This window comes from Vitis riparia, chromosome 7, assembly GCF_004353265.1.
Source record: "Vitis riparia cultivar Riparia Gloire de Montpellier isolate 1030 chromosome 7, EGFV_Vit.rip_1.0, whole genome shotgun sequence".
Lineage (NCBI taxonomy): Eukaryota > Viridiplantae > Streptophyta > Magnoliopsida > Vitales > Vitaceae > Vitis > Vitis riparia.
Window position 1 is genome coordinate 24,363,732 of NC_048437.1, and position 72,089 is coordinate 24,435,820.

General features: G+C 30.3%; 3 protein-coding genes, 1 long non-coding RNA gene, 1 other non-coding gene and 1 pseudogene across 5 annotated transcripts; 1 reads left to right on the plus strand and 5 right to left on the minus strand.

Annotated features, from left to right (window-relative positions):
* Window positions 1-5,802: 5,802 nt before the first annotated feature.
* Window positions 5,803-6,758, minus strand: LOC117918184 (annotated as a pseudogene).
* Window positions 6,759-14,935: 8,177 nt separating this feature from the next.
* Window positions 14,936-15,029, plus strand: LOC117919483. Its single transcript, XR_004652080.1, has one exon. It is a non-coding gene; the product is annotated as a small nucleolar RNA Z122 (small nucleolar RNA).
* A 1,099-nt stretch (window positions 15,030-16,128) lies between these two features.
* On the minus strand, window positions 16,129-16,659 carry LOC117917595. Its single transcript, XR_004651725.1, has 3 exons — window positions 16,623-16,659; window positions 16,466-16,543; window positions 16,129-16,152 (listed from the first exon to the last, which is right to left on the minus strand). It is a non-coding gene; the product is annotated as an uncharacterized LOC117917595 (long non-coding RNA).
* Window positions 16,660-27,840: 11,181 nt separating this feature from the next.
* On the minus strand, window positions 27,841-30,855 carry LOC117917873 (probable inorganic phosphate transporter 1-7). Its single transcript, XM_034834326.1, has 2 exons — window positions 30,783-30,855; window positions 27,841-29,632 (listed from the first exon to the last, which is right to left on the minus strand). The coding sequence occupies exon 2, from the start codon at window positions 29,597-29,599 to the stop codon at window positions 28,022-28,024; it is 1,578 nt and encodes a 525-aa protein (XP_034690217.1). The 5' UTR covers window positions 29,600-29,632; window positions 30,783-30,855; the 3' UTR covers window positions 27,841-28,021.
* Window positions 30,856-61,840: 30,985 nt separating this feature from the next.
* Window positions 61,841-62,589, minus strand: LOC117919435 (ethylene-response factor C3-like). The gene has a single exon (XM_034836641.1). The coding sequence runs from the start codon at window positions 62,568-62,570 to the stop codon at window positions 61,914-61,916; it is 657 nt and encodes a 218-aa protein (XP_034692532.1). The 5' UTR covers window positions 62,571-62,589; the 3' UTR covers window positions 61,841-61,913.
* Window positions 62,590-70,578: 7,989 nt separating this feature from the next.
* LOC117919123 (ethylene-response factor C3-like) lies at window positions 70,579-71,840 on the minus strand. Its single transcript, XM_034836209.1, has one exon. It carries the CDS (start codon window positions 71,515-71,517, stop codon window positions 70,813-70,815), a length of 705 nt encoding a protein of 234 aa, XP_034692100.1. The 5' UTR covers window positions 71,518-71,840; the 3' UTR covers window positions 70,579-70,812.
* Window positions 71,841-72,089: the final 249 nt, after the last annotated feature.

Consider the following 72,089-nt stretch of genomic DNA (forward strand, 5'->3'; position numbering starts at 1 on the left):
TCCTCAACCAATTGCTATATTTGTAACCGGTTCCCACTGGTCAAATCATTCGTCAACCGGTTGAGACAATTCTTCATTGATCAACCGCTTTGCACAACTTAAAAAATTGCTCACTCCCTTTAGAAAAATCTTCAATCACTCAATTGAACGCCGACACCGGGGTCATTCTGCATCCAAAATTGTTTGAGGTGGTTGGGGACAAATCCTCAACGAGTTCACACTGCATTCCATAGGGGTCATTATCCATATGAGGAATGTTCCAACCGGTAGGCATAATGCGTATGCCTATGAAAAGTGGACTTAGCTAAATCGTTGGACTGGTTCTTACGGCTGAACGTCATTCGTCAACCGGTCTACTAATGTACTAACTATATATTTTAGCATAGATAAATGAATATTTTACAAATCTGATTAGGTTAAAGACGTACAAAAGCACACATGTCGACATGAATGATACCAATATATTACAATTTCATTTTGCCTACCATATTGAAAGAAGAGTATTTGGATATTCAAATAAAAGGCCTTAATCATTAATAATGTATGATCATCGAATCTCACAACTTCCAATAAACATGACCATATGGGAGATGGAAATGATAAATATTAGAAAAATAACAAATATCATAATAATAATTTTTCATTGCTCGTGTCGACGTCTTTGTACAAACAATAGCCACAATGGTTTGTTTTCTCTATTTCCCTCGTGTAAAACTAAATCACATGCTATTCTCGACGTATTTTAGCAGAATTACAAAAGTCGGATATCGTCATCGAATCACCATTTTTGAATCTCTGCATATGTCTAATGACATGCACTCCACAGTCCCACCTAAGAAAGAGAAAAGAAAAGCAAAACAACTTATTGAATGGTTGTCTAATTATACATCAGAAAAAAGAATATTAATGTGAGTTATGTATCATACTAACCCATTATCTTGGGTCGGAATGGAAGGAGCCCAATCAATGGAGAATTGGAAGACATCTTTCCCTATGTCATACAGTTTGAAGAACGTCTGACAAAATTCAACCTAATTTATTTTGAAAGTGGTTAAATAAATATAGAAGAGAAAAAAAAACCAAATAAAAAGGAAAACAAAAAGGAGAAGCATACCACTTTTTTCACACTCTTAAACCGGAACTCGTCCGACTCTTCGATCGTAATGAATCCAAAATTTGGATATCAAAGTCTTTGAAGTCAATGACGCACAGATACCAATGACCAGGGCAATCGTCATGCATTGGAATAAATAGCTGTAAAGGTAGGAAAACAATATATATGAGTTGGGCCACAAAAAATATAGTATATTATAGGTGAAAACGATATCTACTCTAAATTTCATATATGCAATTAAACATTACAAATAATTACTAACCTTCTCGCAATCATCCAATTCGCTAATGTACTTACTCACGATGGATGTTTTTCTATCGAAAAAAGGTTGAGGACTCCCGTACAAAATCATTTGCTAATAAGAAAACATAATACGAACATTAGTATATTGTACTTAATATGTAAGTAAACAACAAGAGAAATATGAGCTTACTGAAAATGTCGTGGGAAGATAGCATCTTATACTTCGTATGCCTATGAATTGTCTTTCAAAATAATTTAGCTTTGAGGCTTCTAGATTTATTACCTGTTGTTGAACAATAACTTCAATAAATTTATTTAACTAATATAGCACGCATTTGATATAAATGAGTAGGTACTTACAACATCCATCAAATTTTGTCTAGGACGTAAGCACTCAAAATCTCCACGAACTCCATGTTCATGACCAAAGTCAACAAGAAGCTCACTAAAATAATAATATGTTCAAACAAACTTGAATAAATTGGAAGCATATGAAGGCTAAAATTGTAACAACACATGTTGAATGTTCTAGACACGACAAACCTTTTTGACAATGCTCTATTGAAAACATAATCAGCGACAAGAGATTGAAGTACATTGAATGATTGAGTATCCACCACGTCTTCACGAATGGACATGGGGATTGACTAAATCGAAAACAAGACATAATTATTAACTATATATGTTAAGTATCAAAAATAAGAACAATGATATTAAACTATTTCTATTATACCTCTGATGCTTCACGTTTTACCATCTTCCTTAAATTGTGTACAAACGGGGAGACCTTGAATTTACTTGGTTTCCTCTCCCTTGATGTACGTGTTTTCATGACATGATTAGGATAACCACATAGTGCTCGTAATGGTTCCTAATATGGAAAATGCCATTAATATACATCTATTTACTATGTAATGGTTAAGTAGTTGTAAAGAAAATAATTTTTTCTTTTATATGATACATACCTTTCCATAATCTCTTCTACTCCTTTTGATTGGAAGTGGTAAAATATTTTGATTTTCGTCTGGAATGATATGCACTTCAATTGATGTAGCACATGCATCTTCATTCTTTTCATTCAAGTCCTCGGTGCATAACTTCTCATTTGACAAAGTGTGAAGATAATGTTCATTAACATTCATATTGTTCGTATCTTCCAAACTTCTCTCGCATGAGAGATGTCATTCTTCGTTCCTTCCTCGTGCATTCTCAAAGGTTTTCCACTTGATCTAAGGAAGAGACCTTTCACTGTAGTATAATTCTCCTCAAATTAGCCAAAATTTGATCACAACTACTACTACTTGCACCATAAGCCATATCAATTAGTTGTGTCTTTTAATTGTTGAAAGGTTTTATCCATCTCCATTAAGTTCCCACCATCAAACCTAGTGATATATACGAACGTGATTAATAACATCATAATACAAAAGGATCAATGCTAATATAGATAGTCACGATGAATATTGTAAAACACTTACTCGTTTAATAACATCTTTGTTTAGATTGATTACAAATTTCTCATCGTCCTCATTCTCACTCGCCATTGTCGTTGCATTTCCATCAACGCCAATCCCTTATCTCATTTTCTATCACCCATATTTTGAGCTACAATATATTCATCAAAATATAATACATATCAGATTTTAAATCACTAAAAACTTAAATAAATAGTAAACGACTTTCAAACTATAACTACATTCTCATTTGCATATCCACCAAGTTTTTTCAATCTTCGTTTCCTGTCAATACTTCATCATCTCCCCAAGCAGTAATCCGAGGAGAAGGTCGAGTATATAGCGGTAGAAATTTCTCTTCAAATGATATATGCTCGTGGTAGAATAAACTACGAGTATATTGACAAGATATATAGTTAATTCATAAATTATATTAAAACAAAATCGTAATTCACTATGATGTAAATTAATTACAAGGACATTACCATTAAAAACAATAAGCAACCGCAAACCCCACTTTGTTGTTCTTCTTAAACTCTTCAATCCCGTGCACAAGATAGGACAACACAAATTCTGCCCAATTCATCTTCTTTATTGAATCGATGTCTTCCACAAGATGTAAGAAAGAACGATTCACAAAAAGCTTCATTGTTGGGCACAATAATGCACCCAACACAAATAATACAAAACGAACTTTAAAATCGTTTCCACCCTCTTTATCCTCCCTAATTTGATTTTCTAACATCACTAATGGCAATCGCCCTTTTTTATCACAATATTTTTTACATAAATCATTCTTATGGCCAACATCTTTGTTCATGCCAATCTTGAACCCTCTTGCCCTCAATCCCATAATAAATTCAACATCAATGGGGATAATTTGATACAAGTATTATACAATTGTAACATATAAGTGTTCGGATTAAAACTATTTATCAACCAAAGACATAACCCATGATCAATTTTCCTACATCGAAGTTGCAAGAGGCTACCAAATCCTATTTCTTCTATGGCTGCTTTTGCTTTGGTTCCAATTTTTCAATCACTCTAATACTCTCTCAGGGGAGCATCGAGTCTGAAGATATAACTGAAAAGATACACAAACATCAAACATGTTTACATTAATATAATTTCCAACAAATACATAAGTAAAGAAATTAAATATTCATTACAAAAAAAATTACCTTTGGAACAAACACCCTTTTGAAGTGAATATTGTTTTGAACTTTCTTTGGACTTTGCTATGAAATTTTCTTTTTCTACTTTTGAAAGTGCATTCCACTTCTTGCCCAATTTTTTCCTCAACTACATTAATTGGTCACATAATTTAAATTCTAATTTTAAAATGTAATTATATTAGACATAGCAATATTATCCTTACATCATCATTTATCTTCACTCCTTTATCCTTCTCTTTCATCATGGCTAATTGATCGTTACTACAAAACAATTTCAAACAAATTTAACAATAACAACCACAAAAAATACATTAAAAAACATATTATTTTACATATTTCTATTTCCCTTACTAGTAATGTATCCAAGCGCCGATAGGCCTCTTTGGATTTCGAACAACTTCAAGACCATCGCGTTCGCTCCTAAAAATTAAATCAAATCATTTAAGTCAATTTTTATAATATGATTTCGGATATAATAAATCAAACATACTTTCACCACCACATTATCTCAACATAAGTTTTTTTCACATTTCAATAAATTTTATTTTTATATCTTACTACAATCAATCAAATGCCAAATAAATACAAATACCATTACAACTACAACATCCTCCCTAAATATCTTTACATTTAAAATGATGACAAAATTAACATATAATTTTTTTCAATGTTCAATAATCTAACCATCCTCTTTTTCTATAATGTAATCAATTCATAAATCTAACAAAAACATGAAATATAATGGACACAATATTGTAAAACACATAATTACTACTCACATTTTTTTTCCCTTTATATAGAACTCGCCAAATAATTAGGATACAAGCGCCGTTTGAGTAACAAACAATTGTGTCCTTTCTCAGCTTCTTTTCCTTAGTACTACACGCCCTCTTCTTCTTCTTCCAGCTACGTCTTCAATTCGGGTTTTAAACCATTAAATTTAGAACCTGAAAACAACCCCTTACACCTCTTAAACAAAATATAAAATATGAAGAAAACACAACGGTTATGAAGATTCCACTAAAATTCTCCGTGTGAAAGAACCGAAATTATCCGTCTGACAAAATGCAGGGGTAGGGGGGAGAGAAAGCAAAAATTCAGAAAATTTACATAAAATCTTCGAGAAGAAGAATCTAGCAGAAAAATAGCTGACCTGGACATCGGGAGAAATGAAGTCTAAGACTCGGATCTTGGCACCGACCTCGCCCACAATCCTGAGCTCGGCGGTCCTTGAGGGAGACTTCTTTGATGAGTGTCAAGACGTCGGCTTGGAGGAGGTTGGCCCCGGTTCACGACGATGGTGGTCTCCACCCACCTGTGAAGACGTCTTTGATCCTGGTTGACGGCGAAGGTGGTCTCCACCTAGCTGTGGAGACGTCTTTGATAAGGTCTGCGACGTCGCCCTCGAAGAGGTTGGCCCGGTTGAAGCCGACCGTGGTCTTCACCCAGCTGTGGAGAATCAGTGGAGAAAAACGGGAAAAGGGAAATGGGTGAGCTGAGGAAGTCGGCTATGGAGGATGCGTGAGACAGCCAGCTATGGACGGAAGAAAGATGAGAGCGGAAATGGGTGAGCTGAGGAACGGCTATGGAGGATGCGTGAGGAAGAGAGCAAATTTGGGGGGAAAAGGAGGAGAGATGGGGGAGAGAACGGGAGGGGGAGGTACCCGGTAGAAATTTTTTTTGAAATTTTTTTTTTTTCATTTTCATTTGGACGGCTGAGATTTAATCATTTTCATCCAATGGATGAAAAAAAATGGAGGCATGGTACCGAAGGAGGTATTGTAGAATTTCCCTTTAAAATAATAACCAATATTCATTCTTTTAAAATTAGATTGTTTTGACTGTAGAATGCAATGTCGAGCGAGAACCATGTGCTTGCAGTCCCGAACAAGTGAACCCCATGGCGACGAACAAACTCCTTGGAGAAGAAACCATAAGCTTTGGCCACCTCCTCAACTTATTGAGGTTCTGCCTCAATATCCACCTGCAAAACCTTTGACATATCTGAAGCAGCCTTTCTAGCATTCTTAGCAACCAGAGCAGTGTATCTAGCAGTTTCTGGCATTTTCATCCTCTAGTAATAAGTGAGGGCAGTAGGAGTGCTCTAACGATTAGAATGATCCTCCAAACATAATCAGCCTGCGGCACAGTTGAGGCAATTGCATCAACCTCATAAGCAGGGGCACTGAACTTGACCTTGAATGCGGTCGAGACTATAATTGCAAACAAACCGCCAACCAAAATCCCAAAGCCTTGCATGGCAAAGACAGCAACAATGATGGCACCAGGAGTCTTCTTATTAGTATATTCAGACATGATGGTGGCTGAAAGAGGGTAATCACCACCAATCCCAAACCCAAGCCAGAACCGGAAGAAGCATAGAGTGCTCATAACAGATTTTGGGCTACTGCCAAAGGAAAGCCCCGAGGCAACAAAGCATATAACCATGAGCATAAGAGTCATGCCATAGACCCGCTTCCAGCCCATCTTGTCCCTAAGCCAGCCAAAGAATAGCTGGCCAGCAAGAGTTCCACATAAGGCCACCCCATTAACAGCAACAGACACATTAGGAGGAAGCGTCCCAGGCTTGGATGCACTATCAACATGGTAGTATAGGCGACCGAGCAGTTTCGTGACAAGGGATATGCAGAAAAGATCATAGGCATCAGTGAAGAACCCCATTCCAACAATGATGATTGTAGTGAAATGATACCATTGTGTTTTTGCTACGTCCAGTGCGTTGAGCACTCGCAATTGTTCCCGGGCCATGCCTCACTACCTCCCCCTCTTTGTTATCTCTTCCTAAGAAATATCTGTAGAAGTCCAAAACAAAAACAACAAATGATAAGAAGAAGAAACACCCAATTCCCTTTATTTGTATGACTTTTCTACATGAATTTCTTTGCAATATCGATTACGGGAACACCCTTCCCAACTTGTATTATTCAACTATACAAGATACAAAATTGTCTTCCAATGTGTCTCAACACTTAGCCTGAGTTAGAGTACAATGATTAGAACCCTTAAGCATTCAAAGACAACATCTCATGCTCTGTCTCAGAGATGTAGAGGCATTTTTCAATGACCCAGCTTGCAAGTTACAATTTGAATTTCAAAACCAAAGAGCCTACTGGTGGTTATGCATCTGCCATAACCGCCACAATTGCTTGCATAACCACCAAGATGGAGGAACTGCTTGCATAACCACATAGTTGGAGACACTGCTTCAGACCAAGATGTTTCCTTGCACCAGCCATCATCACCACAACCATCTGCTAATCCCTTATAGCTGAATGTTGTCTTGATCACTCACTTGCTGCCACTAGTTAGCTAGCATCTGAACCAACAGCATGCACCGACCAGCTGACCAGGTGTCTGGTGCATCAATGTGCCTTCCATACACTGATGTGTGAGCATGTGTCATGTCAAGGTGCCCATGGCCTAGGCATGTGTCTAGCTCCCTTCATTAGGTCAAGGCTCCACAGCAACGAGCCATGGCATTACGCCCATGACTATTCCTTCCTGGTGCACAGGGCATTGTGCCCCTATGCCATACATAGGCATCATGGGTGTGAGTCAATTGCACGTCTAATGCCCCACCAAACCATGGCATTACGTCCATGGCTTCCTCGTTGCACAAGGCTTAGGTGCCCTTGTGCCAGCACGGGGAGGAGGTAGGCCGCACCAGACCCCATGCCATTGCGGCCACGGGGTGCATGCCACACATGTCATGGAGCCCATGTGTGCGTGCTTGAGTGTTGTCCATGTGTCCTAGGCACGCCTAAGGCTGTGCCATGGTGCGGTCAAGGCCTTCCCTTGGTACTCCTTTGAGTCACTTACCCCCCTTAAAGAGCAATACGAGTCAGTCTTAAGATGTTTGGAGGAGACATCACACCTACTTGAGGAGACAATGAAATATTTAAATAATTATAACTTATATTCCAAAATAAACATCACTCTCGATTTGCACCGACTCCACAGCCAACATATGCCTAGTGCGCGCGCGGTGCGTGTCGAGTGCACACGCAGTGCCTCTCTGACTCGCTCACGATGCCTGTCTGGCTCGCCCGCGGTGCCTGTCTGGCTCGCATATGACCTCCTCATTTTAACTCCTTGGGTTTGAATCACCAAACCTCCAGGCCATCCTTGCTCTCTGTCTAAGCTCCCATGAGTGCAAGGCCTACCCATGAGACCCTTTCCTCCAATATTGGGTCAAGAGGCTAAGGGGTTGACAATAACATATAACCATTAACACCCCATTAATGGTTATTTCAATTTTTTTTTTATAAAAAAAGTAATATTTCGAGATGATATACGTTTTTCATAAAAAAAAAAAAATTTATTTATGTATCATATATTTATTCTTATATTAATTTAAAGTGTTAAGTGTTATATTAATTCATATAGACTTATTATGAATACTTATTTATCAAAATAAATATTAATAATTGTTATCAATTTATTTTATATTTTTTATTAAAGAAAATATCTTTTTCATATTATTTTATTCCAAAAATGTCTTTTTCATATCATTTTATTATGACTTTTCATACATAATCATCCTTCTCATTGATTCCCGTTATAACCCATATACATCTATACCATAAAAGTACAAAGATCTCCAACGCTAAAGTCGTCTGAAAGCAAAAAACTGAAAAACAAAACAAACGCGATTTCAATGTCAATGTCTAAAGTCTAAACTGTGGCCCAAAAAAATGACAGCGGTCAAACTTATTCCCATATTGGAAACCTATGGCCCCCAAAAATAAAAGGGAGAATTACCCTTAAGGGTAGGCTGGGGAAAAAAATGACCAATGAGGGTGGGTAAATTTGATAATTATTGTAAAGGGTAGGGTAAAATTATGATAATTCCTCCAAAGGCCTCATTTTGTTTAAATGCCAATACTACCCTTAATAAGTGAAAAGCAAGCAAAGTGAAAAGCAACAGTTCTCCCAAAATAAAAAAGAGTTTATTCTCCCTTTCTTTAACCTACCCGGAGCCGAGTTGTAGAAGAAAAAGGGGAAAGGAAAAAGGTGCGCACTTCAGGTCATTAAATTCTCCCTTTCTTTAACCTACCTGGAGCCGAGTTGTAGAAGAAAAAGGGGAAAGGAAAAAAGTGCGCACTTCAGGTCATTCTCTGCAACCGATACACAAAACTTGTTTTTTTTTTTTTGTGAATCTAGTAAGAAATCCATTAAAGGTCAATTTTTTTTTTTTAATACAAAAAAAAAAACGTCAGTTTATGGAAAAATAAATAAATAATTTAAAAATCGGATTGAATCAAGGAAAAGTTAATAATTTTAACAATGTAGCTGTAAGATATTAGATCTCAAATATTGAATGAGGTTTTGAGAAAGAAATTACATTTTTTTTAAATGTTATTTAAATTTATTATTTTGAATTTTTTTTATATTATTTAGGTCATATTGAAGATGTGTTTTTATTTTTAATTTATTTTCTGGGTGGGTTGTTTTATATGATTATTATTGATTTCCATTGAAAAGGTTTGCACTTTAGTTTTGTTGTTAAGACTTTTTGACATGATTGAAGAAAAAATGTTCTCAGTTGTTTCATGCTTGTTTGGGACCACTTTGTTTATGTATTTATAAACATATTTAGATTGTCATTGAAAACTGAAATCCCCTTTGTACGAGACCACTTTGTCTTTTATTATGAATTTGTTAAAGAGTTAAGATCACTATATTTTTGTTATAAATTTGTTACCTTTTTGTATAAGTATTATTTTGGTATGATGAGTCGAATGCCTAGTAGTTTGAAGGTTGTGTAAAAGAACCATTATTTCAGTTATAAAGTATAAGTACAATACAAATGCAATATAGTTACAATGAAAAAATATTAACATTATGATACATTACAATATACCAAAATGACAAAATATTGAATTATTTTTTACTGAATTGGCATTTCTAGGCTATCATGTTGTATTCCTATCATAAAGCATCCTTGCAAGCCAAAATTATATAAAAAAAACAACAACAAAAATACACTATTGTAATTTCAATACATAAAGTTGTTGATGATAATCCAATGATGGATAAAAAAAAAAATCTATAAAATTAATTTTTTTATATAAAAATATAGAGGTATAATAAAAATACAGTACAAATACAATAACATTACGATACATTACGATAAGGTAAAATTTTGAAAATGGCAAATTTCTTATGAAACTGGGCAATTATGGGTTCTTTGGCATATCCCTAACATGTATAATATACAACAAATATTGTTATTTATTATATAAAATATGTCTCAATTGATTATAATTTTCATTTGTTTATTTTGTGTTCGTTGTAAAATTTTCATTGATTGTAATATTGTGAAATAGTTGTTGATGATAATCCAATGATGGATAAAAAAAAATCTATAAAATTATTTTTTTTATATAAAAATATAGAGGTATAATAAAAATACAATACAATAACATTGCGATACATTACGATAAGGTAAAATTTTGAAAATGGCAAATTTCTTATGAAACTGGGCAATTATGGGTTTTTTGGCATATCCCTAACATGTATAATATACAACAAATATTGTTATTTATTATATAAAATATGTCTCTCAATTGATTATAATTTTCATTTGTTTATTTTGTATTCGTTGTAAAATTTTCATTGATTGTAATATTGTGAAATAGTTGTTGATGATAATCCAATGATGGATAAAAAAAAAATCTATAAAATTAATTTTTTTATATAAAAATATAGAGGTATAATAAAAATATAGTGCAATTACAATACAAATACAATAACATTACGATACATTACGATAAGGTAAAATTTTGAAAATGTCAAATTTCATATGAAACTGGGCAATTATGGGTTCTTTGGCATATCCCTAACATGTATACTATACAACAAATATTGTTATTTATTATATAAAATATGTCTCAATTGATTATAATTTTCATTTGTTTATTTTGTATTCGTTGTAAAATTTTCATTGATTGTAATATTGTGAAATAGATTGATTTGATTGTCAGTGAAAGAAGACGTACTTCTGAATTGGTAAATGGACTTGGAAAATTCCATTTATGGCTACCTTCATGAAGGAGGGGAGATTGTACCTAAGGAGGATAAACAAATACAATATAAGGGTGGACAACAAAAAGACATGTACATTGGACAAATGATGTCATATGCTGAATTTGTTTCAAAGGCATGTGAACGGTTGGATATTAATTCAAATGGATATACATTTCATTACACCCTTGAGTTTGATCCATCTGCACTTCAACAGTTGGATGATGATGAGGACATGCATATGATGTTATCCCATAGTTAGGATTATGCTCGTATTTATGTATTAAAACGGACTCGAAGAGTAGAAGTTGAAGGAGGTATAGTCAATGTGCAAAATGATTATTGGTAAGTGATATATCTTGTATTAGTTGTCATTAATTCCATGATGCAAAGTGCTTTTAATATTAATTAACTAAGTGTGCTATAATATGCAGTCACAATAGTACGGAGGAAACACACAATTCAGTTGCATCATGTCAAGCAAACAATGAGTCTAATTTAGGACTTTCTCAAGGCTTCATGTCCAGATGTGCAGAAACTGAAGTTATGCCACATGATTTAAGTCTTTGTCCTCAACCTATTATTGGGAGTGGCATAGTTTTCCTAATGCAGATGAATTTAGAAATGCATTATATACGATGTCATTAGTTGGTAGATTTCAATACAAATTCAAAAAGAACTCTCCAAAGCAAATATCTGTGTGTTGTTTAGTGGATGGGTGCCCTTGGAGAATAACTGCTAATTCAGTAGGCACAACCAAAATTTTGAAGGTTAACATCTTCATTGATGTACACAATCATTGTGCAGATGTTGATGTTCAAGCCAACCTTCAATGCGGGGAAGGAGAGGTGCTCGTGTCATAGAGCAAGTAATAAGGGCAACCCCTCAGTATTTGCCCCGTCAAATTTGCAAAGACTTCAGGAGTCAGTATGGTGTTTCATTGAGTTATAAGCAAGCTTGGACATACAAAGAAATGGCAAAAGAGAGAATATATGGTTTTCCAGAAAACTCATATATGTTGTTGCCATGGTTATGTCAGAGATTGGTAGACATTAATCCAGGGACGATTGCTGAATATAGCAGACAAGATGGGCATTTTTGGCAATTGTTCATTGCACATTCTTTTTCAATTCAAGGGTTTTTAATGGGTTGTCGACCTGTTATTGCAATTGACTCAACTCATTTGAGTGGACCGTATAGGGGCTCTTTATTTTCTGCAACAGCTTATGATGCTAATGATGACATATTCCCAATTGCATTTGGTGTTGTAAGTTCAGAAAACTATGAGGATTGGTTATGGTTTTTGCAGAAATTGAAGGGCATACTTCAAGATAAAGAGGTAGTCATAATATCAGATAGGCATCAAGCAATCCTTCGTAGTGTTTCTCAACTTTTTGGAGTAGAAAATCATGCATATTGTTATCGTAATGTGAAAGAGAATTTTAGTAGCTATGTGACGAAACATAGTATGAAGGGAAAAAAAATGTAAAATGGATGCATTGTTGCTACTTGATAATGTTGCGTATGCTAGGTTGGATGATGATTATGTTGTAGCCATGGGAAAATTAAAGACATATAACAGTGACCTAGCGAAGTGGGTTGAAGAGAACAGTCCACAACATTGGGCAATGTCAAAGTTGCCAAAAAACGATGGGATAAGATGACAACTAATCTTGCTGAATCATTCAATGCTTGGTTGAAGGAGGAACGTCATTACACAATTTTCAACTTAGTAATGACACATATGGATAAGTTTGCTCATCTAGCATGTGATCATATGGGTTCTACAGAAAATTGGAAAGCTGCAATTGGCCTAAAGACCGAGGAAAAGTTGTTGGAAAACATTATAAAGAGTGGGTCATTGCCTGTATATCCCTATGTTGGTGGTGTGTTTAAGGTATTCAATATGAAAGTATATGTAGACGTGAATTTGAGAGAGCGTACATGTACTTGTAAGGCTTGACAAATGGCTGGAATACCTTGTGAGCATGCATGTGCAGCAATACACCAGATGAAACAAGATGTTTATGAATATGTTGACTCATATTTCAAGCTTCCAATGCAAGAGTTGATATATTCTGGACACTTCAATTCAATTCCAAATCACAATATGCCTATAGTTGATGCTGATGGATGTGTTCGTGATGCTCAAGGTCGCTTATATCCTTCACTTAAACCTCCATGCTCAAAACGACCACCTGGAAGGCCTCGACACCGTCGAATAGAGTCTCAATTTAGTTCAAAAAGGCTTATCTTCTGTTCACGATGTCAAGTTGCAGGCCATAATCGAGCTTCATGCAAAAATCCATTACCCGCTCCATGATTCTAGTGTTATGCTTGTTTGGTGACATGCTACTTTTTATCTTATTTTGATTGTGATGATATGTGTGGTTTATGAAATTAGAATCTGTAAGAATTTGTTTTGGAACTTACTTATTTACTTGATTGTCATGACAAAGATGTTTGTATTACATATGCCACTATTTTAGACTTATGATCTTATCATTATTTAGGGTGGTTTGTAACCATGTTTTTAATGTTATTTTGAAGATCATTATTGACTTTGTACATGTTCATTACATTTGTTTAACTTGTTTTCCATTGAAATACAGGTTACATCATGGCATCTTCAAGTGCTTCATTTAGAAAATAAGAGGTAATACTAGAAATGGTGAATATCTACTTTATCATAACTGTATGTGTAAATGTTCACCCAGACAGAGGGCGGCTGTTAGAATCTCTGAATCAAAGGATAACCCAAATAGGTTATATTATTGTTGTCAATATGCAAATACTAGAGATGACTGTCATTTCTTTAAATGGGCATTCCCGAAAGGAAATGGTGATGGCAACACCTACCAAGAACCAGAAGAGGTTGTTCAAAGAAGAATGTATGGCGTGGATGAAGATTTTAAACATATTTTAACAAGAATTGAGTTCATGCAGAAAGTAATTGTAGTAAGACTACTTTTATTTTTTGTTCTATGTTTGAAAATTGCTTAATCATACACTTACTTCATGTCTATTAAGTTTTGGATTATATATGTAATGCTTAATTGTATTGTACTTTGATGTATTTGTATTTGGAGTTATTTGTAATAGGTTATTTATCTCCATTATGTGGACTTGTATTAGATTTTTAATTATAATAGTTCACAGTTTTGCCTACATTTTTAATTACATTTACAACATAAATTCACTAACATTACGATAAAAAAAACACTAACTATATGATAAATTACAACATAAACTAACAATGCAATCTTTTGACTAAATAAAGTCCAATTTCTTGGGTTGATTACCAATTTCTTATATATAATGTTCAATAATTTTTTTTTTTTTTTTTTTTTTTGTAACCTCAAATTAGAAATGTCTTCTTAGCTTTGATAATGAGCTGTTGTATTTCTTTTTTTAAAAAAAAAAATTGCAACGATTTGAAAACATTATAGAATAGAATTATTCATAAACTTATTTGCCTGTAAAAATAAATTATATTAATTTTTTAATTTATTAAATTAAAATCTATTTATTATTTTTCTATTTTTTTAATAATTTTTTTCGTTGAAATGGACTCAAAATGGTAGCTTTTACCATGCAAAACTAGAGTGTAAAACCTTTTGTCATTTAGTTATAAAGACTTTGAAATACTTGAAATCACTCTCTTATAGGTTTCTTGAAAATGTAATATGTTTAATAGGAATTTTTTAAAATAAGATAAAATAATAGACCTCATTGTGTGTTTATTACTATAGTGAAAAAAAATTGCTACAATGAATCAGTGATTGTGCAATTTTATGTTGTTGGAGTTATAATAATAGACCTCATTGTGTGTATATTTTATGGGTTAGATTTCTCATTGTATGACAATATAATTATGAAATCAATCTCATATTTTGGAGTTTGGGAAATGATGAGAGATTTAAACAGGTTAGCATAGGCTTAATGGTTTTTTTGCCATGCTGAATATTTTTTGCACGTCAGTTTGATCCCAAACTTTGTGAAGTACAACAAATATGACAGTCTTTTTGTTTTGTTCTTGATGTTGTTATTTCAATTCTGCTTTGGCAGAAAAAAAATAAAATAAAATTGATCACCCAAGTAGCTGAGCTAAGTTATCCCAGATTGGCCTATCATTGATGCGTTGGAGTTATCAATGTGTGATATCATTTTGATACCATGGAGTTTGGGAAATGATGAGTTGACAGTGCAATGCCTACAACAATTCAGAGAAATTAGAAGATCACAAACAAATGATGCCATAACAATAATTATTAATAAATAGTAGCAGCTATGAGTTCCAAACAAATTAGTTGATGTAAGCCAATTTGTAAAAAAATATCAGACTAGTAAATTTGGAAGTGGAACTCCATCAGACTATAAAAAAATATCAACAACTATAAACCAAAAAAATTACAACATCACTGATCCATAGCCTGGTAGACATTTTCCCTGACTTCATTTTCTAGAGACATTATCAGTTGTGTTAGGAGTTTTTCCCTGTACTTTATGACCTCGTCCTGTACAAAAGAGTAAATAATATAATATTAAGAAAAATTCATGATCATAAAATATATATATATATATATATATATATATATATAATACATTTGCAATTGCACGAGAAATTCCACGGTTACTCCATAATTGCATAAACTTGATTACAAATACGCCACAATCCGTTCTGCAAATAGTAATTAAGGAAATTATAAGTTAATTGGGAATCAAATTAGTAAATTTATTAATTGATTTGCTTTCCATGGTTAAAGAGGAATACAAATCTTGCAACTTACGGATTCAATTGTTGGACAACTTCTGGAACAACAAATTCAAATTCTGTCATGTCCACTGATGGTCTTCTTTCTTGAATCCCAATGACAGTTGACAAAACGTTCACCTTAACACAATATACAATTATAAATATGGACATCTTTAAAAAAATAATGACAACGATTCACATAAGTAATTGGACTATAACTATATTTACCAGTTTCTCTATGAAAGCATCCATCCGTTTTTTCCTTCCGTCAATTAATGAATCCAACAACTCGATTCTTTTCACATGAATATTCAAAATGATTAAATACCAATGATTTTTCCTGCATATTGGTATGAACAACTAAAAGGAACAAAAAAATAAAAATAAAACAATGATTTTATCAAATTAGTTGTGTTCATGTATTTTCTGCACAATACTTAAAAATATCCAACTACAAAGTACTTTTATTAAACTAAATAAAACCTGTTCATATGTGCACAACTGAGTATTTTTGAAATATTTCCATAAATTGTCACATATGTATTTTGGAGATAAGGAACTCCTCTTGTTTTCCACATCAGACTGTAATAAAAAAATTACAAACCATACATTAGATTAAAACAATCTACGTAAAACAAGAAAACCAATCTACAATTCTTACAACATATCTTACCACAAAGTTTGGAGATAAGAAATGCTTCCTATTTTCTTTATCCATACCATTCAAAATTCGACAATGCATGGTTACAACCTTCATGTAAATTAATGAAAATTAGATATATAGTTTTAGAGTAATTTTATCCTAACTTCACATAACTAAATATGAATACCTTATTGTCAACCAATTTGTCGGGTCCCAAGCATTTCAAACTTGTTTTTGATTTTTAATAGAATCAAAACAGCAGAAAATACATCTCAGTTGATTCCAAGTTTAACTAGGGATCCAGGAACATAAGAAAGTAGCTCAGAACAACATTTTCTAAGAAATTTGACCACTTCCATGATTACATTTATTAAGGAGTTCAAGGATTCAATATTTTTTCGCATATATTTTCCTCCAGCTTCTCGGTATCCAGACAGATTACCTAAATCAACCTCTATCAACAGTCATAATACTAAATAAATTGGTGATTACTACCAAAAAGTGCTATTTTGTAGACCTAATTATAATGGTTTTAAGCACCTTTGAGTAGTAATCATATTCATTTAACCCAATTAATTCATTAAGGTCCTTAGTAATTGGTTTTAACCATTTTGTGGCAAGTTTACATGTTTTTATCAGCTTATGAATCAATTCAAGCATACCAAATGATGGAGGAGCTACTTGGACAAGTTAAAGCAAGGATTTTGGAAGTTTACAGGCTTGAATTTCAAGTGGAAACACGAGCACAAACAAAAGGATAGCCATTTCGCAAGGCAAGGCAAAATACCTTGCCAAAATGCAATTTTCGCAGGGTGAAAATGCACCTTGCCAAATTTGGCAAAGTGAATTTACTCATGATGCGAAAATATGGCACTTCGCATCATGAGTAATTCACCTTGCAAAAATTTCGCAAGGTAACCTTTTACCTTGCCAAAATTTCGCAAGTAACCTTTTAACTTGCCAAATTTCCTCTGTTTCTCCACGCACGCACCACCGACTTCCCAGATATTTTTAGCTTGATATTTTCTCGTGTAAATTCCTTTTGTAACCTTGTATTCAACCGACATAAGGCTTTATCTTGTAATTTTGCTATATATAGAGGTGCACAACACCTCCAAAAGGGAATGATTGGGGGGATCGATCCTCTGTACATTAACTTAGAAATATATAAAGCTCTGTTTTTCTCTCTTCTCCGGTTCTTCCCCATTTCTATTTTCTTAGTAGCCAAACAGCCTCTGAGGACTTTTCCTTAGAGGATGATTGGCTAAAACTTTTAAGTTTCTCAAAGTATGGATGTTATGTGATGGCTTGGATGCAATCCCATGGAAATTTCTCGCACCTGGAAGGTAAGGTAGTCGTTTTTCATTAATGGTTCATTAATGCAAAGTTTGGTTTTTATTTCCTTTGGACAACTTCCAACGGCCAATACTTGATAAGCTTTTGGATTTCTATCCATTAGTTATCTCCTATGAGCTATTGGAAGGTGAGGTTTTCAATTCCAAGTTTTGCATTAATCTGTTAGAACCAATTTCAATGGCCATTGAAAGGTGAGTTTATCACCTGGAATGACTTTGAGTTGCCAATATTTGGTAAGCTTTTAGCTTTAGACCATTAGTTATCTCTTATGAGCCATTCAAAGGAAGTCTAAGGTGAATAACCATTGATGAAATTCACTACCATCTGTTTTGCCATTTTAAAGGATTAAAACTTGATTTGCTAAATCCATATCGGTTCGGGAAGCAAGCATCACCATAGTTGCAACCCCAACGCGAGGAGCCTATCCTGAGATTTCCAATTTGCATAAGAGCCAGAGCATAGCTATCCTATCTTTGAGAAACTTGTTTTTACACTCTTTCATTTTAGTCTTTAATGTTAGCTTAAATTAGTTTAAATCTCTCTAAAACATTTACATCTTCTTTTAAAGCTAACATCCATAAGAAAATCACCTATTTTCCTAATTTGAATATCACTAGTGTTTGCGAAAACCCTTCCCAGTGAACGATCCTAGAACCACTATGCTATAATAGCTTGGCTACTTTAGTAATAGTATTTAAGGTATAAATTTTGTTGATACGCCTTTAAAGCTAAACTACCATAAGTCGCATCAATTGGCACAACCCAATTCCAAATGGGTTTCAGAATTAGACCAATTGCATCTAAACAAAACCATGTTGATTCATCATCAAATCTTCTAGCTAATCACAAACACAAGCAAATACAACAACACTAATAACAATTGTGAGTCCGTTTGGATGCTGAGAAAGTAGAAAATAAAAATTAAAGAAAAAAAGTGAACTCAAACAAAAACCCAAATACCCGATACCCACATTCTTTGTAATCTCAAACAAAATCAGTAGCCTAGAAATCTTTTCTTAAAAATGAACTCAAACAAAAAAACACCCAAACAACTCCTCTAATAGAGCCTAGAAATCTTAAAATTATTTTAGGACCTGCAACACGTGAACTCAAAAACCCTAAACAGAGCACTTGCATATGTGAACCAAAATAAAGAATTAGAGTTTTAGAGATAGAAGTACTAGGAAATGAGACTCAATTGCTCTATTAAAATCCTAAAACCCAAAATAAATTTGGATTGAGGGTTACCTTTGATCAGATCAACAATGTCGAATGAAAATGGAGCGTCTTTCCAACTGTATAGTCTCGGATGGAGAGTAATGGAGGAGGAGAATGAAGAAATTATCGCTTTGGGGATGAGGTGAGAGTTGAAGATGCCGGTTGCAGAAAGCTACAAGGATGGGTGGGCTAGGGTCAGGCGTCGGGTTGAGAATCGTACTTGGATTGGGATAGATTTGGAAGGCTTTGTGAGAACTTTACCTTGGACTAGTGGGGAAGTGTGCTTGAAGTATCAGTTACCCGGTGAAGATCTCGACGCTTTGATCTCGGTTACTAACGATGAGGATCTTGAACACATGATGCTCGAGTACGATCGATTGTGCCACCCATCCAACAAGCAGGCCAGACTCAGGTTATTTCTCTTCCGCTGACCCCTCCTGCATCCACCAGTTTCGGTTCCAACGAGACCAAATCGGAGCGGCAGTGGTTCGTGGACGCACTGAATTCTATGCAGATCCAGCCTCTGGAAGGTTCTTCACCTCAGGCGGCGGCCTCCGAGACCAATCCGTGGGGAAGTGTGCTTGAAGTATCAGTTACCCGGTGAAGATCTCGACGCTTTGATCTCGGTTACCAACGATGAGGATCTTGAACACATGATGCTCGAGTACGATCGATTGTGCCGCCCATCCAACAAGCAGGCCAGACTCAGGTTATTTCTCTTCCCGCTGACCCCTCCTGCATCCACCAGTTTCGGTTCCAACGAGACCAAATCGGAGCGGCAGTGGTTTGTGGACGCACTGAATTCTGTGCAGATCCAGCCTCTGGAAGGTTCTTCACCTTAGGCGGCGGCCTCCGAGACCAATCCGTGGGGAAGTGTGCTTGAAGTATCAGTTACCCGGTGAAGATCTTGACGCTTTGATCTTGGTTACCAATGATGAGGATCTTGAACACATGATGCTCGAGTACGATCGATTGTGCCGCCCATCCAACAAGCAGGCCAGACTTAGGTTATTTCTCTTCCCGCTGACCCCTCCTGCATCCACCAGTTTCGGTTCCAACGAGACCAAATCGGAGCGGCAATGGTTCGTGGACGCACTGAATTCTGTGCAGATCCAGCCTCTGGAAGGTTCTTTACCTCAGGTGGCGACCTCCGAGACCAATCCGTGGGGAAGTGTGCTTGAAGTATCAGTTACCCGGTGAAGATCTCGACGCTTTGATCTCGGTTACCAACGATGAGGATCTTGAACACATGATGCTCGAGTACGATCGATTGTGCCGCCCATCCAACAAGCAGGCCAGACTCAGGTTATTTCTCTTCCCGCTGACCCCTCCTGCATCCACCAGTTTCAGTTCCAACGAGACCAAATCGGAGCGGCAGTGGTTTGTGGACGCACTGAATTCTGTGCAGATCCAGCATCTGGAAGGTTCTTCACCTCAGGCGGCAACCTCCGAGACCAATCCGTATTTTCTGTTTGGGTTGGATAAAGGGCTCGCTCTGCCTCCCCCCGTGAAATTACAGGATCCAACGCCTCCACCCATGGTTCCAGATGTGCTTTCCAAGGATCATTCAGTGAGATCGGATCCAGGATCGGAAATTCCTTATAAATTATAATTTTAGAATTTAATTGAGGGTAAACTGGTCTAATAAAAATGTTAGGCCTTCAGAAGAATTATCAAATTTACCTACCCTCATCGGTAATTTTTTTCCCTAGCCTACCCTTAAGGGTAATTCTCCCAAAATAAAATGGGTAGCTGGCGGTTACCCGGGGCCCACAAAAGTGAAAACCAATGGCACGCAAAATGGTTACTTGGCTGTGACGCTGTTGACGCATCCACGCATAGCCACAAAATCTCTTCCATTTTTTTTGAACACTTCCCACTCTTCCTTTTCACATTTGAATATATAGGCTATGTTTCGTCGGGAAAAATGCGCGGTAAATAAAATAGAGAGGAAAAGTGAAAAAAATAAAAATAAAAATTAATAAATTATTTTTATATTTTTTTTTGAAATTTACTTTACTTTATTTTTTTTATTATATAAAAATTAAATAATTTTAAAATATATAAATTTATAATTAATTTTAATTATATTTAATTTTAAAAAAAAATTTATAGTAAAACTAAATATAAAAAAATTGTTTTCTTTTACATTTTTTTTTATAGGTACTTTATGAGAACTAGAGGTTTTCCCAAAGTGAAATTACACGGAAGCATACGAAATCAAAATTGTTGATTTTTAACACATCCAATCTCACCATTCTTTTAATGAACTTGAGAATTGAGAAATGGGAATGCTTTCATATGAGAGGTTTTCCCAAAGCGAAATTACACGGAAGCTTCCGAAATTAAAATCGTTGATTTCTAACACATCCAACTTCACAATTCTTTTAATGAACTTGAGAATTGAGAAATGAGAATGCTTTCATATGAGAGGCTTTCCCAAAGCGAAATTACACGGAAGCTTCCGAAATCAAAATCGTTGATTTCTAACACATCCAACTTCACCATTCTTTTAATAAACTTGAGAATTGAGAAATGGGAAGCTTCCAAAATCAAAATCGTTGATTTCTAACACATCCATCTTCACCATTCTTTTAATGAACTTGAGAATTGAGAAATGAGAATGCTTTCATATGAGAGGTTTTCCCAAAGCGAAATTACACGAAAGCTTCCGAAATCAAAATCATTGATTTCTAAGCACCGATTTGACATCTAATATTAACTATAGCTTACATCTAGGCAAACCAAATATATATATATATATATATATATATATATATATATATATATATATATATATATATATATATATATATATTGTTTTCCCTTCCCTGGTATTTGCTAATCACCAAACATACCAAGGTTTTGTTCAGGTTAGGTATCACTCTCTATCTAGTTTTTAATTTTAAATTTAAAAAATGCATATAGATAGGGTGTAAAATCAGGGACTCATTCAAAACCTATTATTAGAAAAAAAAATTATTAGAAAAAGATTAAAAACTACTTAAATTCAATTGAAAAATTATGTAAATAGTCATAACATAATTTAGAGTTTAAGGTCAGTGATTTAAGTGTTGGTTCACTCTCATGTAAAATTCTTATTAAAAAAAAAAATCATAAAACTAAGAATCACATATGAGTGTAAACCAACCAGGTATATTTCTTAAAAATTTATTTATTTTGACAAATTTTCCAAAAAAAAAAAAAAAAAAAGAAAAATTTTATACTTTTTTTTTTTTTTTTTCTTTAAGTCATCCACACATTAAAAAAATAATTTTCTAAAAATACTTTTTCCCCTGGTATTTGCTAATCACCAAACATACCAAGGTTTTGTTGAGGTTCGGTATCACTCTTTATCTGGTTTCTAATTTTTAAATTTAAATAATGCATAGGGATAGGGTATAAATGAGGGACTCATTCAAAATCTAATTTTAGCCCTACAGTACATTAAATTTAAATAATGCATAGGGATAGGGTATAAAATCAGGGACTCATTCAAAATCTATTTTTAGCCCCACAGTACACGTAGACAGTGAGTCTCTATGCCATGGTTTCCCCATAATGCATAGGGATAGGGCATAAAATCAGGACTCATTCAAAATCTATTTTTAGCCCCACAGTACACGAAGACACCAATAGGGGCAAGCTTGCCCTTTTTCAAATGATATGCACCAAACATATATATATATATATATATATATATATGGCGACTGACCCTACAGAAATGGACCTTGAAGTTCTGAGAGAGCGGGCACACTAAACAGTCTCTGCTGTTTAGAATTTTCTTCCGTGGGGATGAAAGAACTGCTAGGGGTTTTGCCAATGTATGAACCAGTGCTTTCTGCTTTATGAAGCAATTTGCAGAGCCCATCTCTGACAGAAATAGTATTACATAATGCTTAAATAAATTGAAATCTGGAGAGGCTGTAATGAAGCTCTGGGCTAAATGTAATCGGGTTGCTATGCATCTTTCCTGCTTCTACGTACAAGATAAGTTTGCCTTATTATCTGTATCTATGCTATATATGAATTATAACTTAATTTAAGTTATTTAAGTAATTAAGTATGTTTGGTAAAATAAGTTAATGATATAAGTTAAAGTAAATAACAACTTTAAGTAATAAGTAAAAATAATTAACTTAATTTTAAGTTCATTTTTTTTATGTTATCTTTTTATCTTCGTTTGTACTAATTATGTCTATGATCTCTTTTGCTATTCCATGACTTTCATTATTACTCGATTTCTTTTACCCTTATTATAATTTATGATAATAAATATATCAATTTAATGATTTAAAATCAGCTTAAATTATTAAGTAATAAATATTGAGTTTTACCAAACACCCTTACGAATTTGTTTACTTTTATTTATTTTTATATCTAAAAAGGCATCATCATCTCAATTATATCCATATGAGTCCTTTCAAACAACTTAAATAGTTTAGATAATATTTAAAAAATTAAACAATAACAAATCATTTAAATCATTGAGATAATATTTAGAAATAAGATATTTGTAAATTTAAAATTTTGAATAATAACAAATATGCATGGTTTCAAATTAGATTGTTTTTATTTACAACTTAATTAATCCTATTATTGTTTTATTTTATTAATTCAGATAATATTTTTTTAAAATTATCATAATTGAATTAAAATAATTTGAATATGAAAAGCTAAATATTATTACTAAATCTCAATTAAAAAAATGGGTTACTATTTTTTACCTAAAAAAATTGATTTAGACAATGTTTCTCTTTAAAAAAAAAAAAAAAAAGGAGAATCGGGCTTTAGACCCATTTGGCTTTGATAATTAATAAAAAGTCCTTCGAACACCCATAATTGATTATAAGGATATGAAATAGGAATAGACAAAAATACCCTTTTGACTTACCTCCATCATTTTTGTTTTTATACTACTACTCTTTATATATCACTTCCATAAAATTCTCCATTATTTAATTTTTTTTATTTTTTAAAAATAATTGAAAAATCAGCATTATTTTCTAAACAAAAATTATATTAATGATTCAAAAACTATTTTGGAAAATACTTTTGAAATTTTTTTTAATTTAAATGAAAAAAATTATCTTTTATATTTTAGAAGTAAATAATTTAATGATTAAAACACTATTTAAAATAAATATATTTACTATTTTTTTCTTTTATACTAAAAAATTATTTTAAAGTTTATTTTTTTTACTATTATAAAATAAAAAATTAATTTTTTTAATCTTTTTCCTTCTTTATTTTAATAATTTTTTTAACATAGACTTTTGGTAATAAGTTATATGAAATGTTGCAAATTTGTTTATTAATGAATTTTCTTAATAATTTGACTTGAAATTTTATTGAAAAGAAAGAAAGAAAGAAAGAGGACGGATGAAGAGTTTTTATTTTAAATATTCGATTAAAATATTTTTGTATTTAGAAATGGATTATATTAATATATAGTATAATAAAGATTGAATTTTTCTCATACAAAATGGTTGAATGGTATATTTACCAATTTTAAATGAAAACAAGTTAAAAATTGTATATATAGATTATATTTGAGTTTGGTTTTAAAATATTTTTTTAGTTTTTACTTCTTTTATTTTTAAAAATAATTTTTATTTTCTATATTGTCTCTTTTTTAAAATATGTTTAATTAAAAAAAGAAAATTATTTTTAAAAATGAAAATTGAATACCTTGTTTAATACTATTTTTTGTATGAAAATAATAAAAAGAATTAAATTTTATTTATTGATTATTCTTTTTTATTTTTTTCTATTAGTAATTTTAATAATAAAATAAAAAATATAATATGTTCACAATTAAATAAATGAATCGATCAATTGTATATTTTTTTTTCACAAAAATATAATATGTTCAAAAAAAAAATTGGATTTAAGTTTTTCGCCTCTTTTTCTTAATCAAACTATTAAAATCATATTTAATTTGTATCATTATAAATGCACTAAATGTACAAGGGGTGTAAAATATTACCATTTGTAAAAGATTTTAATCGATTCTAAATCACTCATTTATCTTTCTTGTCACCCATGAATTGCATACCCATATCATGCACTTTATTTAACTCTCATATAGAAATTCCAATACTTTCCCCAATAATGATGTTTGAGGAAAAAAATTTAACCCTAATTCATCCATTAGAAATATGGTTAACACACGTATGTGAACACATTACTTAGGAGGTATATATTACGTCATTATACAATAGTATTACACTAACTGTACAAGGGAAATGTACTAAGTATACAAGGGTGTACAAAACTACAATTTGTGAAAGATTTTAATCAATTCTGAATCACTTCTTCATTTTCCTTGTCACTCACGAATTACATATCCATGTCATGCACTTTATTTAACTCTCACATGGAAATTCCGATACTTTCCCTAGTAATAATGTTTGAGGAAAAAAAGTTAACCCTAATTCATCCACCATTTTCTCAACCAAACCATTAGAAATATGGTCAACATACTTACGTAGACACATAATTTAAAAGAGATATATTGCATCATTGTACAACGGCGTTACACTAACTGTACAAGAGAAATGTATTAAGTATACAAGGGTGAACAAGGTTACCATTTGTGAAAGATTTTAATCAATTTTGAATCAATTCTTTATTTTTCTTGTCACCTACGAATTGTATATAAAATTTGCACTATTATATAAGGGTGTTATATTCAATATACAAAGCAAATATACTAACTATATAAGACAAAAATACTAACTGTACAACGGGTGTATAAGACTACATTTTATGCAAGATTTCAACCAATTCTGAACCTTTTATTTTTCTTGTCACCTAAGGATTAAACACTTTTCCCCCACACATTCCTTCACCTAAAAATTGTTACAATTTGAATTTTTAAATTTCATCATCCAAAATTTATAATTGCATATTTCGTTTGAGTAGTTTTAACAATTTTTTTTAGTACATTTATATCTCATATAAAGGAAAATTAACCACAATATTAGGTACTACCTTTTTTGTGAAATCATGTATGAGGAAAAAAAAAAAAAAAAGAATATTATGATACATTTGCTTGACTTGATGACATCGTATTTTAATAATTTAAACCATGTCAAGTCCACATCTATTCCATATTTAAAAGGGTATTTTAATATTTTTCAAATTATTAAATTATAATACATTATTTAATTAAAAATTAATTTTCACCATTAGTTAAAAATGACCATGTTACAAAAGAATATATTAAAACAATATTTATGTATTATCCATAAAATAGAGAAAATATTCAAATAATTGTCTATAACCTTAAAGATATTTATATAAAAAATAACTTTTATATATATACATATTAGATAAAAAAAAAAAAAGAATAATACCATTTTTAAGGTGTTTAAAAAATATTTATTATATATTTTGTAAGTTTGAAAAAAAAAAATATTTTATGAGGTGTTTAAAAAATATTTACTTAAAAAAAATAGTAATAATAATTTTTAACCATTAATTTTTAATATTTTTTTGAGAGAAAAATAATTTGTGGAAATAGTGACATCCCACCAATTAATACGTGAGAGAAAGGTAAAGTGAATAGAGAGAGAGGGAAAGAGAGAATGAGAGAGAAGTGGTAAGCCCATTGTCTTTTTTCATTTTTGACCGTTAAGGGCATTTCAGGAAATTTTGAAAAGTAATGTCCTTCAACTTAATTTTTCACTATTTCATTAGGTCTTGGACTTAAATATAAAAGATATAAGGATCTTGGACCAATTTTCAAGCTCAATTGGGTGTAAAACACAATTCTCCCAAAAAATTATCATAATTTATTTAAAAATAATAATATTTCATAATTAATCTATTTAATAAATTCTTCATATATTTATATATTTATCATTCCCAATTTCTCTTAAAAAATTATAATAATTTAATTAAAATAATTTTATTCTTTGTATTTCATTTTACTTCTTACCATTTTTTCTTATTTTATTAGTTTATTAATCAAAAATTATACTCAAATATCATCCATATTTTACAAATTTTGAACATTATGATGGAATAATTTGAACATTATAATGTATTAACTTTTATTCCAATTATAAAGAAAAAAGTTAGATAATAAACATAAAAAATTCAAACGTAATAACCAATCTTTTCATCTCATTAATTTTTTTTTCTTAAATATATACATCCCATTAAATTTTATTATGCTTTTTTATACATATAAAACTTTTTTTTATATTAAACTTATATATAAAAATCCATTTTTTTTTCAAAATAAGATTTTTTATAGTAAATATTTCTTGTTGTTTATCTTATTATTATAGTATTTCATGTAAAATCTTTTTTTCAAAATAAGTTTTTAGTATAACCATAATTTATAAATTTATATAGAACTATATTTTTAAATGATATATATATTTTTTAAAATATTATATTTCTTTTATAAAATTTTATTAAAAAATACAAATAGTTGTGAAAAAAAAACCTTACGAAAGTAAGAGATTTAAAAAGCCAGTCTTTTCTCTCATTAAATCAAGAACCTTTTCAATTCATTTTCCCCATTATATGAGATGTCATTATAATGTCAACTTTAAGAATTCAATTTCCTTTTAACTTCATATTTGATGTCTTTTAATTTTGTCTCTTATAAATAGACCCATGTTTTCAATCCATAGGTCATGAAACCCATGTTCTCAATGCATAGGGCATGGAACTTCTATTTCCCTTTCTCTTTGCTTCCTTATTATTTAATTCCTTTCCCTAACCAATTTCTATGGCATCCACCTCTCTGTTGAAGGGACCTTTACTCCACAAGCATTTTTTCAAAGCAAGAATTCAATTGATTGGCAGAAAAATACACCATTAAAAAGCATAGCTTGGAAGTCACCATTAAAAAGGGATTCAAATGGACAGTTGTTTACAATCCAAAGGAAATCACACCAGTGACTTTGAAAGAAAATCCAAGAAACAGTAGGAGCTCTGAAATGGAAAACAAGAAAGATACGCACAACATGATGCTAAGAGATTGATAAGCCCTTATACACTGGCATTTGCTTGCTCATTATTATCCTCATTCTCGCCAGACATCTCTTCCAATGATTTTCCTTTTGACTCAGGCACCATGAAGGTGAAGACGAATCCTAAAAGGTTGATACCACCCAATACAAGGAGTGCATTCTTCACACCTATGCCTGCTGGGTACCCTGCATCTGCCTTGGCCTTGTCCTTACTCTGAGCCAAATACAAGAACCCAAATGCACCCACAATTGCCCCAGCCTTCCCAGATGCTGCTGATATGCCGTGGCATGTTGACCTGAACCTTGCTGGGAAGATCTCAGCTGGCACCACAAATGTAGTGGCATTGGGTCCAAAATTTGCAAAGAAGAAGGTCAATGAGTACATTACCACGAACCCGATTCTGTTGTCCTTACGAGTCCAGTGGTCGTACGGAAAGGCCAGTGCAAACATGAACACTGTCATGAAGAAGAAGCCCATCAACTGAATAGCAAATCTTCCCATACGGTCGATGAAAGCCACTGTAAACCAGTACCCTGGGACAGTACTGCATAGAGCAATAAGCGTTTGCGCCTTTGCAATTTTGTATACTTCATCAATGGCATTCATAGTCTTTGCTGGAGGAATCCACCCAATTGCGCTGAAGATGTCCTTCTGGAACAGATTTTGACTGTAGAATGCAATGTCAAGCAAGAACCATGTGCTTGCAGTCCCGAACAAGTGAACCCCATGGCGACGAACAAACTCCTTGGAGAATAAACCATACGCTTTGGTCACCTCCTCAACCTTTTGAGGTTCTGCCTCAATGTCCACCTGCAAAACCTTTGACATATCTGAAGCAGCCTTTTTAGCATTCTTAGCAACCAGAGCAGTGTATCTAGCAGTTTCTGGCATTTTCGTCCTCGAGTAATAAGTGAGGGCAGCAGGAAGTGCTCCAACCATTAGAATGATCCTCCAAACATAATCAGCCTGCGGCACAGTTGAGGCAATTGCATCAACCTCATAAGCAGGGGCACTGAACTTGGCCTTGAATGCGGTCGAGACTATAATTGCAAACAAACCGCCAGCCAAAATCCCAAAGCCTTGCATGGCAAAGACAGCAGCAATGAAGGCACCACGAGTCTTCTTATTAGCATATTCAGACATGATGGTGGCTGAAAGAGGGTAATCACCACCAATCCCAAACCCAAGCCAGAACCGGAAGAAGCATAGAGTGCTCATAACAGCTTTTGGGCTACTGCCAAAGGAAAGCCCCGAAGCAACAGAGCATATAACCATGAGCATAAGAGTCATGCCATAGACCCGCTTCCGGCCCATTTTGTCCCCAAGCCAGCCAAAGAATAGCTGGCCAGCAAGAGTTCCAAATAAGGCCACCCCATTAACAGCAGCAGACACATTAGGAGGAAGCGTCCCAGGCTTGGCTGCACCATCCACATGGTAGTATAGGCGACCGAGCAGTTTCGTGACGAGGGATATGCAGAAGAGATCATAGGCATCAGTGAAGAACCCCATTCCAGCAATGATGATTGCAGTGAAATGATACCATTGTGTTTTTGCTACGTCCAGTGCGTTGAGCACCTGCAATTGTTCCCTGGCCATGCCTCACTACCTCCCCCTCTCTGTTATCTCTTCCTAAGGAATATCCGCAGAAGTCCAAAACAAAAACGAACAAATGATAAGAAGAAGAAACACCCAATTCCCTTTATTTGTGTGACTTTTCTACACGAATTTCGTTGCAGTCTGTCATAGTAAACTACTGACCTAACCAAACCATTGCACATTCAGGTAACAATTATAGCGACAATGAACAAAATTAATGGAGAAGTAAAATTTATATAACCACTAGGCCTTTTTTGTGGGACGAAGGCTCAACTCAAGAGCTCCACTTTCCTTTCTCTTCTCAAATTCTACCCATATATGATCTCACTGAGGTGATGTTTTTAAAGGGCAAATTTTTAGAAGGTTTCGATCATTGATGAGAAGATGATGCAAAAAAAAAAAAAAAAAAAAGAATTCTACAAATTTTTCTTTTTGGTGGGGTTGTTGGTGTTTGGTTTGATCTAAACCCTTATACGGAAATGAAACGCACTTCTTTAATTAATAAATAAGAAAAAGTTCCCACAATCTTCTAGAAAAGTGAACTGAAAGACTCCATGTCCACGGGAAAAGCAAAGAAAAGACAATTTAGGCAGGAACTCTGGTCTCACACATACCCACTACCCCACGCAAGCGAACAGAACCTTTGGCTGAAGCTTATATTTTAACAGATCTTTCGTTATAAATTCAAAAAATACCCACATCATCTGCCAAACAAATAATTTCATCTCCATTGCACACTGACAATAAATCAAATGACGAAATGTAGAATAAAATCACAAACAAACAATTTTGGTCCTTGAAAAAAAAATATCAAAATTAGATGTCAAATTAACAGGAAAAAGTAAAAAAAAAAAAAAACAGAGCATCTAAATTAGTTGAATGAACAAGAATAATAATACTTGCAAAGAAAACTTGGCTGAGCGATTGACGTTGAAGCATAATATTAGATCCAAAGAAATAGTGGTTTCAGCAAGAAAACGAAAGATAATAAAAATATGTTCGCATGAATTTGAAAATTAAACAAAAGCGAGGGGAAAATCATAAATTCAGAGGCGTAATTCAGGCAAAAATAAACGGATAAAGAAAAAGAATGTGAATTTCAATGCTCTACGGCCGATCAAAGTCGAACCACCACCTTTGCATGCGAACAAAAAAACAATAAAAAGAAGGCTGTGACACTGACCTGTTTCTGTTTCCTTTTATCTTTCTCGAGAAAGTGAGAGAAAGTGGAAAGAGAAAGAGAAAGAGGAAAGAGAATTAGGTGGCGATGGAAGGCAGGGGTGAGATGAGTATTTATACGAATCGGACTCTCGCCAAACAACCAGAATCTTCACCGGTATATTCCCTTTTTTTTCGCGCCAACACTCAGTCAATAAATCGTTTCCCACTAAGACGTCGTTTTGGATCTCACTGTTCAAATTTTTTTTACCGTTTAATAAATTAAAAATTAACGAAGTCCCAAAATAAGCGGCGCTGAGTTGGCCCCCAACTGTGCATTTTCCTAAATTATTATTTTTTTTAAATTATCAAAACCGTCAAAATCGTCGAAACTCTAAATATAAAAAAAACTTTTCACATTTGCGGAGACGACGCTTACTTCTTTTTCTAATATTTATACCAAATTAAATCAATGAATAGGAACAAATCAACGGATATATATTTTTTCGGCTATGGTTAATGGATATTCTTAGATCATGATTCTATTTATATTATGATTTCATTTCTATAAGAATTTTTAAATTCCTTTCCAGTTTTAGATTTCTCAACAACAACCTCTTACCTCATAAATGTATTACAAATTCATGAATCATCCCAAGGATTTTTATATTTGTATATTTGTTTGTATAGTGTATATCTACTATGCACACAACACAAAATAGATGGTTAATCCATTTTCATAAAACGATTATTCGATTTTTTTCCTCTTTGGATCACAATTTAATAAAAACTTCTCGAGTTATCCTAATCTCTAGGAAAAATTCTTTGATTCTTCAACTTCTATGAAATTGGAATAGTTATCTTTATTAGTATACTACTATATTTAGATGAATTTGGATGAATCAGATTTAAATATTTCTTATTGATTCGTGTAAAAAAGAATCGATTTGAGTAGAAGGTAACATGCATTGGCTTTCGGACTGTTTGAAGGCAATTTCATCCATTAATTTAATTTTTCCATTTAACATCATAGATCTGGTACCAAGGTTTACTAAGTGTTCTGACGTTCCCCTACCCACAAAATAGCTTTATTATTCTATTATACGATTATAGGTAAATATTTAAGATTTCTTCCACTTTTTTTTTTCTTTCTAAAATAATCTTATCATTTCTAATTTTTCTTTTTTAATTTATTCAATAAAAAATAAATTAAAATCTAATAAATGCAAAAAAATTGGTTTGAATTAATTTGTTTTTTTGATCCAAATTTTAAACAATTCTTTTAATGTCTATTCAATTTATATGATAATAATTTATTATTATTTTAATGGTTATTTCAATTTTCTTTTTTTTAAAAAAATTAATATTTCAAGATGATATAAGTTTTTCATGCAAAAATTTCTAAAATAACCTTATAATTTCTATTATATACACTTATATTATATCATTATTATATGTGATTAGTTCATATAATGTTTCAGGACAACCTATAATTTATATAATGTTTCGAGACAACCTATAAATTGATTTCCCTTTATATAACTTTTCGCACGTATCAATTTGTATCAATTTATTCTCTTTATATACATCTATACTATATAACGTGTTTTGATATATATATTTCAAAAATAGTCTAATTATTTTATCATATGGCTTATATCCTATCATTATTATATATAATTAATTTAGATTTCTTATCATTATTATATATCCATTTTTTTTCCAAAATAGTGTTGTCATTTTTATTATATGCTATTATATTCTATCATTATTATATGTACTTAATTCAGAAAATTTGTATGGATAACTTATAAATTGATTTCCCTTGATATGACTTTTTGTTATATACCCATTCACATCTATTTATTTTCTTTATATACATCTATATCTATACTATATAAAAGTAACAAGTGTTTTGACACTTTTTTTTTCCTTTCAAAAATAGTCTTATTATTTTTATTGTATGCACTTATCATTATTATATGTAATTAATTTAGATTTCTTATCATTATTATATATCCACTTCTTTTTTCTTCCCAACATAGCCTTGTCATTTCTATTATAGGCACTTATATTCTATCATTATTATATGTAATTAATTCTTTCTAGACAACTTATAAATTGATTTAGATAATGTTTCTCTTTTACAAAAATTATCATATTTTTTTAATGTGTATTCAATTCATATGATAGTAATATATTATTGTTTTAATGGTTATTTCAATTTTTAGAAAAAATTTAATAAATTGATTATATATTTAGTATTATATTAATTCAAAGTACTCATTGTTACATTAATTCATATTGATTTTTATAATAAATATATCAAAATAAATATTAAGAATCATTATCTATTTCTTTTATATTTTTCATCAAAAAAATCTCTTATTAAAAAAAATATTTTTTTTTCCATATCATTTCATTTCTCATAATGACTTTTTATATATATTCATATTCATTCATTACCTTTATATGATTTTTCGTACATAACCATTCATATCCATTTATTCTCTTTATATACATTCACTCATGTACAAACCTACCATTCATTTATTATTGAGTTGTTTTTCACTTCATCAAAATACCAATTTATTTTGTATTTCCCATTCAAAAAATTAAAAACCAAAATCATTATCAATTTATTGTATAAATAGTAGGTGCACACATGCCATGTGGATGTAGATGTGTGAGCCATGTTAAAATTATGATAACTTTAGAGATGATAATTTAATGTTTGAAAATAATTTTTTAATAATAAATGTGTTATTATTAGGTTAACTAAAATTAAAATTAAGTATGCATTTGTTTTCTATAATCATTTAGATCTTTGGTTTTTCTATTATAATTTTAAAGAATTGTCAAATAAATTTATTATGGTAATTTTACATATTAGAGTGAGTTGTAGAATATTAATAATTTAATATTTTAAAATGATTTTCCCTTTTGAATAATAAATATATTATTACTTTTGAATAAAAGTTAAAACTGTGCATTTGTTTTTTTTTATAATTATTTAGAATTTTAGTTTTCTCTTATCACTCTTTAAAATAATTTTTTTAATCAAAATTGATCATAGTAACTTTAAGGGGCAAAATCATAGTAACATTTGACTTATTGTTAGCATAATTTCTCTCAAAGACTTGAGGTAATATCAATAATTTAATGATTTAATATCTAAAATTAATTTATTAATAATTAGTTGGGATGATACCTTATGAGGCTTTGTATGGTAGAAGGTGTAGATACTTGTTTTGTTGGGATGAAATTAGTGTAAGGAAACTCTTACGTCCAATGAAGTCTCGTGTTGGTTCAAGTTACTATAGAAAAAAAATTACATTATTAGAAAAAGATTAAAAACTACTTAAATTCAACTAAAATATTATGCAAATAATCATAACATAATTTAGAGTTTAAGGTCGAAGGTTTCAACCTGTTGGTTCACTCTCATGTAAAATCCTTATTAAAAAAAAATTATAAAACTAAGAATCACATATAAGAGCAAACAAAGAAAAATTTACTTTTCTTGACTAGAAGTTTTCCAAAAAAGAGAAAAAATTTATACTTTTCTTTTCTTTCTACTTTCTTTTTCTTAACTCATCCAAATATTACAAAAATAATTCTCTAAAAATACATTTTCCCCTAGTATTTGCTAATCGCCAAACATACCAAGGTTTTGTTCAGGTTAGGTATAGACTCTTTATTTAGTTTCTAATTTTAAATTTAAAAAATGCATGGAGATAGGGTATAAAATCAAGGACTCATTCAAAATCTATTTTTAGCCTTACAGTAGAGGATGAAAAACAATATTTTATTTCAGGAGCTCTTTTTATTATTAATAAAAACGAAGAGCAATTTTGAGTAAAAAAAATTCATACTATATCTAGAGTTTGTGATTCTAAAAAGCAATTTTAATCTATTTTTTTTAAAATAAAAGTTTTGTAAAATTTAAAATACTTTTAAAAATCACTTATAACATATTGACGGTATTTTTACTCAAAATATTTTTAATAAAAGTGTTTTCTTTAAAAATATTTTTAAGAAAATCATTTATTAATTGTTTTTTCATAAAAGATTACAAATGATTTTTTAACATTATAATTGATTTTTCATATTTTTAAAAGTGTTTTCTAAATTTTGCTAAACACCTAAATTTTTTTCAAAAACATATTTTACGCTAAAAATTCTTTATAAAATCACTGTCAAAGGGGATTAAAAACGCGTCTTTGAATCACTATCAAACAAGCACTTAAAGTTCGTTTGACAATGATTCCATGAAATACTTTTAGCCTAAAAAGTGTTTTAGAAAAAATATTAGGTATTTGGTAAAATTTAGGAAATACTTTAAAATTTTGAAAATTCATTTATAGTATTAAAAAATCACTTATATTTTTTGAAAAAACACTTTATAAATGATTCTTTTAAGAACACTTCCTGAAAAAATATTTTCACTAAAAACACTTCGAGTGGAAATACTATTAAACACACTGTAAAAATTATTTATAGTATTTTATGAAGAAACACGTTATATATGATTTTCTTAAAAATACTTTTAAAAAAAACATTTTCACTAAAATATTTCAAGTAGAAACACTTTCAAACACACTCTAATTTTACAATTATACTTTAATACTTATTCTTAGGTATGTTAACAATAATTAGGGCTGAAAACAATTACAAAAATAGTTTTTAAGAATAACTTTATAATTTTTTTTAGAATAAAAAATTAAAATATTATTAACTTAGTATTTTAAAATATTTTATTTTCAATCATTTATCATATATTGTATAATTATTTTTAAAAATAAATAAAAACAATCGAAAATAATTTAAAATCATCCTTAAAAATATATTAAAATCATCCAAACACAGTGTATATTTTTCCAGTTGATCATTTTTTAATATTTGTATTAGTTAATACCTATTTTTCATTTTTAAGACTATTTTAGTTCTATTTACTTCGGGCCAAACCTTAATCTTGATTTTTAAATATAAATATATTTTAATTTAATTTAAATTTAAATATTACTATTAAGTATCTATCTCTCTATATCCGTTTTATTTAAATTTTAAAATAAGTTGTTTTAAGATTTAAATTTTTTATTTTTTAACTTATCATTTTTTTTAAAAGATAATTTTATCTTAAGAGAAAAGGCAAAAATAAAAGTTTTTTGTGGACCTCGCATTTCGGCTCAATGCGTTTCCCACTCAACGCGCGAGACTCGATCTTGATTTGAAAAAAATTGATTTTATTTATAAAATAAAAAATGACTTGGAGTCGCCACTTATTTTTGTTTTATTTTTAAAGGGTAAACAAAATAAGAAAGAAAAAACCTAAGTGTAACTCCTTGTTTTGGAAAAGGTGGTCTGCGAAAAATCGGATCGGGTTCAGGGGTCAGGTTACTTATCGGGAAGGTACGGTAAAAACCGTAGCACCCCTCTAAGCCCCTAAAGTCGGGTCTCTACTAATAAAGTGAAGCAATCATGACAACGGACGAGTAAAACAGTGAATACCCAGAACTATCATGCACATATGAAAATCAAAACATGCATATAGAAATACCAGAATGGGAATAAATACGTACCTGGGTGACGAGTCACAATGCGCTTGTCAAAAAGTGAGGTTAGTACACAATTAAAGAATAATTTCAAGCATGTCATAGGGCATAATAGAAACAATCATGCATGACAACTAAATCAATCAATTATAAAGTCACATATGTGGGGCGCCCCACCAAAGCCCGTTTATTTTTGCATGAATTAATTCCATAAACTCCATTATTCGGAATTACGAGATTGAATCTATGCTTACTTCAAAACATTTTAAAAAACAGAAGAGTTGTGAAAATTGCTTGCCAGAAAGAAAGATGACAACAAAATTTTATTGGAAATGAGACTCTTAGGTGATCTTAAAAACTCTTAAGGATGAAAGATATGATGCTTTGAAATGGTTTAAAAAAAGAAGTTATAAAACGAGGATCCGGGCATGTCTGACGAGGGAAACTGAATCGCCCCCCTCTCCCATCCGGCGTCAGGCGTCGGATGTGAGACATCTGGAGAAAGCGGAACGTCGGCCGGACAGAATTCCGGATGCGAGACATCCGGAGGAGGTGGAATGTCGGCAGGACAGAATTCCGGATGTGAGACATCCGGAGAAGGTGGGATGTCGGCGGGACAGGGGTTCTGGATGTGAGACATCCGGATAAGGTGGGGTGTTGGTGGATAGGATTTCCGGATGTGAGACATCCGGAGAAGGTGGAATGGCGGCGAGGCAGGGGTTCCGGATGTGAGACATCCGGAAAAGGTGAAATGGCGGCCGGGGCAGGATTCCGGATGGGAGACATCCGGAGAAGGGAATGGCGGCCAGACAGAAATCTCCCTCGGGTGGAATGACGGCAGGGCAGGGTTCTGGATGTGAGACATCCGAAAAAGGTGAAATGGCGGCCGGGCAGGATTCCGGATGCGAGACATTCGGAGAAGGGAATGGCGGCCGGACAGAAATCTCCCCAGGGTGGAATGAGCTATGCTGCGCGTCGCAAGGGGGACCGTCTACGTGCGAGGGAGAGAGAGCTACGTGGCATTTTTTTTAGGGAGGATCCCACAGGTAGGTGAAGGTTTAGAGAGAAACGGGTTTGGTGGTATGGTTAAAGGGGTGTACACATGGGTATTGTAGAACATGGTTATGAGTAGCATGAAGGATGGGTATGGGTTGTATGGATATGGAGGCTTGGGTGAGTGGTTTTAATGGATATGTGAAGGAGTGAAGGATAGCATGCACCTGTGAGACTCCATGTAAGTGAGGGAGTGGGATGGAGAATGAATGAGAGGAAAATGGGTGTGGTGAAGGATGCTCGATTCCTACAAGCTAACGAATCTCCTCTCCAGAAAATGCCAAGAATAGAGGGGAAGAACGAAGAAAAAAAAAAAAGAAAAGAACAAACAAAAAAAACTAGGAAGAAGAACAGAGCAATGTATAAGGGGAGATAACACCACTGAAACCAAGCTCTGCATCACGAAGACCAAAAGAGCTTTCAAAAGAGTCTGGTGGGAGGATCTCAATGAACTTAACACACAAACACAAAATACCCAACATGTAGCTCATACGGGAGAAAACAAAGATCAAATAAACAAAAGTCAAAAACAGGTTTGCCTTCTTAGGTAATCAAAGCAAACATCTCAATATCAACAAGGAACCTAAGGCGATCCTAAAAAATAAGATAAGATAAAGTAAGAGATAATCAAACCTAACTGATTCTTCTCCTACCTCTCCAAAAAATGCTTTCCCCCTTATTCCTTCTGTCCTCCTCTCCAGCCGTTCTCCCCTCCTTTTCCTCTCTTTTTCCTTTCTAACTTCTTTCTTTGGTGTCTTCTCTTACTCTCCTTCTTTCTGTGAATGCCCTCCTTTGGTGTCTCTTCTCCTTCTTTCTCTTTCTTTGGTGTCTTCTATTGCAAGCCACCCTTCTCTACTCCTGTTCACTGGTCAACAAGCATGGCTTGCCCAAGCACTACAATGTTGTCACCTCCAACGATCTCTGCAGTAGCCACCTTTCCTGCACCACCCCTTCTGCAACCATCTTTTCTTCTCTCTCATTTGCGCCTCCTGACGGTCTACGGGACCCCCTTCCAGAAAGCTCCTCCACGTGTCAAAGTCCTACTGCAGCTTCAAAAAGCGAGGTTGATTCCTTATGGCCACTAAGGATGTGACACGTGGCCCGCTGGGATAGTGACACCTAGCAAAATTGAGGTGCTGAAAAACGAGCCCCAAATGAGGGTCTACATTTTTACTTTTATCTTAAATTTTAGAACAACTTATTTGAAAACTCAAATTAAAAACAATCCCTAAATTTAATAATTTTATTTTCCCTACTTATCTAAATTTTCTTTTCTTATATTTTCTCCTCCTCTATATTAAAAATAGAGGATTTAAAATATATACATCTTTAAATAAATTTTTATTATATTCAATTTTCTTTTCACATTTTTACAATAAATTAAATTAAAGAATTTAGACATGTATAAAATTTACATACATAAGATTTTAACTAATTTTAATTATATTTAATATTTTTTTAATTTATATGATTCAACAAACATGAGAAAATAATTTTTTTAATATATTTTTTTCTTTTCTTATTATTTGTTGGGAACAATCATAACCTTAATCTCGTAGTATGAGGACACTATAGACACCAATCCATATAAAGACAAATTACAATGTCATGTAGAAAAGAAGAATCAAAAGTCTTAATGAGAATAAAATTTAATGTTCACACTAATTAATTTTTTTATTATTTCTATTCCTATTTTAAAAAGAATACAAACACATTCATAAATGAGAAGGGATTTGATATTTTGTTCTAACAGTCTATTCTAACATTTCAAACATAATCTTAAATCAATTTAGTTCGGTGTGGAAAAAAAATTACTTATATTTTATGATGTTAAAAAAATCCATTATATTAATTTATAAGTGAAAGGAATTAAGTGGGACTTTGAAAAATAATAAAATCTTAATATATTCACAAATCTTAAATTATATTATGAAGTTTTATTTATTTATTTTGATGAAAAATGAAGTTTTCATACATAGGTGGCAACTTAATTATACGAGATGTTTAATAAACTTAATATTTATTATTTAATGACTTAAGTTGACTTTAAGTAAATTATATTTAAATTATTGACTTAAAACTTATTACTTAATTTTTATTTTAAGTATTAAAGTTGTTTGATAAAATTAACTTAAAACTAATTATAAATTATCAAATTAACATATTTATCCTCATAAATTGTAAGGAGGAAAAAAGAAGTTGAGTAATAGTAGAGATTATGAAGTAATAAAAGATAAAATAAATTTAAATTTAAGAATAAATTTATTATTTTTATTTGTTAAGTCATATTATTAAGTTATTTTATAAAAAATATTTAATTTATTTAATGACTTAAATTAAGTTATTAAATGAATTTGACTTGTTAAGTTGGTTTAACAAATAACCCAAAACAACTTGATATAACTTTTATTCCATTCACGGACCATTAAACGGAGATACCGGACAAAAAGAGTTTATACCTTATACCACTTCAACAAAAGCAGAAAATTAATTTTTTTGAGATGAGTGTACATTTTTTGAGATAACTTAATAATATTGGACAATTATGAGTGCAAAAGAACTTTTGTGCCACTAATTGTGGCTATAGGCAGTAGTTTGGAATTAATTTAATAATAGATTTAATAAAGAAGTCAAATTATGCATTAAGTAAAATTTTTATAATAAAGAATATTTAAAAGGTTGAAAAGTAGGAACCATACAAAGCGATGGTCACCATCTCCCGCCGCACGCACCCACCATCATATCCTTCTAAACCTTATTCCAAAAGTCATAACAATCATGACCATCCCTCATTCCTATTAGCAATAATTATAGCCCAAGTTGGTCGCCCAATAGACTTTTTTTTTTTTACTTAAACATAAATTAAGATTTTTTTTTATAGGAGAGTTTCCGACATTTTGTTCGATTTTAGGAAAAATATTGAAAAAGATATTTTCTCATATTTAATTTTATTATAATTAAAATGAGTTAACATTTATTTTTAGAGAAACATCTTATCTAAAAATTAATTGATGATCAATGAGAAGAAACCTTTTATGACATTAACATTACATTATTTAAGTTATTCATCTTGGGACTTAAGAGTAACATTATCCAAATATGTGATCCTGACTCTAATATCAATTATTGGATCGAGTTTTGATAATTTCATTTGAAGATCAATCGGTAGTCAATAAAGATAGGTCAAATCTTTTATAACATTCAATATCACACCTTGTGGACTTGTTCTAAGAGTTATTATTTGAGTGACTAACTTCGTGCTTAAGAGCGATATTGTTGCACCCTAACATTTAAATATTTTTTAATTTTTATAAAAAAAAAAGTTAAAATAAGATAAATGATGAATTTAGAAAAATATAAAATATTAATTTATTGACTTTAATTTATTTATTTTTTATTTTATTTTCTTTATGATTTTGGCTAAAATTATCCAAATGCCCTTAGGGTTTTACATACTTGTTGAAGAGAAGTAAATGATGTTTGTGTCAGTGCTTTGAAGGTGGCATAATCTTGATGGCCAAAAAACGAGGGTTTTCTTCTAATTCTTTTCTTTATTTATTTTTATTTTATTTTTACATTTTTATCGATTGAACACCAAACAAGTTATTACGGTTTTATATAGTCGTAAAAAAGTAGTACTTGATGTTTGTGGTAGTGCGTTGAAGGTTACATGATCTTAACGGCCAAAAAATATGGTAGAAAAAAAAATAATATCCCACTTTCTTCCTTCCGTCCACTTCTTCGTTTTATTTTCTTTTCGTTTTCCCGGAAACCAAATATGACCTTGGGTTTTACATACTTGTGGGAAGGGTTTACATACGTGCAGGAAAGAGATGCTTGATGTCTGTGTTAGTGCCATGAAGGTGGTGGCATAATCTTAATGACCAAAAAATATGGGTAGAGAAAAAAAAAATGAAAAATCCCACTTTCTTGCCATGACCACACCCACTAGCTAAGATGGTTGCACCCATGTGCTATGATAAAAATGTAGAGAGTCCAATCTCAAGGGCCATGGTTCAAAGTTGACGGCTCCAAGGTCTTTCTTTCCATTTTTCTTGATCTTGAATCATCACCTGGGAGTGAAAAAGTTTCCCATTTTTACATTAAAATATCTGTATATGATCTGATCAAGAGAAAATTATTAATGGCTTGTTTGAAACTTCAATTTCAAACTTAGTGGAGAACTTGGCAAAAAAGGTGACCAACATAGTGTCACCCAATAACTCCTTTGTGAAAGAGAAAAGAAAAAAGAAAAGAGAGTTTCTTCGAACCTATCTCAATGGTGGTCTGTTAGGATCTGAGCCCAGAAATATCAGTGGTACAATGGATGTGTATTCATCAGAGATGGCTTAATTCTTTGAAACCTTTTGAGAGTGGGGAGCATGATAAAAAGGTGAACCCAACAATGCCACCCATCTTCTAATTCCCACCATTTTTTTTTTCTCTAAGCAAAATGGAAGTCATTCTCAACAATAATTCTTACTGGGAATAACAGGCAAAGGTAGGTATTTTGGAGTCGGGTAAATTTCTTGGAAGCTCTCTCAGTAGTGGGTAGGTTTTAGGGTCTGTGACATGGATTGAGCTTGGTATGTATACGGGTCCATATGGGTAGGAGGATGTAGTGATCATTTGAATATTTGAATATTTTAATGGCCTGAATCCTACCAATGAAGTTGTGTGAGTTGCAGGCCGCTCAAACTGCGTAAAGGAAAAAAAAAAAAAAAAAACGTTGTAGAGAATGTTTCTGTTTTGAGGTCAACAGATCAGTTTATTTTTTTGGCCGAAGAGAGTGGATTTGGTCAGCCAAGTGTGTGTATATATATATATATATTTTATTATTATTATTTTTCCTTTGAGAAGTCATAATAATCGTGTGACATAAAATAAAAATGTATGACAAAGATCCCTCACTAGGACCCTTGTCATGTCACAGCGACAGATATGTATAGTGGACGAAGTTGAAGGGCCAAACCCTCCACCAACTTTAAATATATATCCATATACAGAGGGGTTGATCATTATAAAGGCTGGCATGGTTGCAACTGTTTCATATCAGATATTGCTGAATCCGATACTGTTTGGATCAACAGCACTACTGCAGACAAGATATATTTGCCCCGGCTTCCTCAATTTAGGCCACAAGTGACCATAACAATATGATTTCCAGTGGTTTGATTGAACTTCTCGAATTCAACTAAAAAGGGTTAAAAAAATGATAATTGATTAATGGTTAATAATCAGGCATTATAATTTGGGTTTAGCTGTTTATTTCATGAGTTGGTCAATTCCTTTTGTGAACCATTTCAAGGCCGGGTTGCCATAAATATGGGTAACTCAGGAACGATTTTGAAATTGTTTTTGAAAACAACCTTCAACACAATTTTTTTTTTTTAAAGAATTTGCTCTAAAAATAGGGTGAAATTTGAGAATAAATTTGAGGTATGTTTAGGCATTTTTTTATGAGTGTTATGAGAAATTGGAAACATAAAAAAATAGTTATTATTATTATTATTATTATTATTATTATTTATTGTATGTAAGTCCACAATATTCTAATATTGAATAAATAATAAAAATTATTTTTTCATATTTGGTTTTTAAACAACATTATTTTAAAGAAATATTCTCAATATATAGGTATTGTGGCAGAATCTCTCACCTCCATGCTAAGTCTAATGAGATATACTGATCTAATTTAACGAATATATTAAAGAAAGTTAATTAATGCTTAATAACGGTAGTTTAAATTTGTTTGATGTACTAGTCATTGTCTCAAAATATTCTAATTCCTCTATCTCAATTGGAGAATGTTCTCGTATTGTTCTTCCTCAATTAAGTGTGCATGCATGCCAGCGCCTCACATTAGTCTTTCAAATTAAGCCCTTATGACATTGATTAGTCCAACTCCCTGAGCAATGATGCTAAACTGAGTAGCTGAATATTATTGCTCAAGCTGTTTTCCTACTGTTCAAGATTGGATGCTAATCCTTCAAATATTCATGGATTTAAAATCAGGAAACAGGAAGATCCTACTCCTGCGATTGTAAATGAAAAGTACAATTGGGATGACTTGATGTGGTGTTTGCGTGTCATTCTCTTCTATAGCACCTGCCTATTTATACCAAGTGACACTTTCCCATTTCCTCATTCTAAGGGCCTAAAAACTCCCCCTTATTCACAACATCCTGTTACTTGTAACGTCAATGACTCTCACCTAATAATTAATGTAAGGGGACGTATCTTTAATTTAGAATTTAAGATGACCTTAATAAGATAACTAATTTCATCAATTATCCTTTTTAGGAATATTTTCCAACATTTTAAAACTAGTAGCTACTGTACTCTCCCTTTCATGATTTATTAATAAAACAAAAGTACGCGTTGATAATAATAGTAGAGATTATTTTTTATTTTTTGACATTTTCTTTTGTCTCAAATAACATAAATAAATAGATAAATAAATAAATAAATAAATAAATAATTGAAGTAGACTCTAACGGAACTTAGCCATCGGAGATAAAAAAAAAAAAAAAAATCTATCAAGAGCTTATTCTTTTTGTCAAATTGAATCAATTTTTATTGATTGAAATGGATAGAAAATGTTCTAACTACTCAAGAGGAGCATTTTAATAAATCTTTTAACTATAATACAAAACACTAATATAAAAATGCTTTGAAAACAAAATTCTCATTTGGGGTCACCAAACCATCTATTTAAGCATAAAGATTTTAATAATTTTACAAATGTTGATCAATCAAATGAATCTCATCAGATCCTCCCTATTTTTTGCAATAATATTACCATTAAATCTTAAAAAAATTCCTATTAAAACCAATCAAGCATTCCAAACATCCTAATGTAAAATAAAGAAAGCAAACCATTTTAAATATTTTAGACTGAAATAATTAAAGAAAATAAGATGGTAGAAACAAGAAATAAATTAAACAAGAATGAACACAAGAGGGGTTAATAAGTATGATTCAGAAATAAAATAAAATATAATCTCACCGGCCGTCACTCTTAAAAATCATGACGAACTCTAAATGAGAACAATTTGAGTTGATTTTCCCCACACTAAATGACTTTGTTATCACCACTAAATTAATCAAGTGAATAAAGTTGCTTAGTTTTTAAATAGCATCTCAAATAAATAAACAAAAAATGAGTAAAAATAAAAAATATAAAATTTGTCTTACCTTTTTTGAAAGATTGTTTGCTACCGTCGTAGTTTTTACAATTAATAAATAAATAATATCAACCATATTGAAACTTCAAAAGTTAGTTTAACAACCTTTAAGAGCTATTCTCAACAAATTTAAAGAATGAATCGATTCATAGAGGATAAAAAAGATGATTAAATACTCTCTTCTCTTTCTTTCTCTCAAGATGGATGAATAAATAAAAACAAATTGACACTAAAAATAATGATAGAGATTGTTTTTTAGTTCTTTTAGTTTTTTTTTTTTCATATTTGTTAACTTGTTATATATTATCATCTTTCAAAGTAATTAATAGGTAAAATAAATGAATAATTGCATATGGTAGAACTTGTTTATCATCGTTTCTCAGTTTACTCTTCCATTATTGCTTAATAAATAAATAATTATAATAAATATGGTAATAAAATTTGTAAATTTAGTCTCTTTTAAGGGACTAGATTATTATTGTTGTAATATCAAAGTAAATAAATACATAAATGATTGCAATTAAATTCTTTATAAAATAAATAAAGTTTATAAAAATATCTTTATAAACATTTTTAATCATTTGATAAAAGTTATAAGAAAGATATAGACTTGTGAAAACTATATGTGGTGGATAAAAATATGTGGAATAATAAGAGACACCAACATTAATAAAATAACTCATGGTTCAAGATGAAGATACAAAAAGCGGAAAAATATGAGATATTTTGAAACTAATAGTTCTATATGATATAGTGAAATGTTTTCTCTCATCTGTAAAGATAAACATGATTGATCAAACCATATTAAAACCTCAAGTAACCGTGTGTGGGTGTGGATTTGATGTTCAAAGTTGGATTCCCAAGTGAATGACTATATTCACAACAATGAAATAATGTTAAGTATTAAAATCAATCCTTATAACATTAAAATAAATGAGATTATGACGTTGAAAAAAAGTCCCTTGAAAGTATTTGAGTACAAAACTTGTTTGATGATGTGTGGGGACGTTATAACTGGCTGGAATAACCATGAGTATTTCTGATGGTATTGATGAAGCATGTAGATAGTAACTCAAAAATGTTAAGATTAATATATATTTTTTTAGAAAAAATGTTTATATTTATTTATTTATTTTAAATAAATAAGGATAATAAAACCATGTTTAAATGAAATAGAAAAAACAATTGACTATAATTATAATAGAATTTAATAGCTTATTATAAAGTTAAACTATATCTAAATGAATGTTTAAATAAGAAAATTTACAATAATGATGAACATATAGATTGTCTCGTCTCTCTTGATTTACTATACACCATTGTTAGTATCAAAAATCAAAATACATAAATAAATAATTATATTAATTATAAGGGTATACGTAGCTTGGTCTACCGGCTCCCTGAGTTTACTCCACCTATTATGCTTTCATTATTCAAAACAAACAAATGATCATACTAACTATAATATTATAAATTGTCTCTAGTATCTCTTGATTGACTTGCCATTACTGTTGCTTGTCGCTCTTGTCACTATTGTCGCTATTACCTTGCGTATAAAAATTAAAGAAATAGATAAGTTAGGATGACATTTAATTAGAAAATCATAGTGTTATTAAAAAAGGAATCAAATTATGTTCCTTTAAATTGCTTGAATCATCTTATAAATAGCTAAAAACTATTTGACAATCTTCCTTTCTTTCTAGGGTTTAAGTAAAATAAATAAATAAAATTTCCACAGATATGATAATAAAAATTTTCTTTGCAGCATTGCTCTTTGACAAATAAATAATACATGATTGAATAAAATTAGAAATAAATAATACATAAGATGGATGATCAAATTTAGTGGAAATTATTGAAAACCTTACCATTACCAAATTAAGCCAAATCTAAAATAAATTTGACAAAATCATTTCATATATATGGCCAAAAATTTGACTCCATCAGTTGATAAATGGAGAAAAAAAAGAGTGAATTATTGCCCGAGCCTTCCAAACAACTCTCCATACAAAGAAAAAAACAGAAATAGTTTTGCAGGAGACATTTTGCATCACAATAATTGAAGACGAAAAGATGGTGCATTTTTATTTTTTTAATTCTCCCATCTTTTGTAAACTTAATGAAGGATTAAACAAGAAAGAGTAATAGCAAGAATTCAACAGCCGTCACAACCGAAGAAGAAAGATTGAGATATAAAAGTAGAAAAACAAGCAATGGGAGGATGGTGGATTATAAAGTTGGAGACACAATGCCTGCGCCAGAAAAGTAAGTTGGAGACACAAGCACTGCGCCTAGGGCTTGGATTTTTGGTCTTTGTGAGAATGATTTGGATCGGGCTTGTGGGTTGGTCAGCACTCAAAACTAGACCCTTTGGTTACACTTCAAACTTTGCTCACAAATTCTACTGTATTCAATCAGTCCATCACTATTATGTATTTATTAAAATTTTATAATTGTGGAAATCATTGTTTAATCTTATAATATTCTATTTTTAGAAGCAGTAAAAATGTTTATTCAGTCAAATAAAGAATAACCACCAATAACCACGGTGGAATTTAGTTAAATGGAATGCTATTAACATCTTACTTTTATCGTAAAATTTAATTATGTTCAAAGTAAATTGTTCAAATCACCTCACAAATGATAAAAAGAAAAATATAATTCATCATAAATAAATAAATGACTGGAACTGACCATGATAGAAAAGATTCATATTTTTTAATTGACTCTTAGTCATTACACTTGTATGCCCTTCCCCAAAATAAATGAATAAATAACTAATATCAATTATGATGAAATTTAATCACAAAACATCATAAGAGTTTGTTCTTATTATTAAATTGGTTTATGTATATACTAAATTACTTGAATCATATTATAAATGAACTAAAACAAATGATAGACAACTTTCGATCTCTCTCTCTCTTGATAGATAAATAAGACAAGAATAGTTAACATTAATAATGATGAAAAGAAATTATTTTCTACTTTTTGACATTTTCTTTTGTCATAGTTGTCATCACCAAACTAAGTAAATAAAAAAAAATGAATAAGTAAATAAATAAATGACAATTCTAGTAAAACTTAGTCATTCGATTAACAATCTATTAAAAACTTGTTCCCTTTATCAAATTGAATTGAATCTAATTCAAATGAATAAAAATGTTCCAATTACTTAAAAAGGTGAATTTTAATTAATATATCACATGCTCTATAAACAAAATTTTCATTTGGGGTCATGAGATAATCTATTTAAGCATAAAGATTTTAATAATTTTGAAAATGTTCCATTAAATGAAGCCTATTTCCTTATTATTTTTTTGCAATTATATTACCATAAAATCTTAAAATTTTCCTATTAAACCAATCAAACATTCCAATAAAAAGAAAACAAACCATTTTAAATATTTTAAACCAATATAATTAAAGAAAATAAGATGTTACAAACGTAATAAGCACAACTCAGAAATGAATAATCCCACCTTTACATCTCAACAACTAGAGGATGTTTTACTCTTGAAAACCATCAAACCCTACAGAAGAAAATTTGAACCAAAAACATAGAAATTTGGGAAATATGCACTATAAATCTTCTAATTCCACAATGTTCCATGGCCTTCCACCCCCCCCCCCCCCCCCCCCCCCCCCCCCCCTCTCTCTCTCTCTCTCCATTCAGTTTTGGATGGCTTTGAGTGTCATGGCTTTGAGTGTCATGTGGATTAGGCCTGCAGCTTAATATAATTTTATATTTATCAAAGAATTATGTGGCCATATTTTTTGTTTTAATCAATCCACTTATTTTTTAGCATAAGAAGGAATGAGTTCTATAATATGAGAAAAAAAATAATTATGAGAAGCGTGAAATTTATTTGAGAAAATTGGAGAAATAAATAAGACTTAACCATGGGTTTTGGTGATCTATTAATCGTAGTTATATTATATAATATACATTGTAAGTGATGTATTAAGCTTATATTTAAGTAAAAATTATATATATACTTTTAAATATCCAAAAAAAAAAAAAATGGAAAGAAAGAAAAGAATTTTCATGGGAATATTTTTAAATCTCAATAATTAAGGGGGACAAGATGGTGCAAACTTTTATCTGTACTTCATGGTTTCAAACTTTAGGAAGAAACTGAATGGGTCTACAAACGGCATTACATCTCCATAATGGTCAAGTCTTGAACTTCATCATGAATATAAAGGATGCTTAATCTTCTTCTTGATTTTCTTTTTTTCTTTTTGTTAATTTGCTCAGTTATAATTTACAAAACAAAAATGTTATTGAAATAGAATAAAAAAATTATTAGTTGAAATAGAATAAAAAATGATTAAATTATATAGTTTTAATGATATAAATAGAAAGGAATTCTAATATTATCACTTTTGTAAATAAATAAATAAATAGATAAAATATTGTCATAAAGAAATGGAACTTAGAATTCCTTGTCAATGCAAAATTAAAATCAAAATGTTAAAACTGTTTCAAAATAGGCAAAAGAATGATTAATAATCTCCTTATCTTCTCATCCTTAACACTAAATAAGAAAATGGGCAACAACGATGATAATATAAATTACATTCTACCTCTAGATTGTTTGTTAGTGTCATCTGTCAAAATAAATAAATAATTATATTAATCATAATGATAGAGGTTGCTTGTGCGTTGATTCCTTAGGTTTACTCCACCTATTACACATTCATTATTCAAAACAAATAAAAAATTATACTAATTATAATATTAGAAATTGTCTATAGCCACTCTTGATTGACTTTCAATTCTTGTCGCTATTATCTTGAGTTAAATGAAAAAATAAATAAACGAGTCAGGATGAAATTTAATTAAAAATATCATGATGTTATGATTAAAAAAATACTCAATTTGCATTCAATTAAATTACTTGAATCATCTTATAAATAATTAAAATTATTTGATAGTCTCCCTTTCTTTATATGTTTTAAGACAAATAAGTAATTAAATAAAAGTTGTACAAACCTGATACTGAAAATTGCTTTTCTATCCTTAACTTTTAGTAAATCATGATAGATTTTTCATTTTTACGCTACCATCCTTAATACATGAATGAATAATTACAAATAAATAACATATACTATGGATGATCAAATTTAATCAAACCATTGAAAACTTTTTCCTATGGAAACTAAACCAAGTCTAAGCTAAATTTAATGAAATCATTTCATATAAATGGGAAAAATTTTAATTCCATCATTTTATAAATGGATAAAAAAAAGTGTGAATTATTGCCGGAGAAGCTCTTCCTACAAAGAAGAAAAAAAAAGGGAAATAGTTTGCAGGAAATATTTTGGATCACAGTAATTGAAGAGGACAAGACGGTGCAATTCTTTTCATTCTCCCATCTTTGTGAATGATTAACATAAAAGAGCAATAGCAAGAATTCAACAGTCGCCAGCAACAGAAGAAGAAAGATCGAGACATCAGAGTACAAGAAAGAAGAAGTAATTTGAAAAACCAGGTATCAAATAATCAGCTCCTATGTATATATCATTTTCAAAATATTTAATAAAATATAGAAAACCAAGTAATGGGAGTATGGTGGATTATAAAGTTGGAAACACAATGTCTGCGCCAGAAAAATGAGTTGGAGACACAAGGGCTGCGCCTAGGGCTTGGATTTTTGGTCTTTGTGAGAATGATTTGGATTGGGCTCGTGGGTTGGTCAGAACCCAGAAGTAGACTACAAATTCTGGATTGAATCAGTCCATCACTATTATGTTTTTATTATATTTTTATCATTGTTGATAAAATCACGGTTAAGTCTTATACTATTCTATTTTTAGAAGCAGTAAAAATGTTTATTCGGTTAATTAAAGAAATAACCACCAATAACCATAGTGGAATTTAGTTAAATGGAGTGCTATTAACATCTCATTCTTATTGTAAAATTGAATTACATTCAAAGTAAATTCTTCAAATCACCTAATAAATGGAATATATATATATATAGTTCATCATAAATAAACAAAAAAATCACTAGTTTTTTTTTACTAACTTTGAATCATTACACTTATATGTTCTTCCCCATAATAAAATCACAAAGCATCGTAAAAATTTATTCTTATTATTAAATTGAATCATTTATAAACTATATTGCTTGAATCATATCATAAATGAACTAAAAAAAATGATCGGCAGTCTTATGATTTGTCGTGCTTTTATTATAGATAAATAAGACAAAAATAGTTGACATCGATAATGACGAAGAAAAAATTATTTTCTATTTCTTGACCTTTTCTTTAATCATGGTTATCATTGGCCAAACTAAATAAATTAAAAGATAAATAAATAAATAAATGATATTTACTCCAACAGAACATGGTCATTTGATTAATAATCCATTAAAAACTTATTCTCTCGGTCAAATTAAATCGAATCTAAATCATATTTTTATTGATTGAAATTAATAAAAGTTGTACTAACTACTTAAAGATTTTAATTAATGAATCCCTTTATAGGAATACAAAACATTAAATATAAAAATGTTCTAAAAACAAAATTTTCATATCGGGTCACAAGATCATCTATATTTTAATAATTTTAAAAATGTTCCATTAAATGAATCCCATTACCTCATTAATTTTTTGCAATAATATTATCATAAAATCTTAAAAATTTTCCTATTAAAACCAATCAAGCATTCCTGTAAAAGAAAGAAAATAAAACATTTTAAATATTTTAAACCAATATAATCAAAGAAAATAAGATGTTACAAACAAGAAATGTCACACCTTTACATCTCAAAATTAGAGGATGTTTTACTCTTGAAAACCATCAAAAACTCTGTAGAAAAAAAATTGAACCAAAATTAGAATGTGAAAAGCATAAAAATTATGGAAATATACATATATTCAACTGTTAAGTTGATTTCTACACACTGAATGACTTCGCCGTCATCATCAAATCAAAAGCTGCTTTTGTTTAAGAACTTTTACCTTTAAGCATAGAAAAATTGGAATTATTTTAGAATACTATATTTGTTTTGAGTACAATTTTAGTTTTAACACAAATTATACAAAGGGAATTATATTATTACAAAGTTGGAGACAAAATGTCTGCGCCAGGACATGGATATCAAGAAGTGGGCGGCTCGTGGATTCACCATTCAGTTTTGGATGGCTTTGAAAATCATGTGGATTAGATTTAGGCTTGCAGCTTATAAGTTAGAACTTAGAACTATGTGTTGCCCATGAGTTGGAGAAGACCAGCTATCTCTCTTGTTAGCTACTCCAATAAGATAATTTATCAAATAATTGTGTGTCTTTGTTTTTTTATTTTAAGCAATCCATTTCATTATTTATTTATTTTAGCATAAGAAGGTATGAATTCTATAATATGAAGAAAAAAAAAATTACGAATAGTGTGAAATTTATTTGAGGCGATTGGAGAAATAAATCAAACTTCACTAAAATTTTTCGTGACTCGTAATCGTATTATATGATATAGATAGTAAGTGATGTATTAACCTTATATTTGATTCAAACTATTTGAAGGTTTTAGTGTATATAAAAGTTAATGTCAGTCTCAAATTTCCTTTTAGAGTTAATAAATAAACAAATAAATAATCAACATGTCACATAAAAAAATAAAATAAAATTAAAGTATAGACTAATTTTTTCATCTATTTTTATAAACTGTTTACATTCTTGTAGTCTTTGTCATAACTAAATAAATAATTAATTAATGCCTATGGGATTGAAACTTTAAAAGTTAATTATGCGACTATTAAAAGCTATTCTCAATAAAAATTAAATAATATTCAAATCAAATTACTTGGTTAAACAATCTCTTATCTTTTCTTTCTCTCAAGATTGATAAATAAAAATAAAAAAAATCAAAAGACACAAATTATGATGATAAGAATTTATCTTTTATAACCGATCATAATGGACTTTCCACCTCTATGGAAGTCATGCTCATAAATAAGCGAAAACATAATAATTAATGAATGACAATCATGATGAAATTTAATAATTTAATAAGAGTTATAAAAAGCTTTTAGACAACCAAAATTAAATAACATCTAAGAACTTAGTAATCAATAATAAAAAGTTTAACTCTCAAGAAAATCACAAAAATTTAGAAAATGTAGAATTAGTCTCAAAGATTACTAATATTTCATACCCTTGCCTTTTGCCTTCACACATATTTTCTTTTTATTGAATGACTTGCCGTTGCCATCAAGACAAATAAATAAATAAATTAACAAGGTCACTTGGACTTTTAAACTTTTTGCTTTTAAAATAACAAATTTTAAGATTGTACTAGAATATCATATTAGTTGACTTAATTTATTTTTGTATTTTTAAATTTAGTGATAAAATTAGAAAAGTGGAGTCATATCAAGTACAAAGTTGTAGACACAATACTCGTGGGTGGATTCAACATTCAAAGTTGGACTCTTATGTGAATTACCATGTTCACAATAATCAAATATATGTTAGATATTAAAGTCGATATTCCTCGTAACATAAAAGGATTTGAGGTAATTATGTTCAAAAATGAAATAAAGAAAAGAAAAAAGACCTTGAAAGTGTTGGAATACAAAACTTGTTTGAGGATGTTTGGGGAAATTAGTAACCTAAATGACACTTAATCTTGAGTATTTGTGATTGCATTGATGGATTATGAGGATAAAACTCAAAATGTTAACATTAATATACTTTGTTAGTAAAAAATATTTGTATTTATATTTTTTTTTAAAAATAAATAAGGGTAACACAACCATAGTTTAAGAAATAAAAAAAATAATAAACCATACTTATAATAAAATTTAATACTTTATTATAAATTTAAATTGTATATAGATGAATAATTTAAATCATTTGACAGAGAATAAAACATGACTAACAAGTTCTTCATTTATCTCATTCTCAAGACAAATATATAAGCATTAATTATTAAATAATTAGATATATAAATAAATCATTAGCACCAACTATGACAATTTCTTATTGGCTTTCCACCACTGTCGTTGCATCTATAGAAATTTCAAAAATTATTTATTTATTTACATAAGTAAATAAATAAATCGTTGATACTAATCAAATTGAAATTTCAAAAATTGATTAGACAATCATTAAGAGTTATTCTTAATAAAATTAAATAACATTCAAATCAAATTAGTTGAGTTATTTCATAAATGAAGAAAACAATGATTAAACAATCTCCAATTTATTTATTTATTTTTCACTCAAGATTGATAAATAAATAAAAATAAATTAGCTCCACAAGCAAGAGTAGAGATTGTCTTTGTCTTTGTTATCAATTGTTATATTGGAACTTACTAGTAAAGCCATTGAAAAATTCCTATGGAACTCTTATCGGTATTTCTTGAAATTATCTAAAATACTAGGATTGAAGAATAAGTAAAAAAGAAAAAAAAAAGTTAACGTTATAAATAAATAAATAATTGACACGGACTATAAGAATAAAAATTCTCATCTTTCTTCCGTGAGTCCACCATCATAGTTAAATTTTCAATAAATAATGAAATAATAAATAAGTAATTGATACTATTAGCATGTAAGGGTGCAACTCGTGGAAATTGGTTCAAGTTACTAATTAATATCAACTCAACTCATACATAAAATTTATTTGTCTAAACCCACCCAACTTGAGGTTCAACCCAAGTTATTTAACATAAATCTAATCTAAACTTATTTTTCTAAACTTAGATTCAAATTTGATTATATTCAGGTTATTAAATATATGTTGGGTTAAACATTATTTAAACTTAATTCCCCAAATATTTTACCAATCAATCTATATATAGTAAATAAAAAAACCATTAATTTAATTCCAGAACAATACATTAACATGTAAATTTATGACATTCATTTAGTTAATCAATATAATAATTACAATCTTATGTTATAATCAATAAAAACAACATAAAACAAAAAATAATCACATAAAATTAAATGACATTTAGAAGTAATTTTCAAGTAATAATCAAATTAAGAGTAATTTATACCATTTACATATTTCATCATGAAATTTAATTCAAAACCAATCATTCAAATAACATATATATCACAACAAGAAGAATAAATGACTTTTTTAATATCTTTATCGGCATAACTTAAAATTTTAGAACCAATATTTCATCTCATAGTAAAGGTACATCTAGAAGTAAAATCAAGAAAAATAAATTAATTTTTCATAATACCAAAATAATCAAAGTCTTTACCATACATCAGTGACCAATTCTATATTATTTCCTAATATTTAAAACAATAAATATATCTTAATATGGATGAAATGAATATTAGTATAATACTATTAAATTATAAACAATTTAAAATTGATATAGATTTATAATCATGCATGAGTTAGGCTTGGATTGTTCGAGTCTCTAACCAAAGTTCATTTAAATTTAATTCTGATTGACATTTTTGTTTTTTAATTCTCCCAAGTCTAAACCCGTAAAAATTCAGGTTGAGTTTGATTGAGTTGAATTCGTCCAAGTTGCAATGATAACTAAAAAGACCATTAAAAATTAAACAAAATTGTATCACATTCAAACTAAATTACACAAGAATTTTGTAAATGAATAAAAAGATGGTTATACAATTTTTCCATTTTTCTTCCACACAATATAGGTAAATAAACATACAGTTGGCTCTAATAATAAGGATATGGATTATTCTTTTTACATTTCTTAACACTTTGGTATTTTCATTGCCTTCATTGAAACTAAATAATTAATAAACAATGTATAAATAAATAAGTAAAAATTAATTATTTAGTTAGAAATTTATTAAGAATTTAATTTCATATAACTGTATCTAACTCTGATTCTTCCAATCATTTTATTTTATAAATGGACAAAAAAATAGCCAACTAAGAAGGAGACTATTATGACCAAATACGAACGACCAAATGCCATCCTAACGATATTCCTCACAAGAAGATACTATCTAAATAAAATTTCCAGCAGAGCTAGTCATGGTACAACAAGTTAAGCGCCAATTCAATTATTTTTAAATAGCATCAATTCACCAACACCATTTTCCACAGGAAAACCATAATAATTTTCTTACTAAAATCAACGTAAACTTCTAAATATCCACAGAAAAAGTAGGAAGAAAGCATAGAATTTTCTAGGAATATTTTGACTTCAATAATCAAGGAACATGATGGTGCAAACTTTTATTAGTACTCCATGGATTCAAACTTTACAAAGAAACTGAATGAATCTACCAACACCATTACATCTCCATGATGGTCAAGTCTTGGACTTCATCATGAACCCAGGGGATGCTTGATCTTCTTCTTGATTTTTTTTTTGTTTATCTTTTTGTTAATTTGTTTTGTTATAATTTACAAAACAAAAAAGTTATTGAAATAGAATAAAAAAAAGGATTGAGTTTTATATTTGTAATAGTAAAATCAGGAAGGAATTTGAATAGGTAAAAGGATGATCAATAATCTCCTTATCTTCTCATTCTTAAAACTAAATAAGAAAATTAACAACAACGTTGATAGTATAGATTGCATTTTGCCTCTCTTGGTTTATTTCAAATTATCACCGTTATCAATCATCAAAATAAATAAATAAACTAATTATAACGGCAGAGGTTGCTTGTGTGTTGATTCTATGGGTTTACTCCACCTATTACGCATTCATTATTAAAAAAGAATAAATAATTGTACTATTTATAATATTAGAAATTGTCTGTACCCTCTCTTGATCAACTTTCAATTCTTGTTGCTTTATCTTGAGTTCAATGAAAAAATAAATAGATAAGTCTGGATGAAATTTAGTTAAAAATTTCAGTGTCATGATTAAAAAAGACTCAAATTGTATCTAATTAAATTATTTGAATCTTCTTATAAATAGTTAAAACTATTCTATAGTCTCCTTTTCTTTATGTGTTTCAAGACAGATAAATAAATAAATAAAATTTGCATTGACATGATAATAAAAATTGTTTTTCTATTCTTACTTTTTAGTAAATCATGGTAGATTCTTCATTTTTATGCTATCATCTTTAATACATGAATGAATAATTACAAATAAATAATAGATACTATGGATGATCGAATTTAGTGATAAACATCGAAAACTTTTCCCATGCCGAAACTAGACCAAGTCTAAGCTAAACTTAATGGAATCATTTCATATAAATGGGCAAACTTTTGATTCCATCATTTAATAAATGGTTAAAAAAAAGTGTGAATTATTGCTGGAGCCTTCCAAACAGCTCTTCATACAAAAAAAAAAAAAAAAAAAAAACCAAATAGTTTTGCAGGAAATATTTTGTATCACAGTTATCGAAGAGGACAAGATGGTGCAACTCTTTTCATTCCCCCATCTCTGTAAACTTTGTGAATGATTAACACAAAAGAGCAATGGCATGAATTCAACAGTCGCCAGCAAAGAAAGATTGAGATAAAAGAGTAGAAGAAAGAAGACTTAATTTGGAAAACCAGGTATCAAATAACCAGCTCCTATGTATATATCATTTTCAAAATGTTTAATAAAATATAGAAAACCAAGTAATGGGAGGATGGTGGATTATAAAGTTGGAGACATAATGTCTGCGCCAGAAAAATAAGTTGGAGACACAAGGGCTGCGCCTACGGCTTGGATTTTTGGTGGTTGTGAGAATGATTTAGATTGGGCTTGTGGGTTGGTCAGAACCCAGAAGTAGACTACAAATTCTGGATTGAATCAGTCCATCACTATTATGTTTAATTAAAATTTTATCATGGTTAATAAAATCACGGTTAAATCTTATACTATTTTATTTTTAGAAGTAGTAAAAATGTTTATTCGGTCAATTAAAGAAATAACCACAAATAACCATAGTGGAATTTAGTGAAATCAAGTGCTATATATTAACATCTTATTGTAAAATTGAATTACATTCAAAGTAAATTGTTAAAATCATCTCATAATTGGAAAAAATAAAAACATAGTTCACTGGAAATAAGTAAAAAAAGGACACTAACTATGGTAAAAAAGATTTTCATATATTTTTACTGACTTTGAGTCATTATACTTGTATGCCCTTTCCCAAAATAAATGAATAAATATTATCAACCATGATAAAATTTAATCACAAAGCATCGTGAGTATTTATTCTTATTATTAAATTGGATCATCTATAAGCTAAATTACTTGAATCATATCATAAATGAACTAAAAAAGATGACCGACAGTCTTATGATCTTTCGTGCTTTCATTATAGATAAATAAGATAAAAATAGTTGATATCGATAATGATGAAGAAAAGATTATTTTCTATTTCTTGATCTTTTTTTTTGCCATAGTTGTCATCGGTCAAACTAAATAAATTAAAAGATAAATGAATAAATAAACGATAACCACTCCAATAGAACGTGATCATTTGATTAATAATCCATTTAAAACTTGTTCTCAGTCAAATTGAATTAAATCTATTCAAATTTTTATTGATTAAAATTAATGAAAGTTGTACTAACTACTTAAAGAAGTATTTTAATTGATGAATCCCTTTATAGGAATACAAAACACTAATATAAAAATGCTCTAAAAACAAAATTTTCATTTGGGGTCACGATATCATATATTTAATTAAGCTTAAAAAATTTAATAATTTTAAAAATATTCCATTAAATGAACCCCATTACCTCATTAATTTTTTCAATAATATTACCATAAAATCTTAAATTTTTCCTATTAAATCAACAAAGAAAATAAAACACTTTAAATATTTTAAACCACTATAATTAAAGAAAATAAGATGTTATAAACAAGAAATGTCACACCTTTACGTCTCAAAGTTTGAGGATATTTTACTCTTTGAAACCATCAAAAGCTCTGTAGAAACAAAATTGAATCAAAATTAGAATGTGAAGAACATAAAAATTTTGGAAATATGTAGATCTAAACCCTCTTATTCCACAATGTTCCATGGCCTTCCCACTTTGTCATTATATATATATACATTCAACAATTAGGTTGATTTTTCTCCACACTGAATGACTTTGCCGTCATCATCAAATCCAAAGCTGCTTTTGTTTATGAACTTTTACCTTAAGCATAGAAAAATTGGAATTATTTTAGAATATTATATTTGTTCATAGTACAATTTTCGTTTTAATACTTAAATGAAATAATAAAAATTACAAAGTTGGAGACAAAATGTCTGCGCCTCCAACATGGATATCATGCAGTGGACGACTGAGGATCGAACATTCAGTTTTGGATGGCTTTGAGTCATGTGGATTAGATTTAGGCCTGCTGCTTAGAAGTATGTTTTGCCCATGAGTTGGAGAAGACCACCTATCTCTCTTGTTAGCTACTCCAATAAGATAATTTCTCAAACAATTATGTCTTTATTTTTTTATTTTCATCAATCCACTTATTTTTTTAGCATAAGAAGAAGGTATGAGTTCTATAATATTTTTTTTTTTTTAATATTGTACGTGCAATGTAAAACTTATTTGAGGAAATTGGAGAAATAAATCAAACTTAATTGTGGGTTTCAATCATCTGTTAATCGTGATCATATTATATATTATAGATGGTAAGTAATGTATTAACCTTATATTTGCTAAAAAACATTCAAAGTTTTTAGTGTAATTATATAATACTTGAAAAATAATTATAATAAAATTTCATTCAAAAGTCATTGTAAACTCCTTGTCACCGTAAAATTAAATCAATGATGTCTCAATTTTCCCTCCAGGGTTGATAAATGAATAAACAAATAATCATGTTATACAAATAAACTAAAATAGTAAAGATTCTCTCATCTTTTTTGATAAACTGTTTACCATTGTCAGTAGTCTTTATCATAACTAACTAAATAAATAATGAATACCTATCAGATAAAAACTTTAAGAGTTAATTAAACAACTATTAAGAGCTATTCTCAATAAAATTAAATAATATTCAAATAAAATTACGTGAATTATTTCATGAATGAGCAAAAAGGATTAAATAATCTCGTCTTACTTTCTCTCAAGATTGATAAATACAAAAAAAAAGTCCTAGAGTGATAGTAGAGATTGTCTTTTACTTTTCTTAGTTCATACTCCATAATTGTTATTTATTGTCATCGCCCAATATGAATAATAAGTAAAATAAATAATTACACCAACCATGATGGTAGAACTTATGTTTATTGTATTTCTTGGTTTACTCTTCTACCATTGCTTGATAAATAATTAATTATACTCAATATGATGATAGAAATAGTATTTTTAGTCTCTTTTGATTGATTTTGCATTATTATTGTTATGATATAAAAATAAATAAATAAATAATTTGCCTTCAATGATGGTGAAACCTAATTGCAAAAATAGGAGACACTAAGAAATCTTTATTAATTCATATATCCATATTGCTTGAATCATCTTATGAGTAAGTTGCCTCGCAAAGAGGTTTAGCAACCTCATTTTTCTTTGTTTTTCAATAAAATCAAAGGAATAACTAGTATGAACTATGATGATAAAAATTTATCTTTTCCTTATTATTAAGCTAATCATAGTGGACTCTCCACATTTATTGCCATCATGCCCATAAATAAATACAAAAAGACATAAATAACTAAAGAATGACAATCATGATAAAGTTTAATAATTAAATAAGAGGTATAAAAAGTTTTTACACACCCAAAATTAAGCAACATCTAAAAACTTAGTAATGATCAATAATAGAAATCTTTCAACTATCAAATGGAAATCATAAAAATTTAGAAAGTGTAGAATTAGTCTCAATGATGACTAACATTTTGTGGTCTTGCCTTTGGCTTCATATATATTTTCCTCTTAGAAGTGGATTTTCTCCTTATTGAATGACTTGTTGTCACCATCAAAGCAAATACATAAAAAAAAAAAAGACCACTTGTACTTCTAAATGTTAACTTTTAAAATAATTTTTTTAAAAAAGATTGTGTTACAATATCATATTTGTTGACTCAACACTTTTTTTTTTTTTTTTTTTTGTGGTTTTAAATTTAGTAATAAGGTTAGAAAAGTGGAGTCATATCAAGATCTTATATAGTTATATTACAAAGTTGTAGACACAATGCTCATGGGTAAAGATTAAACAATATTCAAAGTTGGACTCTTTGGTGAATGATTATATTTACAATAATCAAATATAGGTTAAATGTTAAAGTCAATATTCCTTATTTGAGGATATGAGATTATGATATTCAAAAAAGGAAAAAAAAAAAACCCCTTGAAAGTGTCTAATACAAAACTTGTTTGAGGATGTTTGGGGAAATTAGTAATCTAAATGATACTTAATCATAAGCATTTTGATTGCACTGATGCATAATATTGATAATAACTCAAAAATGCTAACATTAATATATTTTTTTAGTAAAAATTTTATAATTTTTTAACACATAAATAAGGTTAATAAAACCATGTCTTAAAAAATAAAAATAATCAACTATTATTATAATAGAATTTAATAGTTTAGAATAGATTTACACAATATCTAGTTTAAATCATTTCAAAATGAACAAATGCAATTAACAATATTTCATCATTTTCTCCTAAAGACAGATAAATAAATTAAAAACTGAAAAAGCTCTAATGGTGATGATAGACTTCTCTTTTACCATTTTTGACGTACTCTCTCCAATGTTGTTGTTGTCTTGAACTAAATAAATACATCAATGTATAAATAAATAAATAAAAATAAGTAAGTATACAAATGAATAAATAAATGGTTGCAACAAAAATAATGAAGTTTAGTCATTTAATTAGAAGGTTGTTAAGAGCTTGTCGCACACTTGTATCCAACCCTAATTCTTTGGCTCATTTTATAAATGGACCAAAAAAAATGGTCAACTACTTCGGAAGAATATTATGATGGATCTAACATTAAAACTAATGAGAAGTGATAACCAGATAATATTTTGAACAAAAAAATGGTATACACAAAATTTTTATTTGGATTCACATCCGCATTCCCATTTGGGGCAGGGATAACGCTAGCATCAATTCATTAAATACTACTGGAAAACCCTAGTGCTTTTCTTATTAAAACCAATTTGATTTTCCTGATTACTAATTAAGAAAAGGAAAGGAGAAAAAAAAAAAAAGGAGCAAAGAGTAGGTTTCAATAACTAAGGAGGAAAAGATGGTGGAAACTTTTATTAATCCATGCATGATTTCAAACTTACAAAAGAAACAGAAGGGATGAATATGATAAATTCAGAAATGGATTTTATTATCTCTCAACAAGAAGAAATTGATGTTCAAGTCTTGAACTTCATCGTGAATGCAGAAGGAAAAAAGTTGAATTGAAAGAGAAAGAGAAAGAAAAAAAATCTGGGAAATGTAGAATTCTTGATGGCGACAAAGAATGATCAGTAGCTTCCTGATGAACACAAGAGCTGCTCCAAATAATCAGCTCCTAAGTCCTCCAACACCAGAACATCCCGTGGGCTTACATCCTTGTCTTCATTTTTTCTATTAGCTGATTTTCTCCCCTTTGAGCCTCCACACTCTGGTGCCGGTACCGGCACCGGCGACCCACCATCCTCATGGTCATGCTTCATGTCTCTGAGTGACTCCTTAACGCGCTCTACAGGAAAATTGAGGATGGCCATCGACCCCCTCATCAAATATGCAGCTCGGTCATATGCCAAAGCAGCATCCTCTGCGGTATCAAATGTTCCAAGCCACACTCTCCTGCCATGCCTATTTGAGTCCCTTATCTCGGCAGCAAACTTCCCCCATGGCCGCCTCCTAACACCTCTATACGACTTTTCATCCTTGGATATTGCTGCCTCTTTGGCATTGGAACTCTCCTCATCCTCCTTGGCTCCTGCAGATGATACCGGCTGAGATGAGTCTGTAGCTCCCTCCGGTAACATCTCTTTGGAGGCATTTATATTGAATGGAAGTGAATTATCACTGAAAAGAGGCTCATCCCATGGAGAAAAACACTCCAGTGAATCGAATGGTGATGGCTCAAGTGAGAATCCTGAAATTTGGTGGTGATGAAAGAAGGAAGAATCCATGAATTGGGAACTCTAGACTCTAGACTATAGACTATAGTTTTGGTGCTATATGCCTTGGCTATTTTTTTTTCTTTTTCTTTTGCTCCTGGTGACCAAAATGTTGGTTTGATGATATCTGGTTATATACTAGGACTATAGGAAGGATTTGAAGGAAGAACATTAAAAAAAAACTTAAGGAGAAGGATTAGATTATATGCAAGTGGATGTTTCAGGATTTGTTATACATAGGAATAAATTTAATGGAACCATAAAGTTTTTGTGGATTGTTGCAGGGGAATCCAATGAAACATGCCAGCAAGGTCCAAATCAAGGCGCATATGGGTGACACAGTGCCCTTGAATTCTTATAAGCCATCTCATCAACTTGACATTTCCTTCTTTTTGTTGGTTTTAGGAGCAGGAAGCAAGACAATTGAAACAACAGTTTATGATATTAATTTTTGACTGAAAAAGAGTGTGCTTTAATTAATTTAATGTTGCAAGTAACTTAAGCCTTTTTTCATTTACTGCCAAAACCCTTGAAACAAACAAAACTAATTAAATAGTTTCTTAATTAAGATGATGGCAGAGATGGTCTATTAGTACTCCTTTGGGGCTTACTCTCTCACTAATATCTTGTCATCACATAAAATAATAAGGAAAACTACTACTCCTACCATCTTATCATGTATATCTTAATTATTAGGTGATAAACAACTGTTTCATTGTAAAATCCAACTACATTAACACTAAATTCATCTGATCATCTCATGAATGAGCAAAGTAATGTTTGACAATCCTTCCCTTTTCTGCCTTCAAAGTTAGAATAAATAAATGCATAAATGATTAACACCGACCTTAATGGTAAAGATTGTCTCTAGCTAACCTTTGCAATCGACTCTCCCATCTTTGTTGCTGTCTTGACTCAAATAAATAAGCTAGCAAAATATATGATTAAATAATAGAACTCTCATTGTTAATAATAAGAGTGCTGTAAAGAGCTAGCTCATTGTCACGACATAAGGAAGAAGCGGTAAGAAAATTTCAGAAGTGGATTTTACCCCATCCTTATATCTCAAATGATCAGGAGGATTCAGGAATAAAAAACTTAAGGGATACAGAAACCTTCATGAGGGGGATGACCAAGAACCAGAAGCCATCTGAGCAATAGCAGATCCAGTTTCTCCGAGGGATGGGCTTCTGAGTCTAACTACACCACAACATTCTGGTGGTCTTGCCACTTTGTCTGGTTGCTCAAATTTCTTTCTTTTTTGGGATTTTATTTTTATAATTTTAATAATAGAATTAGAAAGACGGGAGCGTAGAGTGTAGGAGACAACGTCTGTGCCTCGATAGCGATAAGTGATGTAAACATGGTAGGCTCCCAGGATGGAGACAGTTTCTGAGCCTCTAATTTGGATGGTCTTATGGTTCATGAGGTCGGGGTAGAGCTTAGAAATGGAATATTGACCAACCTGATTTTTTATGGATAATTTTTTAACACTCGATTTAATTCACAACAACTGATTTGAAAGTTTATATGATCTTAAACCATAAAATTATCTATAATGGTAATAGTCTAAAAATCAAAATTTTAATTTTTATATATTATTTGATTAAATATATTTAATTAATAAAAGAAAAAAATTAATTTGAACATAAATGCGACAAGTCAATCAATCACAAAGTAACCTAGCTATCATAAAAGACCAAGCATATCTATTTATTTGGACACTAACATTCCTGGAAAACTACCATCTCCGATTGTTTTTATGTTCGCAACATGGTACTTTCCTACTCCTTAATAAACGTCTCAATGATTGAAGAGATATAATCAACTACTACAAGCAAACTCGAACAAGATATGAATTTTAAGAGTACTGAAAATGTATAGAGATAATGACAAGGCTTCAAATAATACAAACAATAGACATATTTGTATAGAAAAGAACTCTTTTAGAAACCAATTATTTTATCATAGGATGGTCAAAGATCGGGAGATGGATATATCATGAAATATTTGAAGGAAACTAACGAAGAAGATAAATTTTGCATAGTGGCACGTGCGCTCGCCCTTTTTTAGTTCTACCCTTGCTTCCTGTGGTGGTAATGGTTGCTTGGGCAAATGGTAACACGAAATGTCAAATAAGCCAAAAATATCCACACAATTTAAAGCATGCAACAAGAATACCATGTGCCATGGACACGGATTCAAATTCGTAATGATAATATATCTTTTTATTTTGTTTATTTTTTTTTTAGGGCATGTGCCCTTCATGGCCCTCTCTTAGATCCGCCATTGTTGCTTTAGTGATAAGAACATCACAGTTCTGTTCAAAAGCCAAGAAGATATTTGAGGATATTAGTAAAATAAATGTGACTTGCACCTTACACACGTGGTGCCATTAATTAAGGATGTGGTTAGTATCTTAATGTTAAAATTAAATTATATGTATATCTTGTTTTAGAAAAATATGTTTTATGTTTTTTATTTTGAAAATGGTAAAGTGTATGCCTAAAGATACGTAAATAAGTAAATAATTGATAATAATCATGACAAAAACTTAGTTAATTAGAGAAATATTAAAGTCTTATTCTACCAAGACACGATTTACATCGTTGAAAGTGTATGATAAAATTAAGATATTTAAATAATATACCGAAAATGAGATTAATAAATGAAAGTATAAATAAATTAGACCAAGTACAAAAAAAATAGGATTAGGGTAAAAAAATAAGACCATAAAATAAAATGATAAGTGATACTCGAATATAAAACATATTATCTAAAATCCATGCAACATTTTTTTATTGACCTCACTTTTTTATATGTATCAATTTGGTACTGTAATGGGAAAATACCATGGTATTGATTCATTAATTACGTGAACTTAATTAATCAATGAAAATTTCACAATAAGAGCTCATTTCTTGATGAAAATTTTGAACTACATCCGATCATCTCTTGGCAAAAATAAATAAATGAATAAAAAATTGGCAATATTAATAACCATAAAGATTGTTTTTCTCATGATTCTTGGCTATCTCTATGGCTACAACTCTCTCATAATTACATTTAAAACAAAACTATATAGGGATTTTTTGTATCATAATTTAAGTAATTGAAGCCAAGCATAAGAGTAAAAGCTTTTCAATGCAATGAAAAGCAATATGTTTTCATTAATTAACCTTTTAGATAATTAATAAAAAAAAATATAAAGAATATTGAGTGGATACTCTTACTTATCAAAAAATAAATAAATTTGATTGATTCAACTTATAAGATTTTCAGAATATTGAAAGCATTCATCCTAAAGGAACAGAAACCACTAACCAAATCCGACCACAGACTTTGCAACAAGGTTTAAAAGAAGTACAATGAAGTATTAATGATTATTTGAAAAAGACAAGTAAATAAATAATTAACCCTAGACATGTGAAACTTAATAATCCATTAAAAAATCTTTCTCCCCTAATGAGTCGAGCTTGTCTAAACTCAGATTCATTGCACCATTAATATTTAGAAAATAAACATAAAAGGAGGTCAACTACGACCTAGGATAATAGTACGAGAAATCTCGCTAGTTGAATCATGGTAGAAATGGACAAAAGGATGGTCAACTTCCTAGGACAATACTATGAAAGTTTGCAACTTGGGGAAAGTAGAATAATGAGGAGAAAAATGCTATATAAATAAAGTTCGTACATCTGAAGTCATGGGGTCATCAATTTTAAGGATTGCAGTTTCATTAATTTAAAGTCCTAAATATCCATCACTTCTTTTCATATGCATTAATATGATCCTGTGGTTAATTTTTAAACTACAGCCAAAGGAACTTTCCAAACACCAAACGAACTAAAAGTAGCCAAACAAATCTCTCGAAAATATTTTTAGGCCAGGATGATTGAAGAGGACATCCTAGCTAGAGAGGAAGCTCCTTTTTCTTTGTTTTTTTCCTACTAGTTGATTTTCTCCCCTTTGAGTGCCTGCTCTTCTGTGCCATTATTGGCCGCCCACCATCCTCGCTACCATGCTTCATTTCTCTGAGAGATTCCATGGTGCTCTATGTCTCTATTCAGGACCGCCATTGACACCCTCATTGACAATGCTGCTTGATCATATCCCATAGCAAGCACTTGAGGATTGTCAAACATATTATCTTGGGAGATTGCTATAGCTTGATATTAGAAATTTTATTCTACTAGATTTTATGCTTGATTTTAAGAATTTGTTTACTTAGATATTTGAAGGTTAGGTTTGTTTGGTTGAATGTAGTATGAGATATGATAAAAGGTGATAACATAATACATCTCATGTTTAGTTAGTGATGAAATAAGGTAAATTATTTCATCACTTATTTTATTGTATGTTCATTAATCATAATATAAGATAAATAGTGTAATATTATTTACATTTTTTATATCATTTCTACATATAATATGTTAATCCTAAGTTAAGACATAAGATATACATATTTCATGTATAATAAATTTATTTATTTATATTGTAAAATAATATTAATATATGCATTATTTAATATATAAACATAAGATAAATTTATTTATTTTTAAATAGAAAATATTAGAATCAAAATAATTTTTATTTTAAATATTGAAAAATAATATATATTCCATTTTATTTCTTTCTTATTCATTTTAAAAACTAAATATAAAGATAATATAACATATCTTATTAAATATGCAACCTTAAGATATCATATTTATTGGATTTAATATCCAATGATATCATAACTTATTGGAAATCATATCTTAAGATATATATATTTTCTATTCAAAATATGATATCTTAAGACATATATATTCTATCATATCCTATCTTGTTAACCAAATGTAGCCTATTGTATATACCCCATTTTTGGTATTATAATTTAAACTTTCTTATATAAATTTTATTCTCAATGTAAAAAAGCTTTTATTTCTAAGAAAGAGATATAATTTTTTTATTTTTTGTTTTTTGTTTTTTTGAGTATCTTTTATTTTGTCATAGTATCAAAGCCATGAAACAATCTTCAATAAAATCATAGCAAAGATTATCTTGTTTCATGGATGAACTTAATCTTTGTTCATGGGACAAGCTAATATCTTAGTTTACATTCTTGATCATGAGTTTGAATCGAATTTGTGCATCGCAAGTAAGTGGTATACTTATGAGAAGTTTAGTGTTTAAAATGTTAGAAATCATAAATCTTGTCTATTAATTAATTGAATGGAAAAAAAATTTCTTAGGAATTTCAATTTCGTATGTTTGCAAAAGGAAGAGGCCTATGGGGACACTTGGATAGTTCTATTCCAAGGCTTCAAGATGATATTGATAAAGTGAAAATAGCACATTGAGATTCAAATGATGCCAAAAATAATTTCTTGGATCTTGAGTTTTATAGATGCTCACATTGTCCTCAATTTGTGATGATTTCATTATGCCGAGATAAGTGTAGTTTGCAAGTTTTGCTCAAATACAATGGAAACAAGGGTTAAAGTATACTAATTTTGGATTAACAAATGGAAGGAATGGTACACTCAATAAACTTTTTTAAAGATCAACAAAATGATGCTATTCTCGTTTTTAGAAGTTATTGTATCCATAAATGAGCAATGAGAGCTTTAAATAGGTGATTTTTGGGAAAACTAACCGTTAGGCATAGTTTCAGGACAACTAGTTGACCAGGCGATCGACCACATTGCAAGTTGTTGAGGAAAATTAGCAATTGCAAGTAACCATTGGGTTGCATGCAACTCAATCGGTTAAGGACCAATCAACCAATGCTTGATAGGTTAAGGTAAAACCTTAGCATTTGACCATTAGCCATTGCCAATTTGGATCACAACCCTCAACTAGTTGATTATTCTCTATACAATCTATTGAATCGATCAATCAATCGGTGCCTCAGGAATTCTTTAATTTTTTTTTTCAAAACATAACAATTTTAAGCTCAAATACTTAGTGAAACCAGATAGTATCACTCTATATAATTTTCAAAAAAAAATTCAAGGGATAAAATATTAAGTTTGACTTGGTTTTCTTTATCATCAAATTTTTGAAAAGTTTAAGTTCAATTAAAAATAATTGGATGAGTTATTTCAAAAAGATTAGGTGTCTTTGAAATAGCATGTATGCAATCCTAGTTAAAGCACCTCAATCATATATGAGATTGTAAAATTTGTTCAACCTTGATTCATGCTCAAGATATCTTTACTTCAAATTCTCATTTAAATTAGCTTGTTAATTTTAAACCTTTTAAACACACATGACACGTAAATAGATTTCATCATTTACTTTGTAATCATGAAAATTAACCATGGAAAGCCATGGGGTAACAATTTTGTGATCACTTGTCCTTTCATTACATTTGGCAACTAATAAGTAGCTAATTTATTCATTTTTATTTTTAGCATTCTACTTGAACCTCTTTGACTCTAATTGGATTTATTCTTTGAATTATATGCTTTTTCTCTTTGATTTAGATGATTGCCATTATTATTTTTATTACTTTTAAAATATTTTTGTTTTTGCTAGAATCTTCAAGTAGGTTTATTAAGTAAGATTTTTATTGTTCTTAGGGCATGACCTATGGTTTTCCTAAATTCCCAAAAGAGTTTATCACTTGGCTTAAATTTAAATCTCCTTGTTTAAGTCTAAGAAACCTAGCAAAGTCATTCCAATTAGAAATTAGCTTTCCCATAAGACCTTAAATTTAAAATATTCTCTAAGTTTGGTTCCATTTTATTTTACTCTCCTTCAGATCATGTTTGGTCTCGAAAAATACTAATAGAAAAAAATATATTTGTTAATATAACTATTATGCAACACTCTCAAAATATGAAAACTTATCGATGACAATTGTAAATATATTTTATCAATCATTATATTTTTTAAAATATTTATCATTTATTATATTATTTTTATTTACTATTAAAGGCTCCTAAAGTAGAATGGTAACTCTAAAAATAACTCCTCAATAAATGTTCCCCTCAATCAAGATTTGTATTTATTATTTACTATTTATTATATTATTATATTATTTTTTTGTCATCTCAAAAATAGGCTACAAAAGTAGCCAATTGCTTTCAAACAATATTTCTAGCAAAAAAAAAAACAAAAATGAGAAACTATCATAAACAAAACCCCTATATATATATATATATATATATATATATATATATATATATATATATATATATATATATATATATATTCACACAACTTTCAAGTTAAGTATTAAGATTCCAACATTTTAAAAAAGTCTCACCAAACAATCTCAATAACTAAACCATTTTCCAACCATCGGTATTAGTCAAAACCAAAGAAAACAACGAAGTAGTCAAAACCAAAGAAAACAACGAAGCAACCAACCAACTAGTACTGAAAATATTTTAGACCATAATTATAGGGGACAATTGTCTTTTAGACCCAAAAATTAAACTTTGGTCCATATAAGTTCATCATTTAAACTCAAGGCACAGAGAAAGTGTGAAAATTAGAAAGAATGATATGAATTTTTTATCTTTTTATAAATGACACTATAAAAAAAAGTAGAAAAATATTAATTTAAATTTTATTTCTTTTGTAAACCTTAATAAAATTCAATATAATTTAGTGATTTGGAAAAAAAAAAACACCATTTTCCAATATAATAAAAATACATTATTATTATTATTATTTAAAAATCAAACATCTTAGAAAGTATATATTTTTAAAATTGTATATATAAAAAATAACTAAAAATATGTCAAATTTTTTTTTTTTAAATTGTTATATTTTTAGAATATATTTTTTAAAAAAATAATTAATTTTCTAAAGATAATAAATTTTTAGAATAATTATTAAAAAAATATTTAAGATAAAAAAGTTTGTCAAGTGATACAAAATAATTTTGAAGGGTAAATTGGTTTTTTCATATTTTATATCATTCACATCAATCATACAATTTATATGGAATAAAACTTAATTTTAGGTGCAACTGGATCCAAAACACAATTATCGCTAATTATTATAATCAAAGAGAGGATAGTGTAAATTTTTATTACTCCATGGGTTTAAACTTTACAAAGAAACAGAAGGAATCAATAAGAAGTCAGAAATGGATCCAACCTCAAATTAAATACATCCCTACGATAAGAGGATGCTCAACTCCTGAAATTATGATCAACAGCCCAGAAGAACAACATTTGAACCCAAAGATAAAAAGAAAGATTATAAAAATTTGGTGAATGTAGAATCCTTGATGATGACCAGGAACTCATGATCAGCAGCTTTCTGATGAACACAAGAGTTGCTCCAGATAATCAGCTCCTAAGTCCTCTAACACTAAAACATTCTGTGCCGGTCTTTCATCGTTGTCTTCTTTTCTCCCATTAGCTGATTTTTGCCCTACTGAGAGCCCGTTGTTTGGTGTCATTACTGGCGAGCCACCATCCTTGTGGCCATGCTTCATGTCTCTAAGGGACTTCTCGACATACTCCACAGGAAAATTGAGGACGGCCATTGACCCCCTCATGGAAAATGCTGCTTGATCGTATGCTAAAGCAGCAGCCTCAGCAGTATCAAATGTACCAAGCCACACCCTCCTCCCTTGCCTATTTGAGTCCCTTATCTCCGCTGCAAACTTCCCCCATGGCCTCCTCCTTACACCTCTGTACGACTTTTCATTCTTGGATGTCGTCTCTTGGGCATTGGAACTCACTCCATGATCCTCCTTAACGACTGCAGATGATGCCCGCTCAGATGAGCCTGTAGCTCCCTCATCTGGAATACAAAATGGTGTGATCATCTCATGATCTGAGGCATTTATGCCGAATGGAAGTGAATCATGGTTGAAAAGAGGCTCATCCCATGGAGAAAAATACTCCAGAGGATCAAATAGTGATGATTCAGGTGAGAATCCTGAAGTTCGGTATTCATGAAAGAAGAAGGAATCCATTGAATTGAAGACTATAAAACTATATACCATATAGTTTTGTGGCAAATGCTATCGGGTTATTTTCTCTGTTGGTACTGGTGATTGGTCACTGGATGATATTCGATTCAATACTCGAACTAGAGGAACGATTTAATAGAAAAGATTCCAAAACACCGGGATCAAATTAAAGAAAAGGTTTAGATTATTGGGCAAGTGGGAAGGTTTTTGCATTTGTTATATACAATGGAATAAATTACGGGGCCAAGTTTTTTGGGCGACTAATGCATATATGGGAATCAAATGAGGCATATCCGCAAGGTCCAAATCAAGTTGAATAAAGACATAAAGGTGATGAATTCATTTTGCCATGTCAGCATATCTTTTACTTGCGAAGGTGGAACCCCTCTTTAGGGTTTTTTTTTTTTTTTTTTTTTTAGTATTTAGAAAAGGGAAGCATGAAAATTGAAACAACTTCGAGAAATTTATAATCCAAGGTGAGTGCTAGTCATTTTGCAAGTAACCTAGGTTACCTTCCACCATTTATATAATCATATATAATAAATAATTTTGGCGACAGCTAGAAATTGACTTTCAACTATTTTTGTTGACCCTTTACTTAAGGG

What these genes read in the sequence shown, in the direction of transcription:
- LOC117919435 (XM_034836641.1), bottom strand. Translation starts at nt 62,570, where the DNA reads ATGGATTCTTCCTTCTTTCATCACCACCAAATTTCAGGATTCTCACTT.
- LOC117919123 (XM_034836209.1), bottom strand. Translation starts at nt 71,517, where the DNA reads ATGGTATATAGTTTTATAGTCTTCAATTCAATGGATTCCTTCTTCTTT.
- LOC117917873 (XM_034834326.1), bottom strand. Translation starts at nt 29,599, where the DNA reads ATGGCCAGGGAACAATTGCAGGTGCTCAACGCACTGGACGTAGCAAAA.